We start from the raw sequence: 72,089 nt of genomic DNA, 5'->3' as shown, positions 1-72,089 counted from the left end.
AACCCTTCTAGGATGACTTTTGAGCATTATTATGCTAAATAATGTGTATCTTGCTTACCCTGTAGTCTATTAAGCTAGATTTGAGAGACACAGGCAAGCAAATTGGACTTTTCATGTCTAGAAAATTTTTCCAAGGACTGACCTAAAGGGAAGAGGAGACATACTTGAGGTTTTTTTTTTTTTTTTTTTTTTTTAAGTGAAATATAATGGATTTGCAATGTTGTATTAGTTTCTGGTGCACAACATAGTGATTTGGTCACTTTTATATACCTTATGTGTATATATCTATATCTTTATCTATCTATCTATCTATCTATCTATCTATCTATCTATCTATCTGTCTATATCCATTTTCTTTTCCACTCTGGTTTACAGAATCTGCTAATTCCAGAGCCCTAATTTGTCCTCACTACCCCCTTTTCCCTTTGGTAACTGTAAGTTTGTTTTCTATGTCAGTGAATCTGTTTCTGATTTGTAAATAAGTTCATTTGTACCATATTTTAACTTTCACAAATAAATAGAAGTATAACTGTACCGTTTTCCATAGTGGCTGCACAAAGTTATATTCTCACAGTGCAGGAGAGTTCCATTTTCTCCACCCTCTCTCAGTACATTTGTTATTTGCAGACTTTTTAATGATGCCACATTTGGGTTTTTTATCTTGGTTTACATGAGTTCTGAGAAATCTCATATCTTAAATTTAATTACTGACTCTTAAATTTTATAACACTACCATCATGAACAGTTCTTCTCTGCTTCTTTGAAACAAATTATTGACTAGAAATTTCTTAACATGCAACAATGAATAAATGAAGTCGCTCAGTCGTGTTTGACTCTTTGCAACCCCATAGACTGTAGCCTACCAGGCTCCTCTGTCCATGGGATTTTCCAGGTAATAGTGCTGAAGTGGATTGCCATTTCCTTCTCCAGGGGATCTTCCCAACCCAGTGCTCGAACCTGGGTCTCCCGCATTGTAGACAGAAGCTTTACCATCTGAGCCACCAGGGAAGTAAAGAAATTAAACAATTTTACAAATGATAGCTTATGGTAAACGGTGTTGGATTCATGATCTTGGAAGCAGAAGATTTAGCTTTGGGACTAGGGTCCAGGCTTGGTCACTCAGGAGATTTTGTGTAACAGACTTTTATTAAAGTATAAAAAGGGAGAGAGGAAGTTTCTGACACAGACATCAGAAGAGGAATGCAGAGTGCCCCCTTTGCTCGTTTTAGCAAGAGAATTATATACTTTTTAAATTGGTTATTGCAATCAATCAAAAGAATGTCTCAAGGTGTAAAGGTCTTCCTATACTCACTCCCACACTTACATTTTAAGATAGCAGGATTAGAACTAAAATTAAAAAGATCTTACCAGATCCACTCTCATAATAAACATTTTAAGATAACAGGATTAGTCAGATGGTTTTCAAGAAGGAGAATCTGTCCTCGCCGGATACATTGTTGTCATATAATCCTTAGTACAGAGTTGAAAGTGAGTTGAAAAAAGGAAAGACAAAAAAGTTTTATGTGACTAAGACTAAGGAATATAGGGGAAAAAAAAAGTTTGTCCTTCCTCCTCCTTGAGAATTTTAAAACCCTATCTCTTCCTTGAGAGCCGCAGACCACTTTCTCCTCCTCAGGGACCCTGGACTTCTTATCGACTGCTGTCAACTCTCTGTATGGTTTCTCTGTACAAGTTTAGTGGTCTCATTTAAGCTTCAACTCTCTATGATTTCTTATGAGTCACTAAGTTGATTGTTTCCAATCTGTGGACTAAGAACATCAATTTAGGAAGATAATCAACCAGAACTCCTTAGGGCTTTAGTACAGACATGACTTTCCTATCTCCTTATTGTCGTCATCTTGAACTATCAGGACCTGTGCTGTAGTTGTTGTTAAGTATTTTTTGAGATATGTTTCCTGAAACTATTACTGATTTTCACTCACAAATGCACGACTTCAGTATATTTGTATTGTTCTAGATTGTATTGTTCTCATTAAAATAATTTTGGAAATCAATTTTTAAATTAATTATATTCATTAAATATATATTAAACAATTATATTTATAGCACAAACAAGAGCAAAAATAACTTCAGCAAATTAACATTTCAAACTATCTTAAGTGAAATTTATTAATGAAATAATTATAAATTACCCTAAAGTTATATAAGAAATAATGAAAATGGTGCCATGTATACTTTTTATAATTTCTCACAGTATCATTTGCAAAACTATAGTACAGTATCATGATCTTTATTTTGACATTGACATAATTCACTGACGTTATTCAGATTTACTCAGCTTGACTTGTAATAATTTGTGTATGTATACATGTGTGTGCATATTTTATTCTATATAATTATTAGCATATGTATAGACTAGAAGCTGACTGTGGCTCAGATCATCAACTCCATATTACCAAACTCAGAATTAAATTGAAGAAAGTACAGAAAACCAACAGACCATACAATGGGCATGACAAATACATTAAATGTATTAGATCTGATAGATAGAATGCCTGAAGAACTATGGACTGAGGTTTCTGACATTATACAGGAGACAGTAATCAAGAACATTCCCAAGAAAAAATAATGTAAAAAGGCAAAATGATTGTCTGAGGAGGACTTAAAAAAAGCTGAGAAAAGAAGAGAAGCAAAAGACAAAGGTGAAAAGGAAAGATTTACCCATTTGAATGCAGAGTTCCAAAGAATAGCAAGAGATAAGAAAACCTTCCTCAGTGATCAGTGATAAGAAATAGAGGAAAACAACAGAATGGGAAAGAGAAGAGATCTCTCCAAGAAAATTAGAGATACCAAGGGAACATTTTATGCAAAGATGGTATGGATCTAACAGAAGCAGAAGATATTAAGAAGACGCGGCAAGAATACACAGAAGAACTATACAAAAAATATCTTCATGACCCAGACAATCACGATAGTGTGCTCGCTGACCTAGAGCCAGACATCCTGAAATGCAAAGTCAAGTGGGCCTTAGGGAAGCATCACAATGAATAATCCTAGTGGAGGAGATGGAAATCCAGTTGAGTTATTTCAAACCCTAATAGACGATACGGCTAAAGTGCTGTATTCAATATGCCAGCAAATTTGGAAAAGTCAGCAGTGGCCACAGGACTGCAAAAGGTCAATTTTCATTCCAACCCCAAAGAAGGTGAATGCCAAAGAATGTTCAGACTACCACACAATTGCACTCATCTCACATGCTAGTAAAGTAATGCTTAAAATTCTCCAAGTCAGGTTTCAGCAGTACGTGAACCATGAACTACCAGATGTTCAAGCTGGGTTTAAGAAAGGGAGAATAAGAGATCAAATTGCCAACATCCACTGGATCATCAGAAAAGCACGAGAGTTCCACAAAAACATCTACTTCTGCTTTATTGAGTACGCCAAAGCCTTTGACTGTGTTGTTCACAACAAACTGGAAAATCCTTAAAGAGATTGAAATACCTGACCACCTGACCTGCCTCCTGAGAAATCTGTATGGAGGTCAAGAAGCAACAGTTAGAACTGGGCATGTAACAAAAGACTGGTTCCAAATCAGGAAAGGAGTACATCAAGGCTGTATATTGTCACCTGCTTATTTAAATTATATGCAGAGTTCGTTCAGTCCAGTCGTTCAGTCACGTCCGACTCTTTGCGACCCCATGAATTGCAGCATGCCAGGCCTCCATGTCCATCACCAACTCCCGGAGTTCACTCAGACTCACGTCCATCGAGGCAGTGATGCCGACCATCCATCTCATCCTCTGTCGTCCCCTTCTCCTCCTGCCCCAATCCCTCCCAGCATCAGAGTCTTTTCCAATGAGTCAGCTCTTAGCATCAGGTAGCCAAAGTATTGGAGTTTCAGCTTCAGCATCAGTCCTTCCAAAGAAATCCCAGGGCTGATCTCCTTCAGAATGGACTGGTTGGATCTCCTTGCAGTCCAAGGGACTCCCAAGAGTCTTCTCCAACACCACAGTTCAAAAGCATCAATTCTTCGACGTTCAGCTTTCTTTGGGACTTCCCTGGTGGCTCAGACGGTAAAGCGTCTGTCTATAATGTGGGAGACCTGGGTTTGATCCCTGGGTCGGGAAGAGCCGCTGGAGAATGAAATGGCAATCCACTCCAGTACTATTGCCTGGAAAATCCCATGGACAGATGTGCCTGATAAGTTACAGTCCATGGGGTCTCAGAGAGTCGGACACGACTGAGCAAATTCACTTTCAATTTCTTTCACTTTCAGCTTTCTTCACACTCCAACTCTCACATCCATATACAACCACTGGAAAAACCATAGCCTTGAGTAGATAGACCTTTGTTGGCAAAGTAATGTCTCTGCTTTTCAACATGCTATCTAGGTTGGTCATAACTTTTCTTCCAAGGAGTAAGTGTCTTTTAATTTCATGGCTGCAGTCACCATCTGCAGTGATTTTGGAGCCCCCCAAAATCAAGTCTGACACTGTTTCCACTGTTTCCACTCTTTCCCCATCTCTTTCCCATGAAATGATGGGGCCAGATGCCATGATCTTCGTTTTTTGAATGCTGAGCTTTAAGCCAGCTTTTTTACTCTCCACTTTCATTTTCATCAAGAGGCTTTTTAGTTCCTCTTCACTTTCTGCCATACGGGTGGTGTCATCTGCATATCTGAGGTTATTGAGATTTCTCTTTGCAATCTTGATTTCAGCTTGTGCTTCTTCCAGCCCAGCGTTTCTCATGATGTACTCTGCATATAAGTTAAATAAGCAGGGTGACAATATACAGCCTTGATATACTCCTTTTCCTATTTGAAACCAGTCTGTTGTCCCATGTCTAGTTCAAACTGTTGCTTCCTAACCTGCTTATAGGTTTTTCAAGAGGCAGGTCAGGTGGTCTGGTATTCCCATCTCTTTCAGAATTTTCCACAGTTTATTGTGACCCACATAGTCAAAGGATTTGGCATAGTCAATAAAGTACAAAATGCAATAAAGTATATCATGCAAAATGCCAGGCTGGGTGAAACAGAAGCTGGAATCAAGATTTTGGGGAGAACTTTCAATAACTTTAGATATGCAGATGACACCACCCTAATGACAGAAAGTGAAGAAGAGCTAAAGAGCCTCTTGGTGAAAGTGAGAGAGGAGAGTGAAAAAGTTGGCTTAAAACTCAATATTCACATAAGTAAGATCATAGCATCTGGCCCGATCACTTCATAGCAAAGAAATGGCAAAACAATGGAAACAGTGAGACTTCAGCATTTTGGGCTCCAAAGTCATTGCAGATGACGATTGCAAGTCATGATATTAAAAGACGCTTGCTCCTTAGAAGAAAAGTTTTGACCCACTTTTACAGAATATTAAAAAGCAGAGACATTATTACTTTGCCAACAAAAGTCCATCTATCAAAGCTCTGGATTTTCCCAGTAGTACGAATGTGAGAGTTGGACTATAAAGAAAGCTGAGCACAGAAGAACTGATGCTTTTGAACTGTGGTGTTGGATAAGACTCTTGAGAGTCCTTTGGACTGCAAAGAGACCAACCAGTCAATCATAAAGGAAATCAGTCCTGAATATTCATTGGAAGGGCTGATGCTGAAGCTGAAACGCCAATACTTTGGCTGCCTGATGTGAAGAACTGATACATTTAATAAGACCCTGATGCTGGAAAAGTTTGAAGGCAGGAAGTGAAGGGGACGACAGTCAGTGAGATGCTTGGATGGCATCACTGACTCGGTGGACATGAGGTCGAGTAAGCTCCGGCAATTGGTGATGGGCAGGGAGGCCTGGCTTGCTGAATTCCATAGGTCACAAAGAGCTGGAAACGACTGAGTGGCTGAACTGAACTGAATATTTTTATGTGTCCACTGTAAGTGAAAATACTGACAATCCCATCACTCTAAGAATCCCTTGCATTGCTCTTTTATAACAGCTACACTTCTTTCTGTCTCCCCCTCTTACTCTCATCTGTAATGCCTGACATTCACTACATTCTCCACTAGTTAAATTCTATTATCCCAAAACTGTAACATAAATGGAGCTCTACAGTAGATAACCTTTTGAGACTGGAGTATTTTTACTATTCACAATTCTCTGGAGATGCAGCCAAGTTGTTGAATGTATCAATAATACTTTTGCTTTTATAGCTCAGTAGCTTCTGTGATTTGGATGTAACACTCTTTGTTTAATCACTAGTCTGTAAAGGACATCTGGCTCTTTTCGGTTTCTGACTGTTAAAAATAAAACTGCTATGGACATTTATGTACAGATTTCTGTGTTTTATATAAGTTTGCATTTATCTTGAATAAATACTCAAAAGCACAATTTTGAGATTATAAGACAGTTGCACATTTTGTTTTATTAGAGCTGAAAGATTTCCAGAGTGACTGTATTGTTCTAATTTTCCATTTGTAACATATAATGACCCATAGAAAATTTTAATTGATCCCAAATTTATATCTATGTTTTTTTTAGAAATTATCCCTTTCTTTGTATTGTTCATACTACTAATTAATATTATCATTTTATGCTTCTTTTATAATCCAATTATTAAAATAATATATGCAAGGCTTCTTCTGAAAGTAGCTGAATAAAAATGATTAGTAGGAAAGTCCAGAACTGTATAAAGAAGTAGGTACTGGAATTTTTCTAAAGCCATGTGTGATGAGGTGTCCCCCTACACTACATGGTGACACCCTTATGCACAGCCCACCACATGAACAACTTTAAATCTGCCCCAAAACAGAAACAAAACTGCAAATTACTGCATATTATCATTACTTTCAAAGAATCAAAAGAGCTACTATTAAAGTGATGGTCAAAGTTCTGCTAAAAAAGTTACATAAAAGGAAAAAGGAGCTGTGACTGCAGTTAAAACCAATAAGACTAGATTATAGGGTCCTGGCTTCTAGTTCCACAGCTGCCACTGACTGTTTTGTGAGCTTATATTGTCCACTCACTCTGCTTTGTCCTCAGAAAACTCTGAGCCACTTGTATAAGATAACATATTTTTTCCTGGAAATTAAAATGAATTGAATAATTTTCTCATTTATAGGCATGCTATGCAAAATAAATAAATTTAAAAATTGAAATAATTAGTAGTCTTTCTTTTGGGATTGTAGAATAAATTCTCTGAGAGAATTTACTATAACATATTACACAGGCTGGTTTATACATTATATTCAAATTCTAGAAGCCCATTTTCTTTTCTTTCTTTTTTTTTTTTTTTTTCATATCTCATCTCCAGTAAAAATTTGAAGGGAGAGAGGCAAAGCACAGATTATCACCAGGTAATTGTTGGTTAAATTCTCTAGTAACCTATGGAAATCTTACCTGTGTCCTAAGAAGTGTTCAGTTAGTAAATAGCAATGATACATATGTTGTAATCATGACTTATAGTTCTGATCATTGAAAATTAGTAGAAATATTAATACATTATAATAAATTATTATGCAGTTTATAAGAAAGAAAACTAAAATGTTCAGTGAGATTCAACATTTTCTGCCGGGGTCCAGCCCCAGTTGATCCAGGGTAATTCGAAGGGGAGATGGAGTAGGCATCCTAGGAAAAAACTTATTTAATTACAGATATATAGAGAGATTAGAAATGGATAGTGTAGTAGGAAAATTAGTGGAGAAAAAGAGGCTGAATAATTTGGTTTATGTGGAATACCAATCACCACCTACGTAGGCCACAGGTGTCTTTCCGTTCTCCCGAAGGAGAGGAGGCACTGAAGCCTCCCCAGTCCGATCTTAGAAGCCCAGGCAAAATTTGCAGGCTTGGTGAGTACCCACGTACCAGATGGGAATTCAGTCAGAAGGGGAAAGAACGACACGGGGGAATCAGTCATTCCAGAAACTGATCTGATCTTTTTATTTTTCAGGTTTGCTTATATACTTTTTGTTACACATAGGGATGAATACAGAGTCATGCAGGGGTCAGCAGATGTGACCCTTGTCACAATCAGGTGCTTCATATAAAATTATACAAAGGTCTTATGGGTTTTACATCATCTTCTGGCCATGAGGCCTGCTGACATTTTATGGCCCTTTCTGATAATGGTCAGTCAACCAGAAAACTTATTTTTTCCAAGGGTGATTTTTTCTCAAACCAAGCACCACCCTCCAAATAAAGTTGCATTCCTATAGGGTGAGGGTGTAGTGGGTTACAATCAAGAAAGGAATTTACTTAGCCTAAGATTTAGCATGATTAATCTTAAAGGTTAATACTTATTTCTCCTATATTCTAGTTATATTCATCATAAGGGCAGGGAATATGGAGATTTAGCAGCAAATATTGGCTCAACAGATGAAAACCCTTCACCAGTATTCCCCTTAAGTTCTTTTTAGTCTTAAGATAGTGATAAAGTTACATGTTTACATAGCAAGGAAGCAGTGATTTATAACAGTGATCTATAACAAACGAGAAAATTCATTAACCCAAAAAGTCTAGTATTGCTAACATGAAAAACTACTGTATTTCCTTTTCTATATTTCAAATACATTGATTAATATATTCCCAGGTGCCTAAGGATATGGAGGCCTAGCAGTAATCATTGACTCGACAATGAGAAAAGCCCTATGCTGATTAAGACTTTCAAAATACTCCAGACTCTCTGTGCTGTTTATGGTTGAGAGGTTGTCACACAAGCTAGTCTGTCAGCAGAGAGGTTTGACCTGAGACACCCTTGTCACACCCAGGGCAGGGAATTAGCAGTAATTATTGGCACAACAAATGAAAAAAAAACCCTTCACCAATATAATTTCTAATCAACCCACTATACTATACTAATAATTTTCTAACTTCTCAAAAGACTCTGTATTTAGAAAGTTTAAAAGCATCTCGTGCCTCTCACGGTTGGGAGGCTGTAAACAATCACATGTGGCCAGATGAACCCGCTCAGGCAGGCTAGAGAACCTTCAGAGGAGTTTGTAAGTTGACACACTCTTGTCACGCCCGGGAATTTTTATTAACTGGAGCTGGAAGTTAACTCCTTCTCCGAGAGAAATGGTGATTGGTGAGAGCCCCCCCGTAAAGTCAGAGTGTAGGTGAGAGCATAAAACAGACTCTGGTTTTGGGGATAGATGCTTGGGAACAGGGGGTGTCCTGAGGCTTGATCCCACCTTTGCCTTTGTGTATGCTGAAGCCACCTTCCTCATGACCTTTGCCATGGGTGGAGTTCCTCACGCTGGCTCCCGGCAGTTTTCCATATGTTAAACATATCTTGAGCTTCCCTGGTGGCTCAAGTGGTAAAAACTCTGCCTACAATTCGAGAGACTAATATTTGATCCCTGGGTTGGGAAGATTCTCTGGAGAAGGGAATGACAACTCACTCCAGTGTTCTTGCCTGGAGGGCTCCGTGGACGGAGGAGCCTGGACTGCTGTAGTCCATGGGGTATCAAAGAGTTGGACACAACTGAACGACTAACACTTTCACTTTCACAAATATATCTTAATGTTGCAAAATGTGTGGTAAAATGTTTCACTTGGACACATTCATTAAATTTATTTGCCTCATCAAATTTTCAAAAAAGAAACGGAGTAGATGGTAAGTCACAATATAAATTTTTTTTAGTTTTTTTTAATAAATTTATTTATTTTAATTGGAGGTTAATTACTTTACAATATTATATTGTTTTCCCATACATCACATGTATCTGCCACAGGTATACACGTGTTCACCATCCTGAACTCCCCTCCCTCCTCCCTCCCCGTACTGTCCCTCCAGGTCGTCCCAGTGCACCAGCCCCAAGCATCCAGTATCATGCATTGAACCTGGGCTGGAAGAGGCACGTGTACCCCAGTGTTCATCACTATATAAATTTTAACATGGGTTACCTTTTTCAAATAGACTTATTACATCATTTTAGACAATTGTTTTAAATGTGCTATTGAAACTTCTATTTTCAGTGTGGAAGAAAAATAAGCACACAAATCCTTCCTTGGAGTTTAAGCCTTCCTTACTTGATAACATTTCACGGTTATCCTATCTTGTCAACAACTGGTTATTGACACCTGATACATACAAAAGGAAAGCTTTGAAATCACATTTAGGTGAACTAAACTATTTTTTTTTTAAACATGAAATCAAGAGTCTTAATCACATTAGTGATGGCTGACCATTCTGTTTCAATTCCAGGGCGGTTTAGTCAAACTAATGAACTGTCCTGTTGCTACAAAACGGAGCCTTTGTCTCATAGGCCAGTTGTGAATTATGAGTACATTTCCTTTTATTGCCTATAAATCTTTTCTGTTCACAGTAGCTTAAAACACCTAAATTCACATTGCTGACTGTGCAGCAGTGCTCTGGATGTTTGGGATTAATACTCAAGTCAAGTATATCCCCTATATTTTAACATTCATTTTCGGTATAGTCTGACCTTAATTACAGTAAATCAGAACTTATCCGGTGACAAACTTGATAAATGTCAGCATCCTTTTTTTTTTTTTTTCTTGTATGTGTGTCACAATAATTTTCCCACTGCATCATGAAATAGTGTTTTAGAGAAAAATTAACCTAGAGTTAAATACTATAACATCAGGTTTGAAAGATAATATTGGTTTTGACTGCATGACTGAAAGTGAATAATAAAGTCAGTGCCAAAGGACTGGTGTGGAGAAGTTGATATGACCAATATGTGTATGGAAGTTAGAGTAAAACTGATTATAAATGGAAAATCTCAGGGAGGTGTACAAAAAAAGAAGTTGATTATAACAGAGGGATTGGGGAAATGCCTACAAAAGAAACAAAGGAAGGAAAATAATTAAGTTGAAGGCCAGCAGAACTTACTTCCTATAACTGAAAGAAAGGTGACTGAGGTAGACACAAATGGAAATGAAAGAGGTAGAGATGGTAAGAGCCTTTCATAAGGCAGCTATTTAAATATAAATGAGAAACAAGATGAGTGACCAAGAGGAGGCAAGTATTAAATGAAGCTTGGTGAAGGAAAAAAAAAAAAAAAATGATTTAGAAGCCAGTTCTAAAGATTCAAGGGAAAGCTGAGAAAGATGCTACAGAAGACGGTAACTAGCTCATGCTTAATATTGCTAAATTATGGAATGAACATAAGTGCATTGTGATGGCATGTATACAGCACTGATATGTGTATTTGCTAAGCTCATTCACTGTCTTTGATAAATCCTTGAAAGTAGAGGAACAGCTGTGAAAAGGATGCCTGGTATAACCCCTACCCATTCTGATGCAAATGTATCCTATGATAATCCTAGAAAGGAGAAGACCAGGCTAAGATAATGCAGAGGTAGTGTAAAACTGTAGTTTCAATAGAGCATTAGTCCTAAGATTTACTTAAAATACAATAATATTTGTAACAGTGGCCATTTAATAGAGCAATAATAATGATAACTGTAGTCCCTATTTTGTGAAGAACATTTGCTATATGCCAGGGATTCTAATATGTGTTTTGCTTATTTTTTCCATTTAAATCTTCTTGCCTACCTTTTGAGCTAAGCATTATTTTCCCAGTTCGCTTATGAGGACTTGGGAGCTCAGAGAGATTAAGAAACCTGTCCAAACTTATTGTCAGTAATTAGAAGAGTTGTGATTCTAATCAGATATGCTTTAGTCCCAAGGCCCAGGTTCACAATATGATAAAACAGATTTATTTCACTAGATTAAGGAATATCTTACCTTTGGTTCTTTTGTTATAAAAAATAATCTAGGACATGGGTTAATGTTAAAATTCAATAGCTCCATAGTTTAAGTGAATGCCTCATTTATTTTTAATTTAAAATACTTGGGCCCCAAACAGTGTGAAAGCACATGATATTTGCAAAGAGACAATGTGCTTAAATGTTTGCTGAGAAACAGGGAAGGTATAAGGGGCATGAAAGGAAATTTTCTCCTTTATTCCACTTTTGTTTAACCTTGTTCTTGACTGGAAGATTTTAAGATTAAATCATTTGAATAAGATGTGCAGTTTCATGAGGGGGTTAAATATCTCCACTAGCGTCCCAGTCATGAAATGTCTCTAAAAATGTAACAATAGCTCTTTTGTTTGAGAAGAAGGGGTCGACAGAGGATGAGATGGCTGGATGGCATCACTGACTCGATGGACGTGAGTCTGAGTGAACTCCAGGAGTCGGTGATGGACAGGGAGGCCTAGCGTGCTACGATTCATGAGGTCACAAAGAGTCGGACATGGCTGAGCGACTGGACTGAACTGAACGGATCCTAAAAGTTTGTATTTCCCTAATTATTAATTATCTTTAGCAGATTCTTATATACTTTTTTCACTCAGGCATATTTATAAAAATGTCCATTAAGCTTCTTTGTTGTTTTTTGTAGGTTGGGTTATTACATGTGTGTGTGTTGTGAGTTTCTTATATTTTTGGATATTAATCCCTGATAGGTAATGATTTACAAATATTTTCTCCCATTTTGTGTTGATGGGAATACAAATTGGTGCAGCCACTATGGAAACAGTATGAAGTTTCCTTTAAATATTGAAAGTAGAACCATTGCATGATTCAGCAATCCCACTTCTGGGTTTGTATCCAAAGGAAATGATAATAATATCTTCAAGAGATATTTGCACTCCCATGTTCACTGTAGCATTATACACTATAACCAACATATGGCAAAAGCCTAAGTCACCATCTGTGGATAAATAGATAAAGAAAATATGGTATGTGAAATATTATTGAGCCATAAAAAGAAAGAAATTCTGCTGAGACAACATGGATGAACCTGGAGGAAGATGTTGGTCAAAGGGTACAGACTTTCACTTACACGAAGATAAACTCTGGGTTCTAATGTACAAGGTTACTAATACTATCCTATATAATTAAAATTGGCTATGGGAGTAGATTTTAAGTATTCACACTGCACACACACACACACACACACACACATACATACATAGTAACTACATAAAATGAAGAGATGGGAAAAAAAGTTAAAGCACAAGAACCTGGGATTGAAACAGCTAATCCAAGGAATAGTTGCTTTAATGGAAAACCAGGGAACCAGAAAAAAAATCATAAATTCATTTATCTGTGGGTAAGGGGGTTGGTCACACAGGTAATATAACTTTAATGAGATCCTACAATAGTCTGATTTTTTCCACAGCTTGTTGTGATCCACACAGTCAAAGACTTTAGTGTAGTCAATGAAGCAGAAGTAGATGTTTTTTGGAAGTCCTTTGCTTTTTCTAAGATCTAACAAATATTGGCAATTTGACCTCTGTTTCCTTTGCCATTTTTAAATGCAGCTTGTTCATCTGAAAGTTTTTGGTTTTTGTACTTCCGAAACCTAGCTTGAAGGGTTTTGAGCATTACCTTGCTAGCCTGTGAAATGAGTGCAATTGTACAGCAGTAGTCTGAACATTCTTTGGCATTGTGTTACTTTGGGATTGGAATGAAAACTGATATTTTCCAGTCTCATGGCCATTGCTGAATTTTCTAAATTTGTTGACATATTAGGTGCTGTACTTTTAACAGCATCGTCCTTCAGGATTTGAAATAACTCAGCTGGAATTCTATCACCTCCACTAGCTTTGTTTGTATTAGTGCTTCCTAAGGCCCACTTGACTTCACACTCCAGGATATCTGGCTCTAGGCAAGTGACCACACCACCATGGTTATCTGGGACATCAAGACCAGTTTTCCATAGTTCTGTTGGTTCAAATTTGAGAAAGGAGTATGTCAAGGTTGTATATTGTCACCCTTCTTATTTAACTAATATGCAAAGTAATTCAAGTGAAATGCTGGGCCAGCTGGCTCACAAGCTGGAATCTAGATTGCTGGGAGAAATATCACCAAGCTCAGTTATGCAGATGATGCCATTCTAATGGCAGAAATTGAAAATGGACTAAAGAGCCTCTTGGTTAGGGGGAAGAGGAGAATGAAAAAGCTGTCTTAAAACTCAACATTAAAAAAAAAAAAAAAAAAAAAAAAAACTAAGACCATGACACCCAATATCATTACTTCATGGTAAATAGATAGGGGAAAAAATGGAAACAGTGACAGAGTCTATTTTCTTGGGCTCCAAAATCACTTCAGATGGTGATTGCACTCACAAAATTAAAAGACCCTTGCTCCTTAGAAGAAAAACTATGACACTAAAAAGCAGAGACATTACTTTGCCAACATATGTCTATATAGTAAAAAAACTAAAAATTTTTAAAAAAACACACACATTTTTTTTCATTAGTCATGTAGAAATGTGAGAGTTGGACCATGAAGAAGGTTGAGCACCAAATAACTGAGGCTTTCAAATTGCAATGCTGGAAAAAAAAAAAAAAAAACTCTTGGGAGTCCTTTAAACAGCAAGGAGATCAAACCAGTCGATCCTACAGGAAATCAACCCTGAATATTCACTGAAATGATAGATGATAAAGCTGGCTCCAATACTTTGGTCACCTGATGTAAAGAGTCAACTCATTTGACCAGACCCTGATGCTGGGAAAGATTGAGGGCAGGAGGATAAGGAGGCAACAGTGAATAACATGATTGGATAGCATCACCCAACTGAACAGATATGAGTTTGAGCAAACTCCAGAAGATAGTGAAGGACAAGGAAGCCTGGAATGTTGCAGTTTCTAGGGTCACAAAGAGTCAGACACAGTTTAGAGACTAAACAACAATCATAACCTTGAAGGAAGAGATACATGTCATGGTTCCTTTCCAATAGGGTCAGCAGTCTAGTGGTGGCAGAGGTTATGTACAGTGATGATTTAAGCATAAAATGGCAATAGTTAAGGTAATTGTGGAGCACAAGAACTGTTATTAACCTGGAGAGAGAGGAAAAATTTCTTGGAGGAAGCATGATGCCAGAACAGAATATTGAACTGGAAGATTTAGCTGGTAAAGAAATCTAAGGTCTTTATCTCTAGCAATATAGTAAATGACATCACCTTCCAAATGAAAGAATGAAAATGCTCAATGTAATATTTAAAACGACTTTTTAAATATATTTCTGATCTAACTTTAAAAAAAAGATTCTTTCTTTATGGAGCTCATGAAATAAAAGTGAAATTATCACTGTTAGTAGTGTATAAAAGGAGAAGGCAATGGCAATCCACTCCAGTACTCTTGCCTGGAGAATCCCATGGATGGAGGAGCCTGGTAGGCTACAGTCCATAGGATCACTAAGAGTTGGACACGACTGAATGACTTAGCAGCAGCAGCAGCAGTGTATATAAAAACCATCTTCTAATAAAAGTATTGTGTCACACTGTGGAGATCTTCAGAGAATAGTAGGTAAAACTTACTCTCTGCTATAGATGGAGCATCTTAGGAAAGATATATATATTTTTTTAAGTTGGGATTTTAAGGGGCCAGTCTCTATGTAAAACTTCATGCTAAATAAATTCCCTACCCAGAGGGAATAGTAAGCAAACCTGATTGGAGATTGATATTCAGTGGATGGGGAGGAAATAATATTTCCTGATAATTTTTCTATGAGCAAGTTAACCTCTGATTTATGTCTGAAATCACAGTAAATGTGTGGTCTGAAAAATATCAAGCAGGTAATTTAATTTAAAAAGGTCCATATTTAATAATAGGCTCTCAAATCAACTCATAGCACCAACAAAACCTGAAAATGCCCCATAGATGCAATTCTAATGAGAATATGCCGCTCAAAATAAAAGGTCACATAGTACATACTGAAATAATGCCCCTGGGATGAGATCCATAAACGTTTCAGAAAATATGTTGAGTTACACATACATTTCAACTGGAATTACCCAGTGCAAAGAATACAAGATACATTAAATGTATTTCAAGAAATGAAGAGCATAATAGAAAATAAAAGCAAAGAGGAAAAAAAAGCTACAAAGAATAATATGTGTGTGTGCTTAGTCACTGATTTGTGTCCGACTCCTTGCAATCCATAGACTGTACCCTGCCAGGCTCCTCTGCCCAAGGTATTTTCATGGCAAGAATATTGGAGCAGGTTGCCATTTCCTTCTCCAGGGGATCTTCTCAACCCAAGGATTGAACCTGCATCTCTTGTGTCTCCTGCATTGGCAGGCAGATTCTTTACAACTGTACCACTTGGGAAGCCCAAAAGAACTATAGAGTTAAATGAAACAAAGAAAGACTTGTATAAATATTACAGATACATGTATGTGCATAATATATTATTCATCTAAGTGAATCTTAAAATCAATGGATGGAGTAAATTCCAAAATTTACTAGAGAAATGTAAGACAGGAAACACATTTTAAAAGTTACCCAGAAAGCAGAGACATGGAGATACAATAGTGCTTAAGAGATGAGAGAGTGTGAAATTATACCATATGGCTTTTCAGAGCCCAGGGATAAAACAAGAAAAAGAATGAAGAGAAACAATATTTAAGTGAAGCAATAAAAAATCTAGGAAGTGCCACAAATCTCAAAAGATTATTTGAAAAATGAAGATAAATCCAATCTGGACCTCTAGTATTGAAATTGTACAGCAAGAAAAAAAAGTAGCTTGAGACTAAACAGAAACTACTTCCAAAAGCACCATAATTAACTTTGATGATTGCTCCTGAATAGTGTCAATGGAAACTAGAAGACAGTGGAATATCTTCCAAACTCTGAGACAGAAGAGCGTTTAAAAATCAGTCTTGAGAGAAGCTATCTTTTGGGAATAAGGGTAAAATACTGATCCTATAAAGACAAAACCTGAGAGATCTTAGAAACAGCTGACATTCATGAGATAACATACCAAGTCAAGAATTGAGAAAGAGATAAAATAATCACACAGGGAGGATCTGTGGTTGATGTCAGAATACTGACAAAACTATTGGCTAATGTGTGGATAAATTTAAACAAACATGTGAAGCAATAATAATGCATATATTTATAAGAAGAAAACTAATAAAAAACTGAATACTAAACCAAATAGATTATGAATAGGAAGTAGGATGAGCATCGTTGAAAACTGGAAAATTATTTGCCACTTTCTTGCATCTACCCTATGACTCAGTAATTCCACAACTAGTTATTTATCCAAAGCAAATGGAAACTGTGCCAACACAACCCCAAATAGGCTTGAACAAAAATATTCAGAGAAGTTTTATTCATAATAACTGAAACCTGGAAATATTTCAGATAGCCATTAATAGGAGAGTGCATTTTAATAACACAAAACCCCAAATAAAAAAAATTCATATAAAAGAATGTTGCATATCAATTTAAAGTAATAAACATCTGATATTCACAAGATAGATGAGTGAAAAACGCCCAGTACAAAAGAGAGTATATCATACATTTCAATTTATATGAAGTTCTATAACAGATAAAACTAATCCATGCTATCTGTAATAAAAATCAGATACACGGTTGTTTCAAGGGGGTGGTGGTAATTTGACTGAGAAGGTGAACCAAGGGGCGATGAATCTATATATTGATTTGGTATAGATTGTACAGGTGCATTTTCTTTCTTTTTTTTTTTAATTTATTTTTAAAAATTTTTTATTTTTACTTCAATAGCCTTAAATTGTACACAAAGGATCTGAGCTAATCAATGCATATAAAATATACATCAATAAAAAGACACATGTGCATGCTAAGTAGCTTCAGTCATGTCTGACTGTTTACATTCTTTGGACTATTTAGTCTGCCAGGCTGCTCTGTCCATGGAATTCTCCAGGCAAGAATCCTGGAATGGGTTGCTGTGACTGCCTCCACAGGATCTTTCCAACCCAGGGATCAAATCTTCAGTTCTTATGTCTTCTGCATTGGCAGATGGGTTCTTTACCACTAGTGCCACCTGGAATTCTCAACAAGTAGAGAGAAAATCGAATGAAAAAAATAAAAAAAATAATAAAACTACAAACTGAATAATTGCAAAAGAAGGCAAAACAGGAAAAAAAAATAAAACTGATAATGAGAGAAATTATATAATAGGAAGATAAATTGTTAATCACAATTAAAACGTAGTGACAAAAGTCTCAAAACACAAGAGATCTTCATCTACATGGTGCTATATGGTGTTTATTGCTATGTATGGAAGCTATAGAAAAATATAAATTTTGAAATTTAAAGGATGGAGAAAGATACACTAGAAAAAAAAGTGACTTGAAGATGGTATTAATGCATTATTGTATGACAAAATAGACAATAAGGCAAACATGATACCAGAAATAAAATAATATTCTATAAAGTGATACAAAAGAGAAATTGAACAGATGTCCATAAAAATTATGAATTAGATGAATAAGAATAATTTCAATTCTTAATAGTTTAATTATTTTTAGAATATTTACATATTCATGAAGTGGTTTGGTTAGACATGGGTAGTATATTCACCTGTGTATTGACTAGAAGTGTTGTAATTTAGGAGAGGAATGAGAGCTACATACTGAGTTGGAGTGTGTGAATCTGTTAGAGTATACTTCTTTTCCCAGTTAAGAAAAGGAAAGATTTATCTCAGGTTATCCGATTGGTACTGGTGACCTTTAATCATTTAAGTTTTATAGGTGTCAGAAAGGCAGTAAATTCATTCCTGCACATATAATTTATGGTGAGAATTTAAGGTAAAATAATTCAAAATTATCTGGTTATGCAGGTCTGCTGTTAAACACAGAATGAGACTGAAATTCCAATATCATTAGCCTTCCATATGGAAGTATATTTGGGACTATGAAGTGAGGTGAATTAAGAGACAGTCATGTGGCACTAGTGGTAAAAAACCCACCTGCCTATTCAAGAGACCCAAGAAACAGAGGTTTGATCCCTGGGTTGAGAAGATCCCATGGAGACAGTCATGGTAACCCACTAAAATATTTTTACTTGGAGAATCCCATAGAGGGAATAGCCAGCGGGCATTAGTCCATAGGGTCACACAGAGTCGGACACAATTGAAGTGACTTAGCACACACAACACATGACAAATAATTACTGCCAATACAACAATTACACAAAATAAAAACAGTATTATGCTTTAGTGTGATAGGTTGTAAGAAGCATTTCCAGAAGTAGAAAGAAAATGCATTTAAAATTGCACTCTGAATTTTATTGCAAAAATGAAATTATTTTCAAACATTTAGTTTATATATCTAAATAACTTTTAGTTATATTATTTTCTTTCATAAAGCTCTGTAATTACCTTTTGCTAGAATTTTTGGCTTGTCACACGTCTGTGGATTATTTGTGTTTATTTTTTAAACATCTATGCCATATTACCACTAAAGGTTTTGAGGCAAGTCAATCCTCAATTTTATCCTAAATCTTATACAGATAAACAGATTTCAATTTAATGTTTTCAAATTTACAGATAAAATGCCATTTCTTATTCAGTAAAAATTAGGGCTCAGTGTTGCTCCTTAATATTTGATTAAAAAAAAAGACAAGAACAAGACGATTGGCTGTAAGGTGAACTTTGATTAGACAGTACAATTGTCTTTATAGGCTCCTTATTATTTCTAGAATCCCAGTGATTGTGTTTTTAACCATGCACTGTGTTTGTACATGATAACCTCTGTCCTTGCCATTTAGTTCAAGACTGTAACCAAAGAACTTCTCAGATCTTTAGTAGGTGTGGTATCCATTCCACATTTTCTAGTTAAAAAAGAAACGTGGATAGTGTAAAACTTTGAGTTTTGGGGAGAAAACATCTTCTTTATACTGTATTATAATTATAATATATCACAAAAATGAGATTGTCCAGAACTCAATATTTTAGTAAGTGGGCAGAAAGGAATACTGGTCCTCATAGTATGTAATTTTCAAATCTTTCCTCAAAAATAAGTTTTCTTTTAAAATAAATTACAAAGTTTACTTGAGAGTGTGGCAGTGTGTAGAAGTAGAAATTAATGTTAGAAACATAAGAAGCTAAAATACCACTTTTCCAAAGCTTTTTTTAGTATAAAGGACCATGTAAGAGCTAAAGACTTTCTTTAGAGGAAAACTCCACTTGTTTGTGACTCCTCCTTTTTTTTGGACCAATTTATTTGTTAACAACAACAACAACAAAGGACAAATCGAATACCAACAAGAACTTCTTTATTTGCATTAATGAGTGAAATTTTAAACTCTTACAGAATGCTATCCAGTATAAAGTGTTAGGCTTAATTTTAATGCTTCCCTGAAGACATCATAATTGTAGTAACACTAGTAGTATCCATTGCCTCAAATTTAGTAATATATAAATTCAGGTTTGAAAATAATATTAGATATTTCCAGGCTTAGAATAATTTTGTATATACCTCTATCTTCTCATAAGTAATTTTAAAACATCAGTCTATATTTTGAATTTATTTCACACTTGCTCCTTTAAAAAAATCTGGCTTGGTAATAAGGTGAAAATAATATTTTTAATTAATTTATTTATTTTAATTGGAAGATAATTACTTTACAAGATGTGGTGTTTTTTGCCATACAGCGACATGCATCAGCCATGGATGCACATATGTCCCTCCATTCTGAACCTCCTTCCCACCTCCCTCCCCACCCCATCCCTCTGGGTTGCCTCAGAACACTGGCTTTGAGTGTTCTGCTTCATGCACTGGACTTTCACTGTCATCTGTTTTACATATGGTAATACATGTTTCAATGCTATTCTCTCAAATCATCCCACTGTTGCCATTCTTAACATAAACTTTCAATATGCTTTAAAAGTTGACATTTTTAATATAGATCTTATTTTGGGGATCTCAGAAATTAAAAGCCTTTCCTGTGAAAGACTCTAGTGCTGCATGGTGACCCCAGGCACACTCACAGAACAAAAGATTTTGCCCCTAGGGAATACCAAAGGAGACCAAGCCAGCTGCTGTTTATGGCCCTCCCTCCCTGGAGGCAGAGAGTCAGGTGTACAACAGCCAAACCAAGAAGGTGAGGTGTTGCTGCAATCTCGGCCCCAGAGACTGCATCTTCCAACAAACTGTGAGCAAGTTGCCAGTTGCTAAACATCCCTTTCTGGGATCCTGGACAGTTTGCATCTACCAGGAGTGTCACAGCCTGAGATCAGTTCCCAGAGGAGACACATAGCACACCTGGGACTGTGCCACTAAACCAAGCGGCCAAGACTGGGGTGGTGTATAAGATTAATGGCCCATCTGGGACAATTCATTCACCAAAAAACCAGTGCTCTAAACAACTTGGACCTGGGAAAGGCAGAAAATGCACAGCCCATTGGTTCTGTGCCCTTGTAGAGCACCCAAGAACCTGAGCAGCTTAGACCTGGGAAGTGCATGAAATGCAGGTCCCACTTGGGACAATACCCTTGCAGAACACCCTGCAGCCTGAACAGTGTGGATCCAGGAAGTACATGCCACCATAGGTTGTGGCAAATCCAGTGTTGTCCATCCACTGTGAGTACTTACCATACCTGCCAATGGTATTTGTTTGCAGTGTCCCTCTCTCTCCACAGCACAACTGAACAAGTGAGCTTAAATAAGTGGCCACCTTCATCTCTTCGTGTCAGGGCAGAAATTAGACACTGAAGAGACTTACAAACAGAGGAAGCCAAAATAAACAAAGAAGGGGGAACCATCTCAGAAGTGACAGGTCCAGCAAATTAAAACCCTACAGTTAATGCTCAGACTGTGCATTTGAAGGGTACCAATAGACCTTGAGAACAAGTACAAGCCAGAACAAGTGACTATCTGACACTGAACTGACCACACACTAACCACAGCTGCTCAAGATAAACTCCTAGATATATTTTTACTATTATCGTTTTTTAAGTTTTAAAAAACCGTTAGTTCAATATTACTCCTTTAGCTTTTATTTTTATAGCCTACTGTTATCTTTCAATAAAAGCTTATTTTAAAAAAGCAAATTCCATACATATATATGTGTATAATCTTTGTTTTGTACTTTTTATATTGTATTTTTGAGAATCTATATTCTAGGTTTTTACTCTTCTTTTTTGATATTAGTTATCAATTTTGTTCCTTTAAGAACCTAATCTTCAATATCCATTTTCACTTAGGGATTTGATTACTGGCTTGATTGCTTTCTCCCCTTTTCCCCTTTTGACTCTCCCTTTTCTAGTCCAGGTCAAATATGTCTCCTTCTTCCCTATTCTCTTCTCTATATAACTCTGAATTTCTCTGGGTGTTCCTCGCTGTGGAGAGTTGCTTCATCATTAGCTTAGCACAGCATATTCTGTGCTTTATGGATGGAGGAGTCTTGAGGCTAGTGCAAGAGAAGACGGAAACCCGGAGGACAGAGACTTAACTCCAGAACTTTACAACATCAGAGAACTCCTGACTCCAGGGAACATTAACAGACAAGAGCTCACCCAAAAGTCTCCATACCTACACTGAAACCAAGCTCCACCAAACACCAAGTTCCAGTGCAAGACACATAATGCTAATCCTCCAGAAAAACATGAACACAACCCAGAACATAAAAAGATAGTCTGCCCAAAGCCATGCTAATACCATAGACAACCCAAAATTCACTACTAGACACGTCATTGCACTCCAGAAAGAAGATATCCATCTCCACACAAACACAAGTTCCCTCTACTAGGAAACCTTGACAAGCCACCAGTCCAAGAAAACCTACAAGGAGCAGACTCCACAGTAAAGAGGAACCACTAACATCCAGCCTACAGAAAAAGCACCCCAAACACAACAGTCTAAGCAAAATGAAAAGTCAGATCAATATTCAGCAGGTGAAGGAACATGATAAAAATCCACCAAACCAAAAAAAAAAAAAAAAAGATGGAGCTAGGGAGTCTATCTAAAAAAGAATTCAGAATAATGATAGTAAAGTTGATCCAAAATCTTGAAAACAAAATGGAGCTACAGATAAATAGGTTAGGGACAAGGGTAGAGAAGATGAAAGAAATGTTTAACAAGGACCTAGAAGAAATGAAGAAGAGTCAATCAATAATGAAAAATGCAATAAATGAGATTAAAAGCGGTCTAAAAGGAACCAACAGTAGGATAACTGAGACAGAAGAGAGGATAAGTGTGGTGCAAGATAGAATGGTGGAAATAAATGAAGCAGAGAGGGAAATAAAAATAATTTAAAGAAATGAGGACAACCTCAGATACCTCTTGGACAATGTTAAGTGCCCCAACATTCGAATCCTAAGTGTCCCAGACAAGACGAAAAGAAAGGGCATGAAAGAGTACCTGTGGAGATAATAGTCGGAATCTTCCATAAAATGGGAAAGGAAATAGCAATTGAATTCCAAGAAACCCAAAGAGTCCCAAATAGGATAAAACCAAGGCAAAACACCCCAAGACACATATTAATCAAACTAACAAAATTAAACACAAATATCAAATATTAAAAGCAGTAAGGGAAAAGAAAAAAAATGACACACAAAGGAATCTTCATAAGAATATCAGCTGATCTTTCAAAAACACTCTTCAGGCCAGAAAGCTCTAACAGGTCATTCTTAAAGTGAGGAAAGAGTAAAACCTACAACCAAGATTACTCTACCCAGCAAGGATCTCATTCAGATATGAAGGAAAAATCAAAAGATTTACATACAAGCAAAAGCTGAGAGACTTCAGCACCACCAAGCCAGCTCTTCAACAGATGCAAAAGGATCTTCTTTAGACAAAATAAAGTAGAGGTTTATAAAAACAAGCTGAAAGCAACAAAGTAAATGGGAATGGGATCATAGTTGTCAACAATTACCTTAAATGTAAATGGGATAAGTGCTCCAACCAAAAGATAAAATCTAGAAGAATAGATACAAAAAGACCTCTATATATGTTGTCTACAAGAGACTCACCTTAAACCTATGGATACATACAGACTGAAAGAGGGGCTGGAAAAAGATATCTCATTCTAATGGAGATCAAAAGAAAGCTGAAGTAGCAATAGTCATAACAACTAAAATAGACTTTGAAATAAAGACTGTGATAAGATAAAAAGAAAGACACTACATAATAATCAAAGGGTCAATCCAAGAAGAAGATATAACAATTACAAATACATATGCACCCAACAAAGGAGCACGTCAATACCTAAGGCAAATGCTAACAAGTATGAAAGGGGAAGTTAAAAGTAACACAATAGTGGGGAACTTTAATACCCAACTCACATCTATGGTTAGATCAATCAAACAGAAAATTAGCGAGGAAACACAAGCTTTAAATGATACAATGGACCAGTTAGACCTAAAGGATATCTATAGGGCATTTCACCCAAAAACAATGGATTTCACCTTTTTCTCAAGTGCACATGGAACATTCTCAAGGAAAGATCACATCCTGAGCCATAAAACTAGCCTTAGTAAATTTAAAAAATAAAATAAAATAAAATAAGTAAATTCAAGCATTTTTTTCTGATCCCAATGCAATAAGATTAGATGTCCAAAATATAAAAGGAAGGAGAAGAAAATGGCAACCCACTCCAGTACTCTTGCTTGGAGAATCCCATGGATGGAGGATCCTGGTGGGCTACAGTCAATTGGGTCACAAAGAGTTGAACATGACTGAGCAACTTCAATTTCACAGGAAAAAAAAAAAAAGGCAATAAAAACACAATCATATGGAGGCTAAACAACACGTTCTTCAATAATCAACATATCACAGTTTAAATCAAAAAGGAAATCAAAATATGCATGGAAATAAATGAAAATGAAAATAGGACAACCCCAAATCTATGGAATTCAGAAAAATCAGAGATTTATAGCAATATAAACCTACCTCAAGAAACAAGAGACACGTCAAATAAACAACCTAAATTTACACCTAAAACAACTGGGAAAAAAAACAGAGAAACCACAAAGTTAGTGGAAGGAAAGAAATCATAAACATCAGGACAGAAATAAAACCAAAAGAAGGAGATGATAGAAAAGAATAACAAACGTAAAACCTGGTTTTCTGAGAAGACAAATAAAAAGACAAACCATTAGCCAGTCTCATCAAGAAAAAAAAAAAAAAAGAGAGAAGAATCAAATCAATAAAATTAGGAATGAAAATGGAGAAATCGAGACAGACAACACAGACAAAAGATCATAAGAGACTACTATGAGCAATTATATGACAATGAAATGGAAAACTTGGAAGAATTGGACAAATACCTAGAAAACTGTAACTTTCCAAAACTAAACCAGGAATAGAAAATCTTAACAGATCCATGACAAACACAGAAATAGAAACTATAATTAAAGCTCTTCCAACAAACAAAAGTGCAGGAAGAGATGGCTTCACAGGTAAATTCTGCCAAAAATTTAGAGAAGAGCTAACACCTATCCTACTCAACATCTTCTGGAAAATTCCAGAGGAAGGAAAACTCCCAAACTCATTCTACAAGTCCATCATTACTCTGATACCAAACCAGACAGAAATGCAACAAAAAAGAAAATTACAGGCCAATATAATTGATAAACATAGATACAAAAATCCTCAACAAAATTCTAGCAAATAGAGTCTGACAACATACTAAAATGATCATGCATCATGATCGATTGGGATTTTTTCCAGGAATACAAGGATTCTTCAATATTCTCCAGACCAGAATACTGGAGTGGGTATCTGATTCCTTCTCCAGGGGATCTTCCTAACCCAGAGAGAGAACCCAGGTCTCCCACACTGTAGGCAGACTCTTTACCAGCTGAGCCACAGCGATAAAGCCCATACCCAATAATAAGCTCAAAATGGATTAAAAATCTAAATTTAATACCATAAATTATAAAACACAGATGAAAACACAGGCAGAACACTCTCTGACATAAATCACATCACTATCCTTTTGAACTGTGGTGTTGGAGAAGACTCTTTAGAGTCCCTTGGACTGCAAGGAGATCCAACCAGTCCATTCTAAAGGAGATAAGCCTTGGGATTTCTTTGGAAGGAATGATGCTAAAGATGAAACTCCAGTACTTTGGCCACCTCATGAAAAGAGTTGACTCATTGGAAAAGTCTCTGATGCTGGGAGGGATTGGGGGCAGGAGGAGAAGGGGACGACAGAGGATGAGATGGCTGGATGGCATCACTGACTCAATGGACATGAGTCTGAGTGAACTACGAAAGTTGGTGATGGACAGGGAGGACTGTTGTGCTGCGATTCATGGGGTTGCAAAGAGTCAGACATGACTGAGTGACTGAACTGAACTGAATTGACTGATGCTGCATGACCCACCATCCCAGAGTAATGGAAATAAAAGAAAAATTAAAAAATGAGTACTAATTAAAAGCTTTTGCACAATGAAGGAAACTATAAGCAAGGCTAAAAGGCAGCCTTCAGAATAGGAGAAAATAATAGCAAGTGAAGCAATTGACAAATAATTATTCTCCAAAATATTACAAGCAGTTCATGCAACTCAGTATCAGAAAAATGAACAACCCGATCAAACAGTGGACAAAAGAACTAAACAGCCATTTCCCCAAAGAGGATATATGGATGGCTAATCAAAACATGAGAAGATGCTCAACATTACTCATTATTAGAGAAATGCAAATCAAAACCGCAATGAGGTATCATCACATGTTGGTCAGAATGGCCATCATCAAAAAGTCTACAAAATATAAACGCTTGAGAGAGTGTAGTGAAAAAGGAACCTCTTACATTGCTGGTGGAAATGCAAACTACTACAACCACTATAGAGAGCAGTGTGGAGATTCCTTAGAAAACTGAAAATAGAACTACCATAGGACTCAGTAATACCACTGGTGGGCGTACACATTGAGGAAATCAGAACTCAAAGAGATCCATGTACCCCAGTATTCATTGCAACACTGTTTACAATAGCTAGGAAATGGAAACAACCTAGATGTCCATTGGCAGACAAATGGATAAGGAATTGCAGTACAAATACACAATGGATGGAGAAGGCACTGGCTCCCCACTCCAGTACTCTTGCCTGGAAAATCCCATTGATGGAGGAGCCTGGTAGGCTGTAGTCTATGGAGTCGCAAGATTCGGACATGATTGAGTGACTTCACTTTCACTTTTCACTTTCATGCATTGGAGAAGGAAATGGCAACCCACTCCAGTAATCTTGTCTGCAGAATCCCAGGGACAGAGGAGCCTGGTAGGCTGCCATCTATGGAGTTGCACAGAGTCGGACATGACTGAAGTGACTTAGCAGCAGCAGCAGAAGCATACACAATGGAATGTTTACCCAGCTATTAAAACACACACACATTGGGCTTCCCTGGTGGCTCAGACGGTAAAGCGTCTGCCTGCAATGCAGGAGACCTGGGTTCGATTCCTGGGTCAGGAAGATCCCCTGGAGAAAGAAATGGTAACCCACTCCAGTACTCTTGTCTAGAAAATTTCATGGGTGAAGGAGCCTGGTAGGCTACAATAAATGGGATGGCAAAGAGTCAGACATGACTGAACAACTTCACTTATTCACTGGTTAATGAGGTGGGAAAAAACTGGAGCCTTTTTACAGAGCGAAGTAAGTCAGAAAGAGAACCACCAATATAGTATATTAACACATATATTTGACATTTAGAAAGACTGTAGCGATGATCTTATATGCAAGGCAGCAAAACAGACACAGATGTAAATAATAGACTTTTGGACTATGTGAGAAAACGGGAAGGCAGGATGATTTGAGAGAATAGCATTGAAACATGTATATTCAGTTCAGTTCAGTTCAGTAACTAAGTCCTGTCCAACTCTTTCAACCCCATGGACTACAGCACACCAGTCTTCCCTGTTCATCACCAACTCCCAAGATTACACAAACACATGTCCATTGAGTTGGTGAGGCCATCCAACCATGTCATCCTCTGTTTTCCCATTCTCCTGCCTTTAATCTTTTGCAGCATTAGGGTCCTTTAAAATCAGTGAGTTCTTCTCATCCAGTGGCCAAATTATTGAAGCTTCAGCTTCAGTTTTAGTGCTTCCAATAAATATTCAGGACTGATTTCCTTTAGGACTGAGTGGCTTGATCGCTTTGCAGTCCAAAAGACTCTCAAGAGCCTTTTCCAACACCACATTCCAAAGCATCAATTCTTCAGCATTCAGCTAAAAAACTGATGGTCCAACTCTCACATCAATACTTCAGTTCAATTGAGTTCAATCTCTCAGTCGTATTCGACCCTCTGCAACACCATAGACTGCAGAATGCCAGGCTTCCCTGTCCATCACCATTCTGTAGTCCACGGGGTTGCAAAGAGTGACTGAAATGAACTGACTTGAACTGATTCTAAACTCTAGCGTGTTGCCATGCCTTCCTCCAGAGAATGAGTGTATATATTCTTGCAATTCTTATATTTTCTTGTTAAATTGATCCATTTGTCTGTAGGTAATGTTCTTCTTTGATTCTTGTTGGTCCTTGTTTTAAAGTCTACTTTATATATTATAAGTATCACTACCATAGCTTTTTTGAAAATTTCTATTTGAATGGAATACTTTTTATTTTCCCTCACTTTCAATATGTGTACTTCTTGAATCTCAAGTGAGATTCTTATCAGTTCAGTTCAGTTCAGTAGCTCATTCGTGTCCAACTCTGCAACTCCATGTACTGAAGCATGCCAGGCTTCCCTGTCCATCACCAACTCCTGGAGTTTTCTCAAACTCATGTCCATTGAGTCAGTGATGTCATCCAGCCATCTCATCCTCTGTCATCCCCTTCTCCTCCTGCCTTCAATCTTTCCCAGCATCAGGGTCATTTCTAATGAGTCATTTCTTCACATCAGGAAGTCAATATTTCAGCTTCATCATCCATCCTTCCAATGAATATTCAGGATTGATTTGCTCTAGGATTGACTGGTTTGATCTCATTGCTGTCCAAGAGTGTTCTCCAACATGACAGTCCAAATCATCAGTTCTTTGGCACTCAGCTTTCTTTATGGTCCAACTCTCACATCCATACATGACTACTGGAAACAGCGTAGCTTTGACTAGACAGATCTTTGTTGGCCAGTTAATGTCTCTGCTTTTTAATATTCTGACTAGGTTTTTCACAGCTTTTCTTTGAAGGAGCACGTATCTTTTAATTTCATGGCTGCAGTCACCATTTTCAGTGATTTTGGAGACCAAGTAAACAAGTTCTATCACTGTTTTAAATATTTCCCCATCTACTTACCATGAAGTGACGGGACTAGATGCCATGATCTCAGCTTTTTGAATGTTGAGTTTTCACCTAGCTTTTTCGCTCTCCTCCTTCACTTTCATTAGGAGGCTTTTTAGTTCCTATTGGCTTTCTGCCATAAGGGTTGGGCTATTTGTGTATCTGGGATTATTGATATTTCTCCCTGCAATCTTGATTCCAGCTTGTGCTTCATCCAACCCAGCATTTGTGTGATATACTCTGCATATAAGTTAAATACGCAGGGTGACTTTCCCAATTTGGAGCCATTTCATTTTCCCATGCCCGTTTCTACATATTGCTTCTTGACCTGCATACAGATTTCTCAGGATGCAGGTAAGGTGGCCTGGTTTTCCCACCTCTTTAAAGATTTTCCACAGTTTGTTGTGATCCACACTGTAAAAGACTTTAGCATAGTCAGTGAAACAGAAGTAGAAGTTTCTGGAACTCCCTTGCTTTTTCTATGATCCAATGGATGTTGGCAATTTGATCCCTACAAGAGACTGAATTAGACTTTCCTAGGACTACACTAAGCTCAGGTGGCTGCTACCGGTGCACTAAGCACAGCTGAGAGGAGCTACCCCAAGTCCGAGGTCAGGGGCAGAAGCCGGGAGGACCCCATGCCCCAAGGGCAGCGGCCAAGAGGAGTTACCCCACGTCCAAGGTCAGGGGCAGCAGGCAAGAGTGCCAGGCTGCGATGGCACAGGAACAGCCGAGAGGAGCCACCCAGCTACTGAGGTCAGGTTCGGTGGCCAGGAGGAGCAACCCCACACCTGAGGCCAGAGGCGGCCGCCAGGAAGAACACCCCCACATCCAAGGAGCGGTGGCTGCATGGGTGCAGGAAGGCCTAGAGGAGCCATCGCACGTTGAAGGTGAGGAAGGGCAGCAGTGAGGAGTTACCCCTCATTGAAGGTAGGGAGAAGTGGCTGTGCTTTGCTGGAGCAGACATAGAGATACCCCATACCCAAGGAAAGAGAAACCCAAGTAAGATGGTAGGTGTTGCAAGAGAGCATCCGAGGGCAGACACACTGAAACCATACTTAGAGAAATCTGGTCAATCTAATCACACTAGGACCACAGCTTTGTCTAACTCAATGAAACTAAGCCATGCTCGTGGGGCAACCTAAGATGGGCGGGTCAGGGTGGAGAGGTCTGACAGAATGTGGTCTACTAGAGAAGGGAATGGAATACCACTTCAGTATTCTTGCCTTGAGAACCCCATGAACAGTATGAAAAGGCAAAAGGATAAGATACTGAAAGAGAAACTCCCCAGGTGAGTAGGTGCCTAATATGCTACTGGAGATCAGTGGAGAAATTACTCCTGAAAGAATGAAGGGATGGAACGAAAGCAAAATCAGTATCCAGCTGTGGATGTGACTGGTGATAGAAGCAAGGTCCGATGCTGTAAAGAGCAATATTGCATAGGAACCTGGAATGTCAGGTCCATGAATCAAGGCAAATTGGAAGTGGTCAAACAGGAGATGGCAAAAGCGAATGTCAACATTCTAGGAATCAGCAAACTAAAATGGACTGGAATGGGTGAATTCAACTCAGATGACCATTATATCTACTACTGCGGGCAGGAATCCCTCAGAAAAAATGGAGTAGCCATCATGGTCAACAAAAGAGTCCAAAATGAAGCACTTGGATGCAGTCTCAAAAACGACAGCATGATCTCTGTTCATCTACAAGGCAAACCATTCAATACCACAGTAATCCAAGTCTATGCTCCAACCAGTAATGCTGAAGAAGCTGAAATTGTTTTATGAAGACCTATAAGACCTTTTAGAACTAACACCCAAAAAAGATGTCCTTTTCATTATAGAGGACTGGAATGCAAAAGTAGGAAGTCAAGAAACAAGCAAATTTGGCCTTGGAATACAGAATTAAGCAGGGCAAATACTAATAGAGTTTTGCCAAGAAAATGCACTGGTCATAGCAAACACTCTCGTCCAACAACACAAGAGAAGACTGTACACATGGACATCACCAGATGGTCAACACTGAAATCAGATTGATTATATTCTTTGCAGCCAAAGATGGAGAAGCTCTATACAGTCAACAAAAACAAGACCAGGAGCTGACTGTGGCTCAGATCATGAACTCCTTATTGCCAAATTCAGACTGAAATTGAAGAAAGTAGAGGAAACCACTAGACCATTCAGGTATGACTTAAATCAAATCCCATATGATAATACAGTGGAAATGAGAAATAGATTTAAGGGCCTAGATCTAATAGATAGAGTGCCTGATGAACTATGGAATGAGGTTCGTGACATTGTATAGGAGACAGGGATCAAGAACATCCCCATGGAAAAGAAATGCAAAAAAGCAAAATGGCTGTCTGGGGAGGCCTTACAAATAGCTGTGAAAAGAAGAGAAGTGAAAAGCAAAGGAGAAAAGGAAAGATATTAGCATCTGAATGCAGAGTTCCAAAGAATAGCAAGAAGAGATAAAAAAGCCTTCTTCAGCGATCAGTGCAAAGGAATAGAGGAAAAGAACAGAATGGCAAAGACTAGCGATATCTTCAAGAAAATTAGAGACACCAAGGGAACATTTCATGCAAAGATGGGCTTAATAAAGGACAGAAATGGTATGGACCTTACAGAAGCAGAAGATATTAGGAAGAAGCGTCAAGGATACACAGAATAACTATACAAAAAAGATCTTCACGACCCAGATAATCACGATGGTGTGATCGCTCATCTAGAGCCAGACATCCTGGAATGTGAAGTCAAGTGGGCCTTAGGAAGAATCACTAAGAACAAAACTAGTGGAGGGGATGGAATTCCAGTAGAGCTATTTCAAATCCTGAAAGATGATGCTGTGAAAGTGCTGCACTCCATAGGCCAGCAAATTTGAAAACTCAGCAGTGACCACAAGACTGGAAAAAGTCAGTTTTCATTCCAATCCCAAGGAAAGGCAATGCGAAAGAAAGCTCAAACTACTGCACTATTGCACTCATCTCACAGGTGAGTAAAAAAAAAGTGCTCTAAATTCTCCAAGCCAGGCTTCAGAAATACGTGAACTGTGAACTTCCAGATGTTCAAGCTGGTTTTAGAAAAGGCAGAGGAACTAGAGATCAAATTGCCAACATCCGCTGGATCATGGAAAAAGCAAGAGAGTTCCAGAAAAACATCTATTTCTGCTTTATTGACTATGCCAAAGCCTTTCACTGTGTGGATCACAATAAACTGTGGAAAATTCTGAAAGAGATGGCAATACCAGACCACCTGATCTGCCTCTGGAGAAACCTGTATGCAGGTCAGGAAGCAACAGTTAAAACTGGACATGGAACAACAGACGGGTTCCAAATAGGAAAAGGAGTACATCAAGGCTGTATATTGTCACCCTGCTTATTTAACTTACCTGCAGAATACATCATAAGAAACGCTGGACTGGAAGAAACACAAGGTGGAATCAAGATTGCCGGGAGAAATATCAATAACCTTAGATATGCAGATGACATCACCCTAGTGGCAGAAAGTGAAGAGCAACTAAAAAGCCTCTTGAAGAAAGTGAAAGAGAAGAGTGAAAAATTGGCTTAAAGCTCAACATTCAGAAAATGAAGATCCTGGCATCCGGTCCCATACCTTGATGGGAAATAGATAGGGAAATAGTGGAAAGTGTCAGACTTTATTTTTGGGGGCTCCAAAATCACTGCAGATGGTGACTGCAGCCATGAAATTAAAAGACACCTACTCCTTGGAAGAAAAGTTATGACCAACCTAGATAGCATATTGAAAAGCAGAGACATTACTTTGCCGACTAAGGTCCGTCTAGTCAAGGCTATGGTTTTTCCTGTGGTCATGTATGGATGTGAGAGTTGGACTGTGAAGAAGGCTGAGGGATGAAGAATTGATGCGTTTGAACTGTGGTATTGGAGAAGACTTGAAAGTCCCCTGGCCTGCAAGGAGAACTTTCCAGTCCATTCTAAAGGAGGTCAGTCCTGGCTGTTCTTTGGAAGGACTGATGCTGAAGTTGAAACTCCAATACGGTGGCTACCTGATGCAAAGAGTTGACTCATTGGAAAAGACTCTGATGCTGGGAAGGATTGGGGCAGGAGAAGAAGGGGACAACAGGGAATGAGATGGTTGGATGGCATTACTGACTTGATAGACGTGAGTCTGAGTGAACTCTGGGAGTTGGTGATGGACAGGGGTCCTTTAGTTCAGTTCAGTTCAGTTCAATTGCTCATGTGTGTCTGACTCTTTGTGACCCCATGGACTGCAGCACGCCAAGCCTCCCTGTCCATTGCCAACTACCAGTGTTTACTCAAACTCATGTCCATTCAGTCGGTGATGCCATCTAACCATCTCATCTTCTGTTCTACCATTCTCCGCCTGCCTCAATCTTTCCCATCATCAGGATCTTTTCAAATGAGTCAGCTCGTCACATCAGGTGGCCAAAGTATTGTAGTTTCTTTTAAAAAAAAGCATATTTCTCAAATTTTATTGGAATTATTTATTCTGTCTTCGAAGTGTTCCCAAAATGAATTGCCACTGAATTTTCTATAACATCTGTCCTTTTCAGAAGTAAAAGAAACCTGTATCAGTAAGGGTAGCTGATTTGGTGACATCTCAATCCCACCATAAAACGAGGGAAGTTTTTACTAATGACATCATGCTGCGTTATATACAGCAAAACACCTTGAGAGCATTGACTGTACTGCATTTTTTTCTCCTTCCACTCACTTTTGAGCTCGCTTAATCATGTCTTCATGCACATTCTTCTACAGAATCTTCTATTCTGTAAGTAAAGAATAACTTGCACTTTGCTAAATGCAATAGTCAATTCCCAGTCCTCAGTATATTTGATCAACAGAGTGTTAATCAATCTTTCTTAAAAAAAAAAAAAGATTTACATTGGAATTTAGTTAATTAAACAGTTTTGCGTTTCATGTGTACAGCAAAAGTGATTCAGCTATACAATTACATGTGTCTTTTCTTTATCAAATTGTTTTTTTTTTTTTCTTTTCATTTAGGTAGGTTATTACAAAGTATTTAGCAGATTTCTCTGTGTTATACAGTAGGTCCTTGCTCATTACCTGTTTTAAATACAGCAGTGTGTACATGTAAATACAAAACTCCCAATCTATTTGTCTCCCCCACACTTATGCTATGTAACCATGAATTCATTCTCTGTTTGTGAATCTGTTTCTGTTTTGTAAATAAGTTGATTTATATCATTATTTTCAGAGTCCACATATAAGTGATAATGTGGCTTCCCAGGTGGTTCTAAAGGTAAAGGACCCACCTATCAATTCAGGAGATACAAGAGACACAGGTTTGATCCTTAGGTCAGGAAAATCCCCTGGAGGAGGGCACAGCAACCCACTCCAATATTCTTGCCTGAAGAATCCCATGGACAGAGGACCTGACAGGCTATAGTACATAGGGCCACAAAGAGTCGGACATGACTGAGCTGTCTTAGCATGAATGTATAAGTGATATTGTATATTTGTCTTTCTCTGGGAGATACAATCAGTCCATTCTGAAGATCAGCCCTGGGATTTCTTTGGAAGGAATGATGCTAAAGCTGAAGCTCCAGTACTTTGGCCACCTCATGCGAAGAGTTGATTCATAGGAAAAGACTCTGATGCTGGGAGGGATTGGGGGCAGGAGGATAAGGGGACAACAGAGGATGAGATGGCTGGATGGCATCGCTGACTCGATGGACGTGAGTCTGATTGAACTCTGGGAGTTGGTGATGCACAGGGAGGCCTGGCATGCTGCGATTCATGGGATCGCAAAGAGTCAGACACAACTGAGCAACTGAACTGAACTGAACTGAACTGAACTGAATAGACTTCATTCAGTATGACAATGTCTGTGTTCCACCATGTCACTGTAAAGGGCGTGATTTCTTTATTTTAAATGACTGGTTAACATTCCATTGTATATATGTACTACATCACTTTATCCATTCCTCTGTTGATGGACATTAAATTGTTTCCATATCTTAGCTAATTTTAACAGTGCTGCAATGAACACTGGGGTGAGAGCATATTTTTGAATCATGTTTCTCAACAGGTACATACCCAGGAGTGAGATTGCTGGATTATGTGGTAACTCTATTTTTAGTTTTTAAAGAATCTCCATACTGTTCTCTATAGTAACTGTTCTCATTCATCTTCCCGCCAACAGTATAGGATGATTTTCTTTCACCATCTTCAGCGTTTACTGTTTTGCCGATTTATTTGGCAATGGCCATTCTGATTGCTGTGTGAGAATATTCCACTGTAGTTTTGATTTGCATGTCTTTAATAACTAATTATGTTGAGCATCTTTTCAGGTACCTTTGGCCATCTACAGTTCTTTAAAAATTATCTATTTATGTCTTCTGCCCATCTTTTTTATTAGGGTTATATATAGATAGATTAGATAGCACACATATATAGCACAAATATAACACACATACATATATAAAAACATTGGACATATGAGATTTTTACAAATTTTAGAGACAAATCCCTTATCAGTTGTATCATTTGCAAATATTTTCTTTCATTCTGTGAGTTGTCTTTTCATTCTGTTTATGGATTCCTTTGCTGTGCAAAATCTTTTAAGTTTAATTAGGTCCCATTTATTTACTTCTGCTTATTTCTATTACTCTAGGAGGAGGATATAACACTTGTTTGTGCATGTGTGGTCATTCAGTCACGTCTGACTCTCTGTGACCTTTTGGAAGGTAGCCTGCCAGGCTCCTTTGTACATGGGATGTTTTAGGCAAGAATACTGGAGTGGGTTGTTATTTCCTCCTCCAGTGGATCTCTCTGACCCAGAAATTGAACCTGCATCTCCTGTGTCTTCTGCATTACACCAGCTGAACCATCAGAGAAGACCAAAAAGATTTACTTCAATTTATGTCAGACTGTGCCTATGTTTTCCTCTGAGAGTTTCATGGTATACAGTCTTACATTTAGCTCTTTAACCCATCCTGAGTTATTTTGTGTGTGTGTGTATAGTGTTAGAGAATGTATTAACTTTTTATTATTATCGTTATTTTTTTACATGCTGATGTCCAATTTTTCCAGCATAATTTATTGAAGAGACTGTCTTTCCTCCATTGTACTATTTTTCCTACTTTATAATAGATTAATTGAAAATGGTGCATGGCTTATTTCTGGGTGTCCTATCCTCTTCCATTGATTATATTTCTGTTTTTATGCCAGTACTATACTGTTTTGATTAGTATAGTTCTGTAATATAGCCTCGAATTAGAGATCCTGAATCCTCCAATTCCGTTTTTCTTTCTTAAGATTATTTTGGCTATTCATGGTCTTTTGTGTCATCATACAAATTTTAAGATTTTTTGTTTGAGTTTTGTGAAAACATGTTATCGGTAATTTGATAGGGATTGAATTGAATCTGTAGATTGATTTGGATTGTACAGTCATTTTGACAATATTGAACTTGCCAGTCTGAGAATACAGTATTTCTTTCCCTATGTTTGTGTCATCTTTGATTTCTTTCATGAGTATCATAGTTTTCAGAGTCCAGGTCTCTTGTCTTCTTAGGTAGGTTTATTCCTATGTGTTATATTCTTGTTAATGTGATGGTAACTGGGATTGTTCTCTAACATATATTTCCAGTCTCATCTGTATGTATGTTATATATGACCTTTATTTAGTGAAATATGTTCCTCTATGTCCTTTTATTTGATAGTTTTTACCATCAATTGGTGTTGAATTTCATTAAAACCTTTCTCTGAATCAATTTGGATGATCATAAGGTATTTGTTCTTCAGCTTGTTGATGTGGTTTATCACATTGATTATTTGTGAATATTAAAAGCTACTTTCATTCTGGGATAAATCCTAATTAATCATGCTGCATGATCTTGATGTATTGTTGGATTCAGATTCAGTTGAGTTCAGTCGCTCAGTCGTGTCCAACTTTTTGCTACCCCATGAATCTCAGCACACCAGGCCTCCCTGTCCATCAACAATTCCCAGAGTTCACTCAGACTCACATCCATTGAGTCAGTAATGCCATCCAGACATCCCATCCTCGGTCGTTCCCTTCTCCTCCTGCCCCCAATCCCTCCCAGCATCAGAGTCTTTTCCAATGAGTCAACTCTTTGCATGAGGTGGCCAAAGTACTGGAGTTTCAGCTTTAGCATCATTCCTTCCAAAGAAATCCCAGGGCTGATCTCCTTCAGAATGGACTGGTTGGATCTCCTTGCAGTCCAAGGGACTCTCAAGAGTCTTCTCCAACACCACAGTTCAAAAGCATCAATTCTTCGGTGCTCAGCTTTCTTCATAGTCCAACTCTCACATCCATACATGACCACAGGAAAAACCATGAGTAGATGGACCTTAGTTGGCAAACTAATGTATCTGCTTTTTAATGTACTATCTAGGTTGGTCATAACTTTTCTTCCAAAGAGTTAGCATCTTTTAATCTCATGGCTGCAATTGCCATCTGCAGTGATTTTGGAGCCCCCCAAAATAAAGTGTGACACTGCTCCTAGTATCTTATTGAGAATTTTTGATGTCTGTTCATCAGTGACATTGTCCTGTAGTTTTCTTCTTTTGTGATATCTTTGTCTGACTTTGGTATCAGGGTGATGGTGGCTTCATAGAATGAGTATGGGAGTGTTCCTTCCTCTGCAATTGTTGGAAAAATTTCAGGATAGATGTTATCTCTTCTCCAAATGTTTGATAGTGTTCACCTGTGAAGGTATCTGGTCCTCGTGGACTTTTGTTAGAAGTCGTTTAATCACAGTTTCAATTTCCACGAACTTGTGATTGTTCTGTTCATATTTTCTATTTCTTCTTGGTTCACACTTGGAAGATTATACATTTTAAGAATTTGTCCATTTTGTTGGCATATAGTTGCATGTAGTAGTATTATGACCCACTGTATTTCTGTGGTGTCCATTGTAAACTCTCCTGTTTCATCTCTAATTTTATTGATTTGAGTCCTCTTCATTTTTATTCATGAGTATCACTAAAGGTTTCTCAATTTTGCTTATTTAAAAAAATAACTTTTAGTTTATTTAATGTTGTTTGTTGTTTTCTTCCTTTCTATTTCATTCATTCTCTTTTGATCTTTGTGATTTTTTTCTCTCTACTATTTTTGGGCTTTTTTGTTTCTCTTTTGCTAGTTCATTTCAGTGGAAGTATAGCTTGTTTACTTGCAAATTTTCTTGTTTCTAAGATACGATTTTTTTTTGCTGTAAACTTTTATCTTAGAGCTGCTTTTGCTGTGTGATCCATAGGTTTTGGATTCTCATACATTGTTTCTTATTTGTCTCTAGGTCATTTTGTCTTTGATTTATTTACTGATTCATTGGTTGTGCATAGCATATTGTTTAGTCTCCATTTATTTGTGTGTGTGTGTGTGTGTGTGTGTGTGTTTAATAGTTTCTATTTTCTTATAGCTGATTTCTAATCCTCTAGCATTGTGGTTGGAGAAGGCAATGGCGACCCACTCCAGTACTTTTGCATGGAAAATCCCATGGATGGAGGAAGAGCCTGGTAGGCTGCAGTCCATGGGGTTGCAAACAGTCAACCAAGACTGAGTGACTTCACTTTCACTTTTCACTTTCATGCATTGGAGAAGGAAATGGCAACCCACTCCAGTGTTCTTGCCTGGAGAATCCCAGGGATGGGGGAGTCTGGTAGGCTGTCATCTCTGGGGTCGCACAGAGTCGGACACAACTGAAGCGACTTAGCAGCAGCAGCATTGTGATTGAAAAAGATGCTTGATATGATTTAATTTTTCTTAAATATACCTACCCTGGCTTTGTGGCTCAGCATAGGATCAATCTTGGAATATGCTCCACGTTCACTTGAGAAGAATGTGTATTCTCATGCTTTTGACCGTATGCTGTAAAAATATCAATTAAGTCAATCTGGCCTAATATGTCATTCAAGATCTGTGTTTTCTTATTCATATTCTGTCTGGATGATCTGTCCATTGATGAAAGTGGGATATTAAAGTCCTTCACTATTATTATGTTACTGTCGATTTCTTATGGCTATTAGCATTTACCTTATATATTGAAGTGTCCTTATGATGTATGCATATTTAGAATTGTTATCTCTTTTTCCAGCAATGAACTCTTGGAATTATGTAAAGTCCTTCCTTGTCTCTTGTAACAGTCTTTATTTTAAACTGTATTTTGTCTGATATTAGTATTGCTAGGCCAGATTTGCCTTCATTTCCATTTCCATGGAATACTTCTTTTTTAATCTCCTCACTTTTAGCTTGTATGTGTTCCAGATTTGAAATGGATCGCTTGTGAATGCATATATACAAGTATTGTTTTTGCATCCTTTCAACCTGTCTTATGTCTGTTGTTGGAACATTTAATCTGTTTATATTTAAGATAGTTATTAATATGTATTTTCTTACTAGGCTTCCCTAGTGGCTCAGACAGAAAAAGAAAAAAAGAAAATCTGCCCACAATGCTTGAGACATGGGTTCAATACTTGGGTGTGAATGATTCCCCTAGAGAAAGGACTGGCTACTTAGTTGTTTTAGATTTTTTTTTTTTTCTTTTTCATCATTTGCTCTTTTGTAATTAAGTGACTAACTTGTGTCATGCCTAGGTTTCTTTCTTTCTTTCTTTCTTTCTTTTTTCTGTCTATGTGTGTATCTATTGTAGATTTTCAGTTTGCAGTTAGCATGACACTTTGACATATCAGTCTACATATACATAAGATCGTTTTAAGTTGCCAGTCTTTTTTTTTTTTTTTCCTTCTACATTTTCTTGGAGGCATTGACACAGGTGTGATAGGCTGATCTTAAAATCCATTCCAATATCCTGCTTTTATGTTTTCTTTTTCTAAAAATCACTAGTTTTGATATCATATTTGTGTGCAGATGATTTTCTTTACTTATTGTATATCTTCCTTTGGTGGTGAACTTTTTCATTTGTAACTTTTAAATTTCTTTGGTGGTCTCTTTTTTTTTTATGATAGAAAAAGATCCTTTAGCATTATTTGTAAAGTTGGTCTGATGGTGCTGGATTCTCTTAGCCATTGCTTGATTGTAGCATTTTTAATTTCTCTGTCTAATTTGAATGGTAGCCTAGCTGGGTAGAGTATTCTTGGTTTTACGTTTTTCCCTTTTGTCACTTTAAATACATCATGCCACTCCCTTTTGGTCTGCAGAGTTTCTCCTGACATATCAACTGAGAGCCTTATGGGGATTCCCTTGCATGCTCTTAGCTGCTTTTCTCTTGTTGCATTTAGTATTTTTTCTTCGTCTTTAATTTCTGTCAGTTTGATTACTGTCTGTCAAGACCTCCTTGGCCTGGGACTCTGTGCTTCTTGGATTTGAGTGACCATTTCCTTTACCATGTTTGGGAAGGTTTCAGCTATTATTTCTCTGAAAATTTTCTTTGAAAAAAATATATATTTTTTTAATCTCTTCTTCTGTGAACACTATAATGAAAATGTTAGTGCACTTAATGTTGTCTCAGATATCTCTTAGGCTGTTCAGTTCACTTCAGTTCAGTTCAGTCTCTCAGTCGTGTCTGACTCTTTGTGACCCCATGGACTAGAGCACGCCAGGCCTCCCTGTCCATCACCAACTCCTGGAGCCTACCTAAATTCATACCCATTGAGTCGATGAAACCATCCAACCATTTCATCCTCGGTCGTCTCCTTCTCCTCCTGCCCTCAATCTTTCCCAGAATTGGGTCTTTTCAAATGAGTCAGCTCTTCACATAAGGTGACCAAAGTATTGGAGTTTCAGCTTCAACATCAGTCCTTCCAATGAACACCCAGGACTGATCTCCTTTAGAATGGACTGGTTGGATCTCCTTGCAGTCCAAGGGACTCTCAAAAGTCTTCTCTAACACCACAGTTAAAAAGCATAAATTATTCTGCATTCAGCTTTCTTCACAGTCCAACTCTCACATCCATACATGACTGCTGGAAAAATCATAGCTTTGACTTGATGAAACTTTGTTGGCAACATAATGTCTCTGCTTTTTAATATGCTGTCTGAGTTGGTCATAACTTTCCTTCCAAGGAGTAAGCATCTTGCTTTCATGGCTGCAATCACCATCTGTAGTGATTTTGGAGCCCCAAAAAATAAAGTCAACCACTGATTCCCCATCTATTTGTCATGAAGTGATGGGACAAGATGTCATGATCTTAGATTTCTGAATGTTGAGCTTTAAGACAACTTTTTCACTCTCCTCTTTCACTTTGATCAAGAGGCTCTTTATTTCTTCTTCACTTTCTTCCATAAGGGTGGTGTCATCTGTATATCTGAGGTTATTAATATTTCTCTTAGCAGTCTTGATTCCAGCTTGTGCTTCATTCAGCCCAGCTTTTCTCATGATGCACTCTGCATATAAGTTAAATAAGCAGGGTGACAATATACAGCCTTGACATGCTCCTTTTCCTATCTAGAACCAGTTTGTTGTTCCATTTCCAGTTCTAACTGTTGCTTCCTGACCTACATAGAGGTTTCTCAAGAGGCAGGTATGGTGGCCTGGTATTCCCATCTCTTGAAGAATTTTCCACAGATTATTGTGATCCACACAGTCAAAGGCTTTGGCATACTTAAAAAAATATATATATATATTTCCTGGAACTCTCTTGCTTTTCTGATGATCCAGCTCTAACCATTTCTTTTCATCTTTTTCTTTATTTTGTTTAATGGCAGTGATTTCCATCATTCTTTCTTCCACCTCACTTATTCGTTCTTCTGCCTCATTTAATCTGCTATTGATTCTTTATAGTACATTTTTCATTTTAATTATTGTATTATTCACCTCTGTTTGTTTTTTTAGTTATTTGGTAAACATTTTTGTATATCTCAATTTGTGCCTCCTTTCTTTTTCTTAGATATTGGGGCTTCTCCCCAGTAGCACTGGTGATAAGGAACCCATTTGCCAATGCAGGAGACATAAGAGATGCAGATGCAGTCACTGGGTTGGGAAGATACCCTGGAGAAGGGCATGGCAACTCACTCCAGTCTGGAGGACTACAGCCCATAGGGTCACAAGGAATTGGACATGACTGAAGTGACTTAACAGGCATACATCGATCATTTTCATTATTATTACTCTGAACTCTTTTTCAGGTAGATTGCTTATCTCCACTTAGCTTTTCTTCTGGAGTTTCCTCGTTCCTTCATCTGGAGCCTATTCCTCTTCTGTCTCATTTTGCCTCACGTTCTGAAATTGCAGATGCTGTTCCACAGGCTGCAATGTTGCAGTTCTTGCTTGTGTTTTCTTCTTATTGGTGGTTGAGCACGTCTAAGAGACTTGGTTAGGCTTCCTAGTGGGAAGCTGGTAGGTTCCTGCCCTCTGGTAGGTAGAACTTTATCTTTCCTTCGGGGAGAGTTGTATCAGGTCATGTGTTTATTAGGCCACTGTATGCTCAGGAAGACTTTAAGCAGCTTGTCTGATGATGGGGTTCTGTTGTGATCCTGTTGATTTTTAGGCTCAAAGCATCCCAGAACTGGAACCTACAGGCTTTTGGATGAGGCCAGATCTTGGTGAGGAAATGGCAGCCTCTAACAGGGCTCATGTAGCTGAGTATTTCCCAGAATTACCACCACCTATGTCCTCATCTTCACAGTAAGGTATGGTCTGTCTCTTCAAGAGGCTGTCTAATACTAATAGGTAAGTCTGGCTCAGTATCTTATAAGTTTATCATTTTTTTCTCCCTGGGTCCTGGTACACACAAAACCTGTGTGGAGTTTTTCTTTTCCTCAGTCTTGTGGAATTACTGTGATCATACACCATTGACTTCAAAGCCAAGCTCTCCATGGGCTCCTACTTCCTTTGCTTGACCCCAAAGTTTGTGAACCTGACATGTGGCTAAGAAATATCACTCCTATGGGAAAGCTCATGTGGTATAACTATTTTCCAGTTAGATCTACTTTATTTACATATTGACTTACTAATTAATAAATATGTTTTCATCCTTAAAGAATTTAATATCTATCTGGTAGGAGGTGGTATATTTGCATACGTAATTGAATTGAATAATCACTGATACATAATGTAAGGAAGAACTGGAGCCAATATTAAAAGCTTTCTGTGGCACATTTGAAATTATTACACATTAATGTTATAAAGTAGGAATTCAGAGCAAAGGAAAACGAAGGAAATTTTCAAGAATAAAATAATTTTGCCTGTATGTTGACATAAGTAAGACTAAGAAGGACTCTCTTCTGATTAGTGAATAACATTTTGTGCTATTATTTCTCAATCTTCCACCTTTCTGTGGAAAGATGGTCCTCTGAAACTTCTTTAGCTACTGAGAAGCCTAGCTATGCTTTAGCTTGGTACTGCTATATATCTGTTCCAGAAAATAGTCCAAGAATATTCTTCTGGGGAAATTTGTAATAAATATAAAAAAGATAAATAATTAATTTTTAAGCATAAAATAGCAACTTATTAACAAAGTGCAATTTCTCATAAACAAGGGAAGAAAGAAAAAATAATTAGGGAAATAGTAATTGTCTCATTTAATCCTCAGAAAACTATTTAAAGTAAATAATATTGCCTTCATTTCATAGATGAAAGAACTGATGTTTAGATAGATAGATGGATAACGTTTTCAAAGTCATGTAGCTTTGACATGTACTTGAGTGTCACAAGAGTGTCAGCATCTAAGGAAGACTATTTTCCCTTCTTAGATTTTTTTTATTTAAACTTTTTATTTATATTGAAATATAACTAATTAGCAATGTTTTGATAGTTTCAGGTGAACAGCAAAGAAATATATGTATCCATTCTCCCTCAAAATTCCTCCTATTCAGGCTTCTACATAATATTGAGCAGAGTTCTCTGTGCTATAAAATAGATTCTTGTTGGTTATCCATTTTAAATAGAGCAGTATATACTTGCCCATTCCAAACTCCCTAATTATCCCTTCCGCCATTATTTTCCCTAGTAACAATGTTGATTCTCTAAGTCTGAGTCTCTTTCCATTTTGTGAGTGAAAAATCACTCAGTTGTGTAAAACTCTTTGTGAGCCCATGGAGTCTACAGTCCATGGAATTCTCTGGGCCAGAATACTGGAGTGGGTATTCATTCCCTTCTCCAGGGGATTTTTTCAACTCAAGGATTGAGCCCAGGTTTCCTGCATTGCAGGCAAATTCTTTATCAGCTGAGCTACTAGGGAATCCTTTCCATTTTGTAAATAAATTCATTTGTATCATTATTTTTTAGATTCTACACATCAGCAATGTCATACAATATTTCTCCGCATACAGCAGTGCTTTTGCTATGCTTCTCTGACTTACTTCATTCAGGATGATAACCTCTGCATCCTACCATCTTGCTGCAAATGACATTATTTCATTCTTTTTTAATGGCTATGCATATGTACTGCATCCTCTTTATCCATTACTCTGTTGATGGATATTTAGGTTGCTTCTTTGTCTTGGCTATAGTAAATGGGGCTGCCATAAACATTGAGGTGCAGGTATCGTTTTGGGGCATGATTTTATCTGGGCATATGTCCAGGTGTGGGATTACAGGGTCATATGGTAGTTTTATTTTTATTTGTCTTTTTATTTTTTTAATATTAATTGGTTATTTCAATTGGAAGATAATTACTTTACAATATTGTGATTTTTTTGCCATACATTTACATAAATTAGCCATGGATGCAGGTGCCCCACCACCACCAGCCTGTACCCCCTTATCTACCTTCCTCCTACCCCATCTTCTTGGTTCTCCCAGAGCTCCAGATTTGAGTGCCCTACTTCATACATCAAAATTGCACTGGTCATCTATTTTACATATGATAATATACTTTGCCCTCTCAAATCATCCCACTCTTGCCTTCTCCCACAGAATCCAAAAGTCTTTTCTTTACCTCTGTGTCTCTTTTGCTGCCTTGCATATAGGATTGCCTTGCATATAGGATTGTCATTATCATCTTTCTAAATTCCATATATATGCATTTATATACGTTGTTGGTGTTTATCTTTCTGACTTACTTCACTTCGTATAATAGGCTCCAGTTTCATTCACCTCATTAGAACTGATTCAAATGCATTCCTTTTTATAGCTGAATAATATTCCATTGTGTATATGTACCACCACTTCCTTATTTTTTAAGGAAGGTTCATACTGTTATCCATAGTGGCTGTATCAATTTACATTCCCACCAACAGTGTAGGAGGAGCCCCTTTTCTCCACACACTCTCCTGCATTTTTATTTGTTAATTTTTTGATAATAACCATTTTGTTTGTGGATTGGAAGAATCAACATTGTCAAAATGACTATATTACCCAAAGCAATCTAAGATTCAATGTAATACCTATCAAATTACCTATATAATTTTTAACAGAACCAAAAATATATATTAATTCGTATGGAAACACAAAAGACCACAAATAGCAATCTTGAGAAGGGAAAATGGAGCTGGAAGAATTAAGCTCCCTAATTTCAGACTATAACTAAAGTTATAGTCATCAAAGCAATATTGTCCTGGCACATAAATAGAAATACAGATCAGTGGAACTGGATAGAAAACCCAGAAAAAAACCCATGCACCTATGGTCAAATAATCTATGACAAAAGAGGCATGACTACAAAATATTGCAAATACAGTGTCTTTAATAAATGGTGCTGGGAAAACTGGACAGTTACATGTTAAAAAATGAAAATAACTGATTGTTTGATACCATGTAAAATGGCTTAAAGACCTAAATGCAAGGCCAGACACTGTAAAACTCTTAAAGGAAAACATAGGCAGAATACTTTCTGACATAAATCACAGCAATATCTTTTTTGACCCATCTCTCAGACTAATAAAAATAATCAAATGGGACCTACTTAAACTCAAAAGTTTTTGCCTAGCATAGGAAGCAATAAAGAAAACAAAAAGTCAACCCATAGACTTGTAGAAAATATTTGCTAATTATATGACAGACAAAGGATTAGTCTCCTAATCTACAAATTCATGAAGGTTAACCTCATCAAACAAACAACTCAATCCAACAATGGGCAGAAGAACTATATAGACATTTTCCCAAAGAAGATGTAGAGATGGCCAAAAAGTACATGAAAAGATGCACAATATCACCAATTATTAGAAATGCAAGCCAAAACTACGAAGACTTGGATTTACAACTATAAAACTACGATATGACCTCACACCAGTCAAAATGACCAACATCAGAAAATTTCATCTTAGACTCAAGTAGCGCAAACATTCTCTTAGTTCTTGAAGTCTGACCGTTGATTTAATTCATCTCTTTAAAACTTATATTATCTTTAAATCCTGACGTTGTGTTAGAAAGGAAAAGAAGAGATCCATAATCTATTTCAACATTTTAGAAAATGTACAATGAAGAGTTTAAGAAACTTAAAACGTATTTAAGAACAATAAGATCTATATCTGTATCTATATTCATATCAATATCTGTATCTATGCCTGTATCTGTATCTATCAACTGATCAATGAATCTATTGACCTATCTCTATTAGATAAGAGAAGTGTTTCAATGTATCATCATGCTTTTTTTTCCATTTTTAATGCAACTTACTAACATATCTTTAAAAATTTGTACTTACCAATATATCTTTATGAACTTGAAACTATGATCTATATCACACAATTTTCCTAGAGCATAGAATACTTTTTACTGTGTAGGGCTAACTGTAAAATAAGGATCAATGAAAGACAGAAGAAAATAAAATATAAGCCTTTATTGGCACCTATTTTTGCTCTCTTTCCTGAGTAAAATCTGCAAAATATTTTACAGGATGGTTGGTTGGTCTCTTTGGGTAGGCGGTTAGACTAAGGTATGGAAAAAGAGATAATGAAGTAAAGGAAATGCCAAACTAGAAACAGAAATGAGTCAAAGACTGTCTCAGGCAGGTGAAGCTAACCCTGTCTATGTACCTCCAAGTTAATAAAACGATGCATCTTGTGGATTCTTTTGTCCTTTTTTTTTTTTTTTTTGAGAGTTACAGAAAAAAGTCTTTCCTAACTATACAGACATGCCATGGCATCAGATGGGTCCACAGATTCTATTGTAAGATTTCTCTCAGCATTCAGGACCTGCCACATATTCTCACTGTCTGTTTGAGTTTGTGTTCCAAAAGAGCAACTTGTCATTGCCTGCCAAAAGCATGCCTGGCCTAGTTGTCAGTGTTGTTTCCTAGTATGGCTACAACAGCCTGCTAAATGCTGTTTTCAATCTGTCTGAATATATGCTTTCAATTTTATCTGCAGCTCTTACACTTCCGTCTCTATTTTTTTTTTCAATTATGTGTCCAAATATTAACTGTCTTCCCTAGTCTATACCATATTACACATTTTTCTTTGAGATATCTGCTTGAAGACATCATATTTGTTAGTCTTATGTAGCATGATGAGAATTTTTTCAGGAAAATGAATTGCATAAAATCCTGGCTCTATATGGTTTAAGGCAGCCCCAAATGCTGGAGTCAATCACATATATACTTCCCTGATGGCTCAGACAATAAATAATCCACCTTCAATGCTAGAAACCAGAGTTCAATTCCTGAATCAGGAAGATCCTCTGAAGAAAGAAATGGCTATGTACTCCACTATTCTTGCCTGGATAATTTCATGGCCAAAAGAGGCTGGCAGGTTACAGTCCATGGGTAGCAAAGAGTCAGACATCACTGAGAGACTAAGACTTTTAGGTCATGTATATAATATACCTTTTAATCTCTCTGTCTCACAAGGTAATTTAGGATGTGGCTGTTTGGTTATTTCTTCGGGAGGCTCAGTTGTGGTCAGGTTACTCTCCTACTCAGGCACTTCAGTGGCTCTGCATTGCCTACTGAAAAAAAGAAATACACAGGCTCAGCTTTCTGGTGTCCTTAACAGCACCAATGTTATATCCCTCTACTTCTTCCTGGACTTCTCTATAACAAAAGCAATCCAAGATTGATTTCATATTTTTCATATAATTGAGCTTTGATGGAAAAGCCAAAGCTTATAGCTTCCCCTCCATACCCTCTCTGAAGTAGTATCCTTCTTTCACTGCACATTCAGGTCCTGCAGTCCTAGCACCACCCAACCCCCAATTCTGTCCAAGTTGCTGTTATTCCTCTATCACTCTGTACATCTCTTCTCCAAGCTTCATAATACAGACTCTCTCCTGGCTGATGCAACAGCCATAGCATAACAATGCACATAATGAATCATGACACAACCTCACAAAACATAATCATAATGCTGCCACAATGTAGTCCTGATAGCACAGCAGCCAGGGTTTTCATGGTGAAGCTCATACAGGCACAAAGTAGCCCATGACCAAGTGGGTACCTTGTGATGCGCATGCTCATTGCTATAAGTGATCTCAGATATTATATAATCATTATTTACCAAACATGGGGTAAAAGGGAGAGGCCTTGGGAGAGAGACCCTAAACACTCCATCCTGGCTGATTTGCTCTTTCCCTGCAACTAGTCTGCTCTTGCTACTGCTGCTAAGTCGCTTCAGTCGTGTCCGACTCTGTGCGACCCCATAGACGGAAATAGTCTAAGTCAATGTCAATATATCTCATGCAGATATATGAGATCAAAATTAATATCAACTTTTAATAGATGAAGAAGCTGAGGCTGAGAGGTTGCTTACTTGCCTAGTCATACATAATCTAGAAGATAAAATCAGAATAACCAGTCTTCTTTATCTAACTTGAAAATTCATGCAATATAGCTTGGCTTCCTAGACTCTAGCACAACTGGATAGGGCAAAAAAGTCCCACATTATTGAATTTGTCTGATTCGCATCAATCAATCATCCCACTATACTAATCCCTATCATTTCTTGCCTTTAAGCATATCCTACAAAAGAGTTGGACACAGTACTTGGGTGCAAGCTCAAGAATGACAGAATGATCTTGGTTCATTTCCAAGGCAAACTATTCAATATAACAATAATCTGAGTCTATGCCACTACGATTAATGCTGAAGAAGCTGAAGTTGAATGGTTATATGAAGACCTACAAGACCTTCTAGAACTGACACTAAGAAAAGATGTCCTTTCATCTAGGGTACTAGAATGCAAAAGATGGGAGGCAAGAGATAATTTGCAAAAAAAAAAAAAAAAAGACCAGGAGATGACTATGGCTCAGATCGCAAACACATCACTGGCAAATTCAGACTTAAATTGAAGAATACAGGGTTAATCACTAGGGCATTCAAGTATGACCTATATCAAATCCCCTATGATTATACAGCAGAAGTGACAAATAGATTCAAGGGATTAGATCTGATAGAGTGGCTGAAAAATTTTAAACAGAGATTCATAACATTGTAAAGGAGGTGGTGATCAAAGTCATGCCCTAGAAAAAGAAATGAAAAAAAGGCAAAATGGTTGTCTGAGAGTCCTTACAAATAGCTGAGAAAAGAAGAGAAGTGAACCCAAAGGAAAAAAGGAAAAACATACTCATCTGAATGCAGAGTCCCAAAGAATAGCAAAGATAGATAAGAAAGCCTTCCTAAGTGAACAATGCAAAGAAATAGAGGAAAGCAATAGAATGGGAAAGACTAGAGATCTCTTCAAGAAAATTAGAGATACCAAGGGAGCATTTCATGAAAAAACAGGCAGAATAAAGGACAGAAACAATAGTAAAGGACAATAAAGGACAAACAGAGACATGGACCTAACAGAAGCAGAAAATATTAAGAAGTGGCAAGAATATGCAGAATAACTATATATAGATATCTTAGTGACCCAGAGAATCACAATGGTGTGATCACTCATCTAGAGCCAGACATCCTGGAAGGTGAAGTAAAGTGAACCTTAGGAAGCATCACTACAAAGAAAGTTAGTGGATGTCGTGGAATCCCAGCCTAGCTGTTTCAAGTCCTAAAAGATGCTGCTGTTAAAGTGCTGCACTCAGCATGCCAGCAAATTTTGAAAACTCAGGAGTGGGCAAGGGACTGGAAAATGTCAATTTTCATTTCAATCCCAAAGAAGGGCAATGCCACAGAATGTTCAAACACCATACAATTGCACTTATTTCACATGCTAGCAAAGTGATTCTCAAAATCTTTCAATCTAGGTTTCAACAGTATTTGGACTGAGAACTTCCAGATGTTCAAGCTGCATTTAGAAAAGTTAGCGGTACCAGAGATCAAATTGCCGACATCCGCTGGATCATTGAAAAAGAGAGTTCCAGAAAACCATCTACTTCTGCTTTATTGACTATGCTAAAGCCTTTGACTGTGTATATCACAACAAACTGTGGAAAATTCTAAATAGATGGGAATACTAGGCCATCTTACCCTCCTGCAAAATCAGTATGCAGGTTAAGAAGCACAGTTATAACAAGACCTGAAAAAACATACTGGTTCAAAACTGGGAAAGAAGTACATCAAGACTATATTTTCACCCCATTTATTTAACTTATATGCAGAGTACATCATGCAAAAACTGGACCTGATGAAGCACATGCTGGAATCAAGATTGATGGAATAAATAACAATCACCTCGGATACACAAAAGACACCACCCTAATGACAGAAAATGAAGAGTAATTAAAGAGGCTCTTGATGAAAGTGAAAGAAGGAAATGAAAAATCAGGCTTAAAACTCAACATTCAAAAAAATGAAGATCATGGCATCTAGTCCCATCACTTCATGGCTAATTGATGGATAACCAATGGAAACAGTGGCAGACTTTCTTTTCTTGGGCTCCAGAATCACTGTGGATGGTAACTGCAGGCATAAATTCAAAATACTCCTGCCCCTTGGAAGAAAAGCAATGAGAAACAGACAGCAAATTAAAAACAGAGACATTACTTTGCCTACAAAGATCAATATAGTCAAAGCTATAGTTTTTCCAGTAATCATGTATGGATGTGAGAGCTGGACAATAAAAAGGGCTTAGCACCTAAGAATTGATTACTTAGAAATGTGGAGCTGGAGAAGACTACTGACAGTCCCTTGGACAGCAAGAGGATCAAACCAGCCAATCTTCAAGGAAATGAACTCTGAGTATTCATGGGAAGAACTGAAGCTGAAGCTCCAATACTTTGTCCACCTGATGAGAAAAGCTGGCTTATTGGAAAAGATCCTGATGCTGGGAAAGGTTGGAGGCAGGAGGAGTAAAGTCCAACGGAAAATGAAATAGTTTAATGATATTACCTATTCAATGGACATGAGCTTGAACAAGCTCCAAGAGATGATGGAGGGTGGTTAGAATGAATACTAACACTGGTCAAATGATATCATAGAATTAGAAGACTTCTTAGGAAGTTTTAAGCTAGAATGAGCACTTATCATTTAATAATGAACATTATTAAATACTTATTCTAGCATTTAATCTAGAATGAGCGTTACTCTTAAGAATATCCTTAGATATTTACTCAGACAAATGAAAATAATGACTTTAATATTTAAAATACACTTATCCAATCATATATGAATAGCCTGTCTTTTATTTTAAGTACTTTGAAGTAACAAAATTTGAAAAAAAATATTGTCAATAGAAGCTTTCATATATTTCACTGTTGTTGTTGCTATTCAGTTGCTTAGTCATGACTGACTTTTTGTAACACCATGAAATGCAGCATGCCAAACTTCCCTGTCCTTCACCATCTGCCGGAGTTTGCTCAAATTCATGTCCAACTTGATGTCCGTGGCATCAAGTCAGTGATGCCATCCATCTATCTCATCCTCTGTCATCCCCTTCTCCTCCTGCCTTCAATCTTTGCCAGCCTCAGGGTGATTTCCAATGAGTCAGTTCTTCACATTAGGTGGCCAAAGTATTGGAACTTCAACTTCAGCATCAATCCTTCCAATGGATATTCAGAATTGAGTTCCTTTAGGATTGACTGGTTTGATGTCTTAGCAGTCCAAGGGACTCTCAAGAGTCTACTCCAACACCACAGTTTGAAAGCATCAATTCTTTGGTGCTCAGCTTTCTTTATAGGACAACTCTCACATCCATACATGACGACTGATAAAACCATAACTTTGACTATATGAACCTTTGTCAGCCAAGTAATGGCTCTGCTTTCTAATATGCTATCTAGGCTGATCATAGCTTTTCTTCCAAGGAGCAAGCATCTTTTAATTTCATGGCTGCAGTCACTATCTGCAGTGATTTTGGAGCCTAAAAAACAAAACAAAACAAATTTTGTCACTATTTCCCTTGTTTCCCCATCTATTTGCCATGAAGTCATTGGAAAAGATGCCATGATTTTAATTTTATTGATGCTGAGTTTTAAGTCAGGTTTTTCACTCTCGTCTTTCACTTTCATCGAGAGGCTCTTTAATTCATCTTTGCTTTCTTCCATAAGGGTGGTGGTACCTGCATATCTAAGGTTATTGATATTTCTCCTGGCAACCTTGATTCCAACTTGTGCTTCATCCAGCCTGGATTTTCATGATGTACTCTGCATAGATGCTGAATAAGCAGGGTGATAATATACAGCCTTGATGTACTCTTTGTTCAATTTGGATCCAGTCCATTGTTCCATGTCCAGTTCCATGTCCCCTTCTTGACTGTGTACAGGCTTCACAGGAGTCAGGTAAGGTGGTCTGGTATTCCCATCTCTCTAAGAATTTTCCACATGCTTCATTGGACGCATTTTAAATATAATTTACATTCTCAGCATATAGAACTTGAAGATTATAGTTGCCTAAATTACAGAATAAGACATGTTCTTTCAGTTTGCTGGCAATGTAAATTATTGCACTCTATGATTTGTTCAGAGTATATGGGAAGCATGCAAATATCTTATAAAGAATTAACTTCTTTTTACTCAATTCTTCATACACATAGCATTTGGTAGCACAGTTCATCTAATGAAAATCAACATTTTATACTGTTGACTTCATTCTAATGATTACCTTTGGAGCACTCTGAAATTACTGTGAAGACTGGGGCAACTTAAATGTCAGAGAAAATATCAGTTTAGGAAAATGATGAGCTCTTTTATAAAATATCTAACATGAAGAATAGTTGACCATTAAATTATTACTTTAATTTGGTACTAATTGTGTTCTATGAAATTCTCTATTTCTTTCTGTACACACCAACCTGGTTGATTGACTTACTGAATATGCATATTTGTTTTTATTTCCCATATTCAGTCTGATCTTGTAGCTGATGTATTTTAAATTATTGTCAGATTAGAATGCGTGAAGCATAACCAGCAAATATGCTGAACTAATTCCCTGAATATCAACAGCTAAGACCTGTTTCCTGACATGTGTTTGTATGTTCTACCAATATTTGAACATTTTCTATTAGAAAATCATGGTTATATTTGGTGAAGACTAAAATATTTCAACAATAAGTAATGTCTCAATGTCTTGCCAGATTAGTTACTCATCCACTCATAAATGTTTCATAACTCTATTTGCAAGCATAAATAATATTTTTTTATTCCAATTTTCATTTATTCTTTGTTCAGGTAGAAACACAGTTGAATTTTGTATATTTATCTCTAAAGGTTCTGTTAGTTCTAGTTGCTTTCTTGTGTATATGTTAGGAATTCCTTTATAAATAATCAAGATATTTAAGTGACATTATATAGGTCTTTTATCTTCTTTACTTGCTATTTTGTTTATTTATTGAATTAGATATTTTATCTATTTTAAAGTATAAAAAAATGGTGTGAGCAGACATCTTGTACTGTTTTCATTCTTGGGAGATAGCATTCAGTTTTTAACAAGTAATTATGATATTAGCTGTAAATTTTTCATAGCTGCTTTTGATTAGGTTCAGGGAGTTCCCTTATATTTCTTATTTGTTGATTGTTTTTAAAATCATGAATGGGTTTAAATTTTACCACATTATCTTTAATGTCTTTTGAAATAAATATACATTCTTTTTTCCTTTTCAGTGTGTTAATATGGTGAATTACATTAATCAATTGTCAAAAGTCAAGCCAGCCACACATCCTGGGATAAACCACACTTGGGTTAGGGGTAGTATATATTGCTGTATTGAACTTTCTAAAATTTTGTTGAGGATGCTTGCATTTAAGCTAATGAGGGATTGAGATTTTGGCGTATAGGTTTCTTTTCTTATAGAACCTTTGGATTTTATATCAAGATATTTCTGACCTAATAAAATAAAATGAAGAGACTATTTTTTGAAGATTTGTGTAAAACTGATATCATTCCTTTAATAAGTGTTTGGCAGAATTCACCATGAACTCATCTCAGCCTAGAATTTTCACTGGGGGGATAATTTTAAGTATAGATCCAATTTGTCTAATAGCTAGAAGGTTATTTAAGTTATATACTTTTTCTTGTGTATAATTTGGCAATCTGTATCTTGCAAGTGATTTGTATATAGTACCTTCATTGTTGTCATATTAGTATATAGTGTTTGCAATGTTATGCTAATTTTTTTTGCTTGTGGGATCTTTAGTGATGTTTGTAGTATCTCTCATTTGTAGAATCTCTCTTCATTGTCTTTGTCAGTGTGATTAGAGTTTACAAATTTATTTTAAAGTAGAATACTTTTTGCAAAGAATGAGCTTATAGTTTCATTGGTTTGCTCTTTTGTTACTGCTTTTATTTCATTCTTTGGGGATTTAAAAAGTATGCTTTTTTTTTTCTTCCTGATTATTTTTTTGTTTAAATTGTTCTTCACTCCCTAGTTTCTTAAAGTAGAAGATAAGATCATTAATATAAGATATTTTTCCAAATACATATTTAAAATTATAATTTTTCCACTGCTTAGCCGCATCAGACACATATTGATATGTTGTGTTTTTATTTTCATTTAGAATATTTAAAATATTTAGAATTTTTTAGCTTTACTTATAATCTCTTCTTTAATCATGGACTATTTTTAATCAATGTTTTGTTGATTACTTTTCAAATATTTGGAGATTTTTCCAGGTTTTATGTTTATTCTTTCAATATAATTTCACTTGGTCTGAGAACATAATTTGTGTAAATTCTATTCATTTAAATTTATTATGGTTTGCCTTGTGATACAGAATGTGGTTTATCTTGATGAATATTCCACATTACTTGAAAAGAAAGTATACTTAATGTGATTTTTAGGGGGTAGAGTTCTCTAAGTGTAAACATATACAATTTTGTTAATAGTGTTTTTCAGGTTTCTTTTTTAATATTCTTTCTGCTTTTCTGTATACTTGTTTAATAATTATGGAGAAGAAAGTATTCAAATCTCCATTGATATTTATAGCTTTGATTAGTACTCATCTCATGAAATTTTGCTTCATGTATTTTGAAACTCTGTTTTCGGATCAATACATATTTAGAATTAATGTCTTCTTGATAAATTGACCCCTTTATGAAGTTTCTGTCTTTTCACTGGCTATATTTCTTGTTCTGTGATCAAATTTTTCTATTATTAACATAATAACTCTATTTTTAAAATCTTTGTTTTTATAGTATTGATGGGATTTAGGTTATATTATCTCAAAATATTCTAAAGTGGCATATTCTCAATTAAAGTTGTATAAGTAGCAGTCAGTGAAAAAAAAACAGACACTCTGACCCTCTTTTTTGTCCCTCTGAAGGCAGGGAATAAACCTCCCATATGAAATATAGCCCCCTTTGACCAACAGGTAGAAAGATAACCTGTCACCAGAGACAGGCTGTGTAAGGAAACTCTGCTTATTCATTATTATTATTATTTTTTTAATTTACAAATTACTACCCAAACTTCCTTATCTTGCCAGTTCTTTACAAATTTGTTATTACTATTATTTTCTAAGGGATATATAAGCACTTTATTTTGATCACTTTTTGGGTTTTATATCTGAGTTCTCTGTGCAAATAAAATGTATATGTGTGTTTTCTCTTGTTAATCTGCATCGTGCCACTTTAATTATTAGACCGCCATAAGATCCAAGAATAATAAAGGGAAATTTTCCTTTCCCTGACTGTTTTTTTTTTAATCCCTGTACTTTACTTTCTTGGTATCTTTATATTCTAAGTAGATTTCTAATAGACAGTATATAGTAAGGTCTTGCTTTGTACCTTTTAATTGGAATATTGGATAATTTATACTTAGCATAATTATAGAGAGCATGGGGTTTAAACTTTCTTTAAGTTTATTTCTATATGTTACTATCTCACTACCTACTAAAATGCATATTATCAAGATCTCAGAAGAATATAAAGAGTTAGTTTAGTTTGTGGCAAAATGAGGACTGTAGCTCAGGAGACAGCATTTCAGATAGCTCTGAGAAACTGGTCCAAAGATGTAGGAGGAAAGGTCATTATATATGTGATTTTGATGAAGGGAGAATACATGCAATAAAACACATATTTTTTTTTGCCAAAGGTTTCTGGTAGTCTTGTGAAGGTTCCTGCTAGTCATGAAGGGCAGACATTAACGTGAAGAATTTTACTACTTTTCTAGATATGAAGAGATACAAGAATTGGTCTTAAAAAGTAGCTCCTGAACATATCTAACTATATGAATAGCTATTCTGCCGGTTTTTCCCAGAACCCAAAGCACCTCATTCCTGCTCTCTGCCCTGAACTCCTTTCAGGGACTGTTGAAATTCAGCAGCTGCAGCAGAATCTGATTCAATCCTTGTAAAGGTAGTTGGCCAGTGCCAATATGTAGCTAAGAAATAAGTAACTCTACAGTCAGAAGTAATTTAACTCAACTCTTTTATTCTAGCTTAACCAAACAAGAAATAGGTGGGTTTATTTATTTATGTATGTATTTATTCACTTTTATCTTTTTTTTTTTTAACCAAACATTTATTAGGCACTTGCTTAAGATCTGATACATTTAATGATGTCTTACTCTCTAGCATAACTTACATAATCAATGCAATGAAAATTACAATACTGCAAGACTTTAGAGACGGGTCATTTGCAATGCTATCCCAGGAAATTCACTTTCTATACTTTACAAATGTTCATATATTTCATCTTCACATATGCATATATAGACAAAGATGGGTTTTAACATTTAATTCATTTATAGAGCCAGAAGTGGGTGTCTGTCAATAACTTGCCTGAGACTGTGATTTGAAAAGTCTGCCTCCCGTGTCTGCACTCTTACTCATCATGGATATAATTTGTTGACATGCATGTATTAATATAATTAATACATAGAAATTTTGCTTAAATGAAAAAAGTTTATAACATATATTTAATGTAAGAAATATATGCATGTAACTGAGGTTGTGGGGCAGGGAAGGCAGATGGAGAGAAAAGGAGAGAGAAATCCATTCCTAAAATGACTGCTGTGCCTGGTCCACCTAGGTAGGTATTATATACCATTTTACTCAATTCAAAGGAAAAATCCAGGCAGATTTAGATTTGGAAGTTTAGTTAAGGCTTCGCAGTTTTTCATCCTCAGTGTTTCAATATTAAATTCCAAATGAAAACAGTGTAGATAATAGGACCACATGAGATAAGAACAATCTTGCAGAGATAACTTAAATGAAAGAAAAGTCTCAGAAGACAGCTCTTTCTTTACTGTGAAGCCATCATCTCTCATTCAGTCTAACCAGAATACATTTTCAGTGATGACACAATTTATCTTTACTCTAAAGTCTGCTGAAATCCTAATATGGCATTTTCTTTACAGGGGCTCTGGTTCATAAATGTTTAATTTTTCTCATTAAAAAAAATACAGGATTTGTTTCTACCATCTCAATTTATGTCAAGATTAACTTTTATCAACTCAACTTGTCTTAATAAGTAGCCTAAGACCATTTCTCAATTTTTTTATATTAATATTTTGAATTTTAGGTCTTACTAGCATAATTTTCAAATTCCCAAGTTAAATATTTTTATGTTTGAAAAGCATTTTAAATAAAAATCAACTTATGGAGATTTGCTTCTGTAGTGGCTCAGCAGGAAACAATTTGCCTACAATTCAGGAGTCACAGAAGACTTGGGTTCATTCCCCGGGTCAGGAAGATCCCCTGGAGGAGGAAATGGCAACCCACTAGAGTATTCTCGCCTAGGAAATCCCATGGATAGAAGAACCTGACGGGCTACAGTCCATGAGATCAAAAAGATTTGGACACAACTGAAGCACCTGAGCATTCATGGAGATTTATAATTGTAATTTAAAAGTGACTATAATACTCAGAAGAGTAGCACTGGTTATGATTAGAGGTGTATTTGGTGATTCTCAAAAGATTTCTGCATTCTGGAGAGGCGGCATATGATTGAAAATCATGACACGACTAAAGCATGCTAAGTCATTTCTGTCGTGTCTGACTCTTTGTGACCCTATGGGTTGTAGCCTGCCAGCCTCCTCTGTCCATGAGATTCTCCAGGAAATAATACTGAAGTGGGTTGCCATTTCTTTCTCCAGGGGATCTTCCTGACACAGGGATTGAACTCTGGTTTCTTGCATTGTAGGTAGAGACTTCACCACTGAGCCACCTAGGAAACCCTTGAAAATCATTAGAAAAATGCAAATAAAGTTACAATGAAGTACCACCTCTCATCAATCAGAATGGCCATCATCAAAAAATCTACAATTTATGCTCAAGAGAATGTGGGAAAAAGTGAATCTTCTTACACTGTTGGTGGGAATGTAAATTCATACAGCCACTATGGAGGACAGTACAGAAATTCCTAAAAAAAAAAAAAAAAAAAAAAAAGAACTGACATAATAAACTGTAAAATTCTTTAAGAGATGAGAATACCAGACCACCTGACCTGCCTCTTGAGAGACCTATATGCACGTCAGGAAGCAACAGGTAGAACTGGACATGGAACAACACACTGGTTCTAAATAGGAAAAGGAGTATGTCAGGCTGTATATTGTCACCCTGCTTATTTAACTTCTATGCAGGGTACATCATGAGAAACACTGGGCTAGAAGAAGCATGAGCTGGAATCAAGATTGCTGGGAGAAATATTAATAACCTCAAATATGCAGATGACACCACCCTTATGGCGTAAAGTGGAGAGGAACTAAAAAGCTTCTTGATGAGAGTGAAAGAAGAGAGTAAAAAGTTGGTTTCAAGCTCAACATTCAGAAAACGAAGATCATGGCATCTGGTCCTCTCACTTCATGGGAAACAGATGGAGAAACAGTGGAAACAGTGTCAGACTTTATTTATTTTTTTTTTTTGGCTCCAAAATCACTGCAGATGGTGATTGCAGCCATGAAATTAAAAGACGCTTACTCCTTGGAAGGAAAGTTATGATCAACCTAGATCGCATATTGAAAAGCAGACATTACTTTGCCGACTAAGGTCCGTCTAGTCAAGGCTATGGTTTTTCCAGTGGTCTTGTATGGATGCGAGAGTTGGACTGTGAAGAAAACTGAGTGTCAAAGAATTGATGCTTTTGAACTGTGGTGTTGGAGAAGACTCTTGAGAGTCCCTTGGACTGCAGAGAGATCCAGTCCATTCTAAAGGAGATCAGCCCTGGGTTTTCTTTGGAAGGAATGATACTAAAGTGGAAACTCCAGTACTTTGGCCACGTCATGCGAAAAGTTGACTCATTGGAAAGACTCTGATGTGGGAGGGATTGAGGGCAGGAGGAAAAGTGGATGACAGAGAATGAGATGGCTGGATGGCATCGTCAACTTGATGGACGTGAGTTTGAGTGAACTCGGGAGATGGTGATGGATAGGGAGGCCTGACGTGCTGCAATTCATGGGCTTGCAAAGAGTCAGACATGACTGAGCGACTGAACTGAACTGAACTGAACTGCATTTCTTACTCTTTTGTTGACTATGATGGCTACTCCACTTCTAAGGGAATCTTGCCCACAGTAGTAGATATAATGGTCATCTGAGTTAAATTCTCCCACTCCAGTCCATCTTAGTTTGCTGATTCCTAAAATGTCAATTTTCACTCTTACTATGTCCTGTTTGACCTCTTCCAATTTTCCTTGATTCATGGACCTAACATTCCAGGTTCCTGCACAATATTGTTCATTACAGCGTTGGATTTTACTTCCATCCTCAGTCACATACACAACTGTTTTTGTTTTTTTGATTTGCTTCTTTCTCTTCATTCTTCCTTGAGTTATTTCTCCACTGTTTTGCAGTAGCATATTGGGCACCTACCAACCTAGGGAATTCGTCTTTCAGTGTAATATACTTTTGCCTTTTGCACTGTTTATGAGGTTCTCAAAGCAAGAATACTGGAATAGTTCGCCACTCCCTTCTCCAGTGTACCACGTTTTGTCAGAACTTTCCACCATGACCCTTCCACCTTGGGTAGCTCTACATAGCATGGCTCATAGTTTCATTGAGTTAGACCAGGCTGTGGTCCATGTGACCATTTTGTTTAGTTTTCTGTGATTGTGGGTTTTCATTCTGTCTGTCCTCTGATGGAGAAGGATAAGAGGCTTATAGAAACTTCTTGATGGAAGAGACAGACTGAGGGGGAAACTGAGTTTTGTTCTGATGGGTGGGACCATTAAAGTAAATTTTTAATCCAGTTTTCTGTTGATGGGAGGGACTATGTTCCCTCCCTGTTGTTTGACCTGAGATCATGGTGAAAGTAATGAAGATAATGGCAATCTCCTTCAAAAGGTCCCATGTAAGCACTGCTGCACTCAGTGTCTCTGATCCTAAGGGATACTGATTGCTGATCCATGCCTCCACCAGACACTCCTGGAAACTCACGGGCAAGTCTGGGTCAGTCTCTTGTATGGTCACTGATCCTTTCTCCTGGGTTCTAGTAGGCACAAGGCATTGTTTATGCCCTCCAAGAGTCTGTTTCCCTACTCCTGTGCAAGTTCTGGTGGCTCTATGGTGGGGTTAATGGCAATCTACTCCAAGAGAGCTTATGTCATACCCAGGTCTGCTGCACCCAGAGCCCCTGTCCCTGCTTCAGGCCACTGGGTATGGGTATGATGACCCATACCTCCACAGGAGACACTCAAAGTCAAAGGCACATCTGTCTCAGTCTCTGTGGGGTCTCCTGGTGCACACAAGGTTTCGTTTGAGCCTTTCAATCATCTCTGGTGGATACGGGGTTTGATTCTATTTGCAATTTTTCCCGCCTACAATCTTGCTGGGGTTTCTTCTTGGCCCTTGGACATGTGGTATCTTTTTTTGGTGGGATTCTACTTTCTCCTGTTGATGGTTGCTTAGCCACGAGTTGTAATTTTGGAGTTTTCACAGAAGAAGATGAGTGCTCATCCTTCTACTCCACCATCTTGCAACCTAGGACATCATTTAAATTGACTTAGAAAATCATATGAAAATGAAAAAGACCTAGACGAGCCAAAACAACGTTGAAAAAGCACACAGTTGTATATCTAACACTACTTATTTTCAAGACATAGTACAACATGCAATTATCAAGAATACATGGTGCTGGTACAGCAGCCAATAGATAGATTAACAGATGGCAAAGTCCAGAAAGAGACCAATATCTTATGAACAACTCTTTTTCAACAGTTCAGCTGGAATGGTATAGTGTTTTCAACAGACTGCTTCATCAATTGGATAGTGGCAGAACAAACCAAAATAAGATAACTTCCATCTATATTTTTAACCACATTTAAAAAATAAATCGGATCACAAGTCAGAATTAAAACACAAAACTCAGAAATGTCCATAAGAAAACTGGGAAAAAAGTTTGTGTTCTTGGGATCAATTCAGTTCAGTTCAATTCTGTTGCTCAGTTGTGACCAGCTCTTTGCAAACCTGTGGACTACAGCATACCAGGCTTCCCTGTCCATCACCAAACTTGCTCAAACTCATGTCCATTGAGTTAGTGATGTCATCCAACCATCTCATCCTCTGTTGTCCCCTTCTTCTCCCTCCTTCAGTCTTTCCCAGAATCAGGGTATTTTCCAGTGAGTCAGTTCTTCATATCAGGTGGCCAAAGTATTGGAGTTTCTTCTTCATCATCAGTCCTTCCAATGAGTATTCAGGACTGATTTCCTCTATGATTGACTGGTTTGATCTTCTTGCAGTCCAAATTGCTCTCAAGAATCTTCTCCAACACCACACTTCAAAAGCGCCAATTCTTTGGCGATTTTGGGATATAAAACATTTGTCAGATATGACAATAAAAATAAGATAGACAAAATAACAAAGTGATAAATTAAATCACACCCAATTTAAAAGTTCTCCTCTTCAAAAGGTAGTGTTAAGAGATTTGAGAGATAAGTCTGGGAGAAAATTATTTTTCTTTCAGTTCAGTACAGTCGTTCAGTTGTGTCTGATTCTTTGCAACCCCATGAATCACAGTACGCCAGGCCTCCCTGTCCATCACCAACTTCAAGAGTTCACGCAGACTCACGTCCATCGAGTCAGTGATGCCATCCAGCCATCTCATCCTCTATCGTCCCCTTCTCTTCCTGCCCCCAATCCCTCCCAGCATCAGAGTCTTTTCCAACGAGTCAACTCTTCACATGAGGTGGCCAAAGTACTGGAGCTTCAGTTTTAGCATCATTCCTTCCAAAGAAATCCCAGGGCTGATCTTTAGAATGGACTGGTTGGATCTCCTTTCAGGCCAAGGGACTCACAAGAGTCTTCTCCAACACAACAGTTCAAAAGCATCAATTCTTCAGTGCTCAGCCTTCTTCACAGTACAACTCTCACATTCATATATGACTACTGGAAAAACCATAGCCTTGGCTAGACGGACCTTAGTCGGCAAAATAATATCTCTGCTTTTGAATATGCTATCTAGGTTGGTCATAATTTTTCTTCCAAGGAGTAAGCGTCTTTTAATTTCATGGCTGCAATCACCATCTGCAGTGATTTTGGAGCCCAAAAAATAAAGTCTGACACTGTTTCCATCGTTTCCTCATCTATTTCCCATGAAGTGATAGGACTGGATACCATGATCTTCATTTTCTGAATGCTGAGCTTTAAGCCAAATTTTTCACTTTCCACTTTCACTGTGATCAAGAGGCTTTTTAGTTCCTCTTCATTTTCTGCCATAAGGGTGGTGTAGTCTGCATATCTGAGGTTATTGATGTTTCTCCCCACAATCTTGATTCCAGCTTGTGTTTCTTCCAGTCCAGCATTTCTTATGATGTACTCTGCATAGAAGTTAAATAAGCAGGGTGACAATATGCAGCCTTGACGTACTCCTTTTCCTATTTGAAACCAGTGTGTTCCATGTCCAGTTCTAACAGTTGCTTCCTGATCTGCATACAGATTTCTCAAGAGGCAGGTCAGGTGGTCTGGTATTCCCATCTTTTCAAGATTTTTCCACAGTTTATTGTGATCCACACAGTCAAAGGCTTTGGTATAGTCAATAAAGCAGAAATAGATGTTTTTCTGGAACTCTCTTGCTTTTGCCATGTTCCAGTGGATGTTTAGAGAAGTAAAATCATGATGACACACCACTGCACAACTATTGAAAGGGGTAAAATTAAAATACATATATACAAAACACAAAATACTGAAAAATATGTGGAATAACTGGAACTTTTATACAATATTGTTGGACATGTTAAATGGTATAGTTTTCAAACAGAGTTTGGAAGTATCTTAAGCAATTAAACGTGCACTTACATCAACAAGTCAAATCACTTAATAGCAATCAGCCTCACAATCACATAGATTTTGCACTTAGCAGACAAAGACTTTAAAACAGCTAGTTCAAGGGACTGGCAGAGACCATATCCATAAAATATGATGCTAATGAATGAACAATTTTAAAAAGATATTTAAAATATCCAAGTTATATGAAAATGTCCCTAAGATAACTCAAGAATAGTTTGAAGATGGCAATACTAATTGTCTGTGAATTGGAAGGCAAATAAACAGAAATAATTCAATCTGAGGAACAGATACAATTGGATTAAGAATAACAACAATTTAGAAATCTATTGGAAACTATTAAATAAATGAGTGAAGTGTAATTAGATATCCAAAGGGAGAAATGAATGATGATGTAGAAAAATAATTAGAGAAATAAAGCCTGATAGTTTTAAATCAGTCCAGGTTCGATGCATGATACAGGACGTTTGACGCTGGTGCACTGGGATGACCCAGAGGGATGGTACGGGGAGGAAGGTGGGAGGAGGGTTCAGGATGGGGAACACGTGTACATACGTGGTGGATTTATGTTGATGTATGGCAAAACCAATAAAATATTTTAAAGTAAATAAATAAATAAATAAATAGTATTTAAAAAAAATCTTAATTAATTCAAGAAAGTTGTAAAGCCCAAGTAGGATGAATACAAAAAAAACCTCACTTATAGACACATAAGTGTGAACATTATCATATTTCTTTTTCCAGTAGTATGGATGGATGAGTTGGACTATAAAGAAAGCTGAATGCATAAGAATTGATGCTTTTGAACTGTGGTGTTGGAAAAGACTCTTGAGAGTCCCTTGGACTGCAAGGAGATCCAACCAGTCCATCCTAAAGGAGCTCATTGGAAGGACTGATGCTAAAGCTGAAACTCCAATACTTTGGCCACTTGACAAGAGCTGAGTCATTTGAAAAGACCCTGATGCTGGAAAAGATTGAAGGTAGGAGGAGAAGGGAATGACAGAGAATGAGATGGTTGGATGGCATCACCAACTCAATGGAGATGAGTTTGAGTAAACTCCAGGAGTTGGTGATGGACAGGGAGACCTGACACGACTGAGCGACTGAACTGAACTGGATTGTGAACCTTCTGAAAACTTTTGAGAAATAAATGAAAATGTCAAAATATTATTTCAAATGATAATATCCCTCATAAAAAAAATTTTGGAAAAATGAAAGCTGGAGGAACTGATCACTACTAAATATTATAAGATGTACTGAAAATATCAGTTAAGTCTAACCATTGAATTAGGTCATTTAATATCTCTGTTGGCTTATTGATTTTCTGTCTGGCATTTCTGTACATTGATTTTGGTGGATATTGGAGTTTCCTACTTTATTGTATTTCTATGAGTTGTTTTCTTTATATCTGTAAGCTTTTTTTTTTTTTTTTTTTTCTGTATTAAGGTGCTCCTGTACTGGATGCATATATTTTAACAATGCTCTTCTTTACTTGACACTTTTATCATTACATAGTGTATTTTATCTTTTTATGGCTTTTGTTTCAAAGTCTATTTTATTTGATATGGGTATTTTGTTATCCACTTTTTTTGTCCATTTCTTTTTGCATGTGGCATCTTTTTACCATCCCCTTACTTTCAAACTATTTGTATTCTTTTCCTTAAAACAGGTCTCTTGTATGTACCATATAGCATGATCTTTTATTACTCAACTCAACACTCTATATTTTTTGGCTGGAGCATTTATTCCATGGCCATTTAAGGATAGTGAAGTGAAGTCGCTCAGTCGTGTCCAACTCTTTGCGACCCCATGGACTGTAACCTACCAGGCTCCTCCGTCCATGGGATTTTCCAGGCAAGAATATTGGAGTGGGTTGCCATTTCCTTCTCCAGGGGATCTTCCCGACCCAGGGATCGAACCCAGGTCTCCCTCCCTGCAGGCAAGCGCTTTAACCTCTGAGCCACCAGGGGAGCTCAATATAATTTAAGGTTTTATATACATATATATATATAATTAAATTAATTAACATAAATTAAATCATTAAAATTAAAATTAGTCACTTAAAATTAATTTTTTTCCAGTTTTTCCCTTTTGTGCATTGGTGGTTTACTTTTGCATTATACTTGATTTCTCCTTGTACAGTTTTTTGAGAATCTATTGTGTTTTTATTAATGATTATCTTAATTTTCAAATGTTAACCTATTGTTATATCTACTTACTTTAGCTGTGTCAACTCAAACACATTCTATAAAATCTATATTTTGTTTCTTTCTCTTCCCCACATTTTATGGTTCTGATGTCCTATATCACATCTTCATGTTTAACCTTTTGATGTTCATTGCAGTTTTAGTCACTTCCATAAATTCTTATTTTTTTTTTAAAGTCTGTACTGACTTAAGTCACCCATAATCTTTTCACATATGTGATTGTCTTATTTTCATTTTCCCTTTCCTATATATTCTTACTTCTTTTCTATTTAAATAAGGTATTTCTATATTTCTTCCAGGATAGGTTTGATACTGCAAATTTCTTTATGTCCCCAAATATTCTAAATAATAATCTTGCTAAGTAGAGTATCCTAGATTGTAGGGTTTTCCTTTCCAAGACTTTGAATATGTTATGCCACTCCTTGTAGCCTGGAAAGTTTCTGTAGAGGGTGCCTTTGTAATTAATTCCTTATTATTTCACTTGCTGACTTAGAATCCTTGTTTATTGTTGTTTAATTGCTAAGTCATGTCTGACTCTTTTGAGATCCCATGAACTGTATAGCCTTCCTGGTTTCTCTCTCCATGGGATTTTCCAGCAATAAGACTGGAGTGGGTTTTCCATTTCTTTCTCCAGGGTATCTTTCTGACCCAGGGATTGAACCCAGTATATCCTGCATTGTGGATTCTTTACCACTGAGGCACCAGTGAATATCATTAACTTTTGTCATTTTAATTAGAAGTCTTGGTGTAGGTATATTTGGGTTCATCTTGCTTCGGACCCTTTATGTTTCTTTTTCCGATATATCTGTTTCTTTCTCTAGGTTTGGAAAGTTTTTAGCCATAATTTCTTTAGATATAATGAATTTGCAGTCCTGGTTTATCTCTCTTCTCCTGGGATTCACTACTATGTGTAGATTGACATGCTGTATTATCCCATAAATCTTATATGTTGCTTTTTATATTTTGTTTTGTTTAATCTGTGTGATGTTGTGATTGGATGATCAGTTATTCATACTTCTTATTATTTAGTTTTCTATTTGATTCCTTTAGCTTGGTTTTCTTCTCAGAAAATAAGTTCACCAGTTTTGATTGGCTTATCAATCATTTCTAGTTTCTGATCTGCATATCTAATAACAGCCTTTCTTAATTCTTTTAGCATTTTTATTACCACCATTTTGAACTTGTGATCTGGTAGACTGAAAATATCTGTTTCTTTGTTCTTTCAGGATATTTAACTTTCAATTTCAATTGGGAATAATTCCTTTCCTTTTAATTGTATTTATATTCCTTTGACATTATAAATTTAGGGAAAATAATTATGTGATGTGTTACTGAAGGACTGTTTTTATGTGGGACTGTCCATGTGTAGCTTACATGTGTCTAACATTTTTGGTGGAAGGGATGTTTTCATATGCATGTCTGACCTGTCTTTCCTCAGGGTGACTATTATCCCCTTGATGGAGAGTGTTATTAGTATTATTCTAACCAGGACCTACTCTTTGCTCTGTAGTCATCTCAGCTCTGTCAAGGGATCTACCCCTCAGTTGTTGGAGAAAGCACTTAGATCCAGTTCTAAGGTGCTCTGTGTGGTAGGCAAGACTGGAGTGCTCCCTTTGGAAAAAGAGCTACTGTGTATTTCTCCCAAGAAATTGTCCACCAATACATGAACTCTATGATGTCACTTGTCATCTGGTGTGTGTACTCACAAAATAAGCTATTACTGGCATTGCCTTTGACCCTGCTTCCATTGTCTTTTGCCTTGGTAATTGGCTTAGATTTCAAGCCCCTATTCTTTCTGTGTTCACCAATAAAGCCTGATGTGGATGTGCCACTAATGTGCCCCAGGCACTGCTGCACCTGCTATAGCACAGAGAGAATGGCATGCTTTACTGGAAGCTGCACCGTGCCCCCCCCCCCACACACACGTTATGTCTTAATAATGGGACTTATACATAGGACTTGGGCTTCACATACCCTCAGTTTTGGCCCCAACCACATTTCAGGCCCTTCTGAGTGTCTCCACATCACCAAACCAAGTTCTTTTCCTGGGTCTGTCTGCTGAAGTCTGTTTCAGCACCTAACCACTGTTCACAAGAGCAGATGCCTTTTTTGGGCTGGGAAGTGTAACATGTGGGCAAAGACTTTCTGTGCTGGTCTTTCTCTGTCCTGACTGCTGCAAGCCAGCTGCCATACTCTTCTCTGAGTATCTGTGGCTCCCTATCTGTTATTACTTATCTTCTAGTCAATGAAGGGTGTCCCCATGGTGAGAGAACATGTCTCATTTCACAGCTCCCTCCCAAGAGCACAAGTCTAACCCAATTCCTTTTTCCTTTTTATACTAGTCAGTACTATGATGATATTTCATGTAGCTTTAGTTGTATGAGGCCTTCTGCAACTTTTCAGTGAGTAGTTTGCAAGAGATTTTCCACATGTAGTTATATTATTATGTACAAATTGGAGGAAGTTATCTTCATGTCTTTCTATTTTGAAACCTTGATTGCTTCACTCTTTTCCTGTTTTGTTAGCCTTTATGTTATTTTTCTCTGCTTTAATATTTATATTACTATTATTATTTACTCTACATTTCTAGCTTTGATTTTAGTACAATATTCTCTATTTCCTAAAGATTTAGATTTAGATTATTGATTTGAGATCTAACATTTTTAATATAGGTATTTACACCTAAAAGTTTCCTCTGAGATTTGATTCAGTTCAGTTCAACTCAGTTCAGTCACTCAGTCTTGTCCAACTCTTTGTGACTCCATGGACTGCGGCACAACTGTCCATTGCCAACTCCCGGAGTTTACTTTGAGTCATGTTCATTGAATCAGTGATCTCATCCCCTATTGTCCCCTTCTCTTCCTGCTTTCAATCTTTCCCAGCATCATGGTCTTTTCAAATGAGTCAGTTGTAGGCATCAGGTGGCCAAAGTATTGAAGTTTAAGCTTCAGCGTCAGTCCTTTCAATGAATATTCAGGACTGATCTCCTTTACGATGGACTGGTTGGATCTCCTTGCAGTCCAAAGGACTCTCAACAGTCTTCTCCAACATCACAGTTTAAGAGCATCCGTTTTTCAGTGCTCAACTTTCTTTATAGTCCAGCTGTCACATCCATTCATGACTACTGGAAAAACCGTATCTTCAACTAGATAGACCTTTGTTGGCAAAGTAATGACTCTGCGTTTTAATATGCTGTCAATGTTGGTCATAGCTTTTCTTCGAAGGAACAATCATCTTTTAATTTCACAGCTGCAGTCATCATCTGATTTTTGAGCCCCAAAAGATAAAGTCTGTTTCTATTTCCCCATCTATTTGCCATGAAGTGATGGAACCGGATGCCATGATCTTAGTTTTATGAATGTTGAGCTTTAAGTCAAATTTTTCACTCTCCACTTTCAGTTTCATCAAGAGGCTCTGTGCTTCTTCTTCACTTTCTGCCATAAAGTTGGTGTCATCTGCATATCTGAAGTTATTGATATTTTTCCCAGCAATCTTGATTCCAGCTTGTGCTTCTCCCAACCCAGTAGTTCTCATGATGTACTCTGCATAGAAGTTAAATAAGCAGGGTGACAATATACAGCCTTGATGTACTCTTTTTCCTTTCTGGAACCAGTGTGTTGTTTCATGTCCAATTTTAACTGTTGCTTCCTGACCTGCATATAGGTTTTTCCAGAGGCAGATCAGGTGGTTTGGTATTCCCATCTCTTTCAGAATTTTCCACAGTTTATTGTGATCCACATAGTCAAAGGCTTTTGCATAGTCAATAAAGCAGAAATAGATGTTTTTCTGGAACTCTCCTGCTTTTTTGATGATCCAGCAAATGTTGGTAATTTGATCTCTGGTTTCTCTGCCTTTTCTAAAACCAGCTTGAACATCTGGAAGTTCACAGTTCACGTATCACTGAAGCCTGGCTTGGAGAACTTTGAGCATTACTTTACTAGCATGTGAGATTAGTGCAATTGTGCAGTAGGGTGAGCATTCTTTCACCTTGCTTCTACATAGAAAACCCTAAAAGCAACACCAGGAAATTACCAGAGCTAATCAATGAATTTAGTAAAGTTGCAGGATACAAAATTAATACATATTAATCCTTTGCACTCCTGTACACTAACGATGAGGATAACTGAAAAAGAAATTCAGGAAACAATCCCATTCACCATTGCAAAGAAAAGAACAAAATATTTAGGTATAAATTTACTTGAGGAAACAAAAGACCTATATATAGAAAACTATAAAACACTGATGAAATAAATCCAAAATGACAGAAATAGATGGAGAAATATATCACGTTCATGAATTGAAAGAATCAATATAGTGAAAATGAGTATATACCAAAAGCAATCTATAGAATAAATGCAATCCCTATCAAGCTACCAACAATATTTTTCACAAAACCGGAACAAATAATTTCACAATTTGTATGGAAACACAGAAAACCTCCGAGAGCCAAAGCAATCTTAAGCAAGAAGAAGAATGGAACTGGAGGAATCAACCTGCCTGACTTCAGACTATAGCACAAAGCTGCAGTGATCACGACAATATGGTACTGGTACAAAGATAAAAATATAGATCAATGGAACAAAATGGAAAGCCCAGATATAAATCCACACACCTATGGAAACCTTATCTTTGACAAAGGAGGCAAAAATACACAGTGGAGAAAAGACAACCTCTTTAACAAGTGGTGCTGGGAAAACTAGTCAACTACCTGTAAAATAATGAAACTAGAACACTTCTCAACTCCATACATAAAAATAAATAAACTCAAAATGGATTAAAGATCTAAAATAAGGCCAGAAACTATAAAATTCCTAGAGGAAAACATAGGCAGAACACTCTCTGACATAAATCACAGCAAGATCCTCTATGACCCACCTCTCAGAATAATGGAAATAAAGGCAAAAATAAACAAACCGGACCTAAGTAAAATTAAAAGCTTTTGTGCAATGAAGGAAACTGTAAGCAAGGTGAAAAATCACCCTTCTGAGTGGTAGAAAATAATAGCAAACAAATCAACTAAGAATTAATCTCAAAAATATACAAGCAATTCATGCAGCACAGTTACAGAAAAATAAACGACCCAATCAAAAACTGTATCAAAGAACTAAACAGATGTTTCCTTAAAGAAGACATACAAATGACTACCAAACACATGAAAAGATGTTCAACATCACACATTATCAGAGAAATGCAAATCAAAACCACTCTGAGGCACCATCTCACACTTGTCAGAATGGCTGGTTTCATAAAGTCTACAAAAAATAAATGCTGGAGAGGGTGTGGAGAAAAAGGAATTCACTTACACTGATATTTGGATTGCAAACTGTTAAAGCCACTATGGAGAACAGTGTGGAGATACCTTAAAAAACTGGAAATAGAACTGCCATACGACCCGGCAATGCCACTGCTGGGCATACACACGGAAGAACCAAGAATCGAAAGAGACACGTGTACCCTAATATTCATCACAGCACAGTTTACAATAGCTAAGAAGACATGGAAGCAACTTAGATGTCCATTGCCAGACGAATGGATAAGAAAGTTGTGGTATATGTACACAATGGAATATCACTCAGCTATTAAAAAGAATGCATTTGAGTCTGTTCTAATGAAGTGAATGAAACTGGTGCCTATTATACAGCGTGAAGTAAGTCAGAAAGAAAAATGCCAATAGAGAATATTCAGTTCAGTTTAGTCGCTCAGTCGTGTCCAACTCTATGCGACCCCATGAATCGCAGCACGCCAGGCCTCCCTGCCCATCACCATCTCCCAGAGATCACTCAAACTCACATCCATCGTGTTGGTGATGCCATCCAGCCATCTCATCCTCTGTTATGCCCTGTTCCTCCTGCCCCCAACCCCTCCCTGCATCAGAGTTTTTTCCCAATGAGTCAACTCTTCACATGGGATGGCTAAAGTACTGGAGTTTCAGCTTTAGCATCATTCCTTCCAAAGAACACCCAGGGCTGATCTTCTTCAGAATGGACTGGTTGGATCTCCTTGCAGTCCAAGGGACTCTCAAGAGTCTTCTCCAACATCACAGTTCAAACGTATCAATTCTTCGGCACTCAGCTTTCTTCACAGTCCAACTCTCACATCCATACATGACCACTGTGAAAAAACATACCCTTGACTGAACAGACCTTTGTTGGCAAAATAATGTCTCTGCTTTTCAATATGCTATCTGGTTGGTCATAACTTTTCTTCCAAGGAGTAAGCGTCTTTTAATTTCATGGCTGCAATCACCATCTGCAGTGATTTTGGAGCCCAAAGAGATAAAGTCTGACACTGTTTCTCCATCTATTTCCCATGAAGTGATGGGACCAGATGCCATGATCTTCGTTTTCTGAATGTTGAGCTGTAAGCCAACTTTTTCACTCTCCACTTTCACTTTCATCAAGAGGCTTTTTAGTTCCTCTTCACTTTCTGCCATAAGGGTGGTGTCGTCTACATATATGAGGTTATTAATATTTCTCCCGGCAATCTTGATTCCAGCTTGTGCTTCTTCCAGCCCAGCGGTTCTCATGATATAATCTGCATATAAGTTAAATAAGCAGGGTGACAATATACAGCCTTGATGTATTCTTTTTCCTTTCTGAAACCAGTGTGTTGTTCCATGTCCTGTTTTAACTGTTGCTTCCTGACCTGCATACAGGTTTCTCCAGAGGCAGA

Source organism: Capra hircus, chromosome 15 (genome assembly GCF_001704415.2).
Source record: "Capra hircus breed San Clemente chromosome 15, ASM170441v1, whole genome shotgun sequence".
NCBI lineage: Eukaryota > Metazoa > Chordata > Mammalia > Artiodactyla > Bovidae > Capra > Capra hircus.
Note: the sequence above shows the minus strand (reverse complement) of the source record.